This window comes from Haliotis asinina, chromosome 6 (genome assembly GCF_037392515.1).
Source record: "Haliotis asinina isolate JCU_RB_2024 chromosome 6, JCU_Hal_asi_v2, whole genome shotgun sequence".
Taxonomy (NCBI): domain Eukaryota; kingdom Metazoa; phylum Mollusca; class Gastropoda; order Lepetellida; family Haliotidae; genus Haliotis; species Haliotis asinina.
This window is the reverse complement of record NC_090285.1, coordinates 10961825-11033913: the sequence shown is the minus strand read 5'-3', so window position 1 is coordinate 11033913 and position 72089 is coordinate 10961825. Positions and strand designations below refer to the sequence as shown.

Sequence of the window (72089 nt, the reverse complement as noted above, 5' to 3'; positions counted from 1 at the left end):
ATGAAATGTGATGATGATGCGCATATTCAAGCTGAAATGGAAAACAGGTCCTTCGAGTGCAAAGGTCTGACATCGGGTTCCTGGACAGTGATGTCAAATCAGTGAGTGAGTGAGTTAGTTTAGTTTTACTCCGCACTCAGCAATATTCCAGCTATATGGCGGCGGTCTGTAAATAATCGAGTCTGGACCAAACAATCCAGTGATCAACAACATGAGCATCGATCTGCGCAATTGGGAACCGATGACGTGTCAACCAAGTCAGCGAGTCTGACCACCCGATCCCGTTAGTCGCTTGATGTCATCTAACGAATGGTACACGTATCCATGTGAAGAATCGAACCCGGAGTTCGGCGTGAACCATACGCTTTTAACGATAGGGGCTTACATGTGAGATATCACAAGTGTTTTTTTTTTGTTTTTTTTAATCAATGATTGTTTACCATCTGGACATGTAGATATTACGTCAGATGACATGTACATTGCATATGAGTGCCTGTGTCATACTACGTTTACGTCACGAGTGACTAAATGGTGGTATTTCCAGAGCGAGAGCGAGGGATATACCGATATTTAGGCATGGGTGTAATATAATATGATATTCTGTTTATTACCAACTGAGGAAACTAAACCGATATCTACTTTCAAATATAGGCTGGTCACCCGCCAGAACGCAACGTCGCAGAAGAAACGTGACGTCATAGCATTGTTCATGACTTCACGTCACCATGACATGACGATATTTTGCCCAATAACATCGTATGAGAAACATGAACCCCGATATTTTCGCCTTCCTAGGTAATGAAATTGATTTTTGGTTTCTTCCTGGTATGCAAAGGTCGCCATCACAGATTAGTATGTCTTAAACTCCCAAGGCTGTTTTTACATAATGGAACAGACGAGAGTCTCTGGATGGGCTTAAAAAATGACAACTTGTCATTGAGACAGTAGGACCTAGCATGTTGGAAAATCCCAGACACGTCTATATCATGCAATTCTCGGTATGTGGTTCACCAAAACATGACTAAAATATATAAATGAGCATGAATCTTATGGAAGTTATTGCATTATGCATACTTTTTACAGTCTGTCAGGCGACTGAATAACAAAAGTTGAAACCCTTGACAGTACTCTCTGGCAATCCGCAGTGCGTTGAAAGACGGTAAATGACATAACTTCGATGTGTACCATTTGGGGAATAAAACACACAAAGCACTTTACCAATCTGCTTGTTTATCTGCGAACAGCGGCATGTTATATCATCCGGTTAGCCATATACCGTCACGAATAGAAGCAGACCCCCATATAGGTGCTTGAATCTCGCCATGGCAGTTAAATAATCCTGACTGCTACGTTCATACATTTTCACTAGTACACATTTCGAAGAGCCTAGTAAACATTCTGTTGTAAGTGCTTGGTTCAGTTAAATCATCGTACTGTAAATCTGCAGTCTTTCCCTAGAAGAAGTTCACGTGTTTAAGCTATTCTTTCAGGTAAACATTGCTGACATATTCACAACGATTGACTATATGATAATATATAACAATAATCAATTCTTCACATTGTTGTGTGTTTCTTCTCTTTTTAAGTGACTTTAGTTTTACGCCGCACTCAGCAATATTCCAGTCATATGTCTGTCAATAATCGAGTCTGACCAGACAATCCAGTGACAATCATCATGGGCATCAATCTGTTGTAAATGGGATACGATATCAACCAAGTCAACGAGCCTGACCACCCTAGCAGCTTTGTCGCCTCAAGCGACAGTAGCTACAGACTACTTCTATCCAGTATCTTCACGTTTTCAAACTGATTACACATGATGATATCTTAACAAGGTATATGGGAATACACAGCTTCAGAAATAAAAAAATAAACGCAATGAGTCACTAGATACCCATAGTTCCCAGGCCGATATAAGGATAAGACGTTAGGGTAGTCACATGTTGAAGACATAATGGCAGTACCCACTGTTCTGTTACAGGACGCGTAAGCACACGAGAGGCTCGTTAAGTTACTAACTGGTGTGACCAGCATCTAATGTTATCACTGGTGGACACTTTCTCGGCAGAAACGGACTGTCGACATCTTCTGTCCTGTGAAATCCTCGTCCATTCTTCATTCAACGGGTTGGGAGGTTGTGCAAGTGTCTGTAGCGAGTTCATCCTGCAGATCCGAAATACCATGGCGAGTCACCAGTGATACGATCTGTCTGGTATATCTTCATCATGTTTAGAAGATTGAATTCCTTGTCGATTGATAAGCGGAAGAACAGGGCGTTGAAGAATTTGGTCTCTGTGCTGATTCGCTGCCAGATCGCTCTGAAACACCACCGCCGAGTGTAGGACATCACTAACCACTTCATCACACGAATGCCAACTATCTGTCGACCTGTCGATCACAGTTCAGTGCAAAACGCCCATTTCGACGTCAGTATACGCATTGTCCTCCATGTCGGCCCTGGAAAAGACAGAATCCCACCCAAGTGTCTACTGACATCAAACATATCAACACAAGTTGATAACGTAACACATATCCGAGGGTTGCTGAGAATAACTGTACCTTCATCAACGAGTGTTGATATAACTGATATCAGTAGACACGAGGGTGGGATTCTGTTTACCTTCCAAAATCATTCTCCATTATTTTTCAATGAAAAATGTACATCTCTGACCACAGTACTGTCATTTGCAGTGCAGCGATGTCATAGCATTGTGACGTCATCAAGTTCATGACTTCATACCATTGTCAGGGCAATGTTCAAAATCTATTGTCAAAACGATATCTTCTGGGAGATACCGTTGACATCTGATCTCACACAAGCGATATCTTCTGTGGAACACAGTTTTGGATAATAAATCGTAGTTCTTTACTGAACCAGATGCGGCAAATGCGCCCATTTCTGAGATCTCTGTACTTTGCTGTTTCATTGCATACCATGTAAACATGTCAAGAGACGGGAATGTGTTGGTATTTTAAATGCACACCCAGCTTTTGCAGACGAGCCTTGATAGTCCTTCATAACCCAGACACGTCCTGCAGTTTAGGTAGCAGTAGCATTCACTACAAAAATGACTTGGTTTCCAGAAACCTGGAAACCATCCGTAATGTGGGTAATTGCGGAATCCAGTTGGTTTCCATTCCCTGAAACTCACTAACTGAGTTTCCAACTAGATTCCATTTTGGAAATGTGATTTCGGTGTTTCTGTAAATGGAAACCAAAATGAAAGTTCGAGGGTTTCTTGTTGGTTTCCATACCTGGAATTTGCAACTCTCGGATCTCACTAAATGGAAACCAACATAAAAGTAGAAAATGTGGTTTCAAGTTGGTTTCCATTGCGCTGTTTTGAACTAAGTAACATAAAATGTGTAATTGTTTACCATCCTGACATCCAGTTGGTATCCATTCAGTAACACTGGGTGACCTAGTTTCCAAATAGAATCCATAATGGATACTCTAAGCTTCGGTGATGGAAACTGACACGAAGCTATGGTCATATGTTGGTTTCCACTCCTGCCTGAAACTTAGCTTTCAGGCAGGTGTTATAATTCAATCTGAATGTGCCTGGGGAAGGAATAGTAGATTCGTATCAATGCTTAGATGAACAAGACAACAAAAGTAAATTGTTGACGCATCATTCTGTGGATGTCACAACATTAAATGTGGCTTCAAAGTGATGATACAAGAACTATACACTTTTTTCCTTCACATTCTTGTTTATTCGTAATGTAATGAAGCATCATATTCCAAGTACCATGCACACAATAACCGTACTAAACATGCAAATGGTGAAAGGACGATTGACTATAAATGGTCTTTGCCCAGCTATGTGCGCGAGGCACACTTAGTTCCGTTTCTCTAGATTGGGATGGATGGGGCAAGTCCAGGTTTCGGTTGTCTGCTTTGTCAAATTGAGGATCAGACGCTTTCTTTATCTGAAAAAACAGTGATATCTATATACAAGAATAAAAGGTGAGTTGACTCTGCATAGAAACATTGCTCAAACTTTTATTAGATATTAATTATAACTTATTGGATCATTGAGCTGTTTTATTGTATAAAAAGAAATAAAATTAAAGCCACTTAAGCGATAGCAATAGTTCAGATATATATTAATAATTAAAAGGTAAATGATGCAATATATATTAAAAAAACAGGCTATAGATTGCCAACTCCTGGGAATGTGAAAGAGTATAAGCATTTAGGAAGTATAAGTATTATTAGTATAAGTCATTAAAACAATTGTCAGTTCGGTACTTACATGATGATGTTTATGCAGAATATACGTGAATTATACAATAAACTGAGGCATTGCGCAAAGTTCAGCGCTAAAAGCATTTATAGTTGGCATACTTTGACACTGAGTTCAAATACTTGACAACTAATCAGTGTCAGGTCATTAGTGTGTCGGGGTTCGTGTGTCGGCTTCATTGGGGCAGTCCCCACTTAACAGGCTCCTATTATCAGAATTAGCTAGCTGTAAAAACAATAGAACTTACCTGAGTCAGGTGTTGACAGACAAACCAGGAAGTAATGAACCGGTAATCCATGGGCACGCGAACTCGTGACATTTTATAAAAGCAACAGTTTTATGTACTGAAGTGGTCGTTTTCAGTCTTTGTCTTAAAATCACATCCAAATTGGGTCAGAGAAGGATTTCGTGCCTGTCAATCGAAAAAGGATCAGGTATTTCTTATTACCCACAATGCCCCTACGCACAGTTGCCGCCATTTTGTCACTTGATCCCAAGTTTTGAGACGACTATTTTGAAAGCAGTTCTCACCCGGTATGTCCAGTAACGACGACAAGGAAGTCAACACAGTGCAGTATTCTTACGTTTGCCCGTGTTATCTGATTCAAAAGACTGGCAATGAGATTTACAATAGAAGCTATGGAGATTCGGATACGTGAAAAATTGAGAACAGCAGCAGTCGTCGATCGCAGCGGGAGAAAAGGAACATTCCACGATCTGGTCAGGTACAGTGTTATTTTCTTGAAATAAGCAATAGCACATGTTATTCGTAATGTTTAACGTAAATAAGTAAGTTCCACAATACATATGAAATTTTAGACTTGGACCTCGGTAAACAAATGCGTGTCGAATTCTTAGCAAGAGAGATGTATGGCTTCCTTCACTCAGCACTCGCTTATTTCAAGAACTCAGTATTACTGTGATTTGGATCAGCTCACACGCGATTAAAATGGTTCAATGTGTTAATGAATGAAAAATTATCTTTGCAAGAAAAAAATAAATCACAAATATCTCTAGTATGTTATTGCTAATGTGCTTGTTACGACTCAAAATAACTTCAAACGTATTTATAAATACAAATATTTATTTAAGAAATCCTTTTCATATTGCTTTTGATATTTGCACGTTTAAAAACAATGTAGTCGGGGATAGTGTGTCATTTCGCATTTATAGGTTAGGGATTCTCTGACCAGATTTGGTGCATTGTTTGAGTGAAATTTCAAAATTGTTCACAATATTGTTCAACTAATATTGAATATTTTTATATTATTGATTTATGAGATAATTTAGATTTGCCATCTGATGTAAGTAGTGTTATGCTTATCATATCAAGATTTAACGAACTCTGAATGAAGAAAGGTGGATTGTGTTAGTCCCACAGAAAAGGATACGAAGAGTTTTTGATATAAAGAATATATGGGTATACAATGATGTATTGCCAACCCAAAATAGTATATGAATTTGTTGACCTGGATTCTTTTCATCTAGCATATTCTACACTTTGCAAATTGATATTTATTCTTTTTTTATTCGACACTTTATTGTTATCAAGATTGCAATATGACAAGTTCCTGACTTTATTTAATCGATGCATTTCTACGTTTCCAGCATAAAGGCGGGCAGTGTTGGAAAAACTGAATAAGGCAGCCAGGACCAACTCACTTTGACATACAAAAGACAAAAGGTATGTATATTCTGAACCGTCCAGTACATAATGTACATACACCATAACCAAATAATGGAAATCCTAGGAATCAGTAAAAATGCATGGCGCATGTCACTATTCTTGCAACCTCCAACTGGAAACATGTTTCACTTATAGTTATGCATCATGCACATGTCTCCTTTCAGAAGCTTTTTGATGGGTTTGGATGAACAAGATGGATCACTTAAGAAGGTGTGGGGAAAACAGCTACGGCTTGTACGCAAAGAACGGCAAAAAGTTCAGAGTAAGTAAACGTATTCTTGTCATTTTACATCTTGCAGAGATTAAAAATTTTAAAGAAACCTTTAAAATATGAAGTTAATTTGGATTCTTTCTATGTACATTCAAGGAATTTCAAAATGAACACTGTTTAAAAAGTGCAATTTATCCTTTGAAAAATACAGCTTAAAAGGTTTAAAATATCATGCAGCACATTATGCTGCAGCGTATGCTTGTGACCCCATATTCATAGCTTGTCTGCCTGAATGACTCCACATTATTGGTTAAGTAAACATGTCTTTTCACAATAACGGATAAATCGTAGTTCTATACTCATAATGTGCATTGTAAGTAACATTCAGAAAATAAATTATGGCTTTCAAAGGCGAATTTCTACATGTCTTTGCACTCTACCATATATCAATAAGCTGTTCTGCGATTGAAACTCTTGATGTCAAATGCTCAGTTTATACTTTTTGATCTCTTCGCTTATTGGACATGGGGTTCGGTGTATTTCACCTCAAGCAATGTCTGACCGTTTTCTTTTCTCTAGCCATGGATATCATAGACGAATATTTGTTTGTACTGATAGTTTGTTTTCTAAATTTCAGAAGCTGGAAGGCAGGAAGGCTGTGAAACGATTGACTGGCCGGAGGAGAAGAAGCACACAGTTCTTCCTCTCTTGGGGAAAGAGCTAACATTTTTCAAACTAGGAAGCCAAGTGATATGGGCTGGTCTACAGTGTGTTTAAGAAAAATATTCTGTACTCACTGCTAATTATTCCCTTGCTTTTGTTTCATGTACTACCTTGAATATTCCGAATATTATTTGTTTACAAACATATTATTGAATATAAATAAACTTTAAATGAATTTGTGTTATATTCTGTTGTTTGTCATCCTGAAGCCTTTTACCATTATGCAATTGTATAAAATACCTGATTTGCTACATGTGAGACATGAAACAACATCTTTTCCGGAGGACCGGGTAAAGGGCCGACACGAGCAAGTTTCAGTTCATGGAAACTAGGTTTTAAACTAGGTTGGAAACTACAACACGGAAACCGGGTTGAAACCTGCAATAAATTCATACATGGAAACCAGGTTGAAACCTACAATAAACTCATACATGGAAACCAGGTTGAAACCTACAGTAAACTCATACATGGAAACCAGGTTGAAACCTACAATAAACTCATACATGGAAACCAGGTTGAAACCTGCAATAAACTCATACATGGAAACCAGGTTGAAACCTACAATAAACTTATACATGGAAACCAGGTTGAAACCTACAATAAACTCGTACATGGAAACCAACTGGATCCCGCTTGGAGGAGTGGGTAATGAAACGAACTGGAAACCATCCTGAAATGGTGCAGTTTCAGTTGCATGGAAACCACAATGAAACTATAGGAAACTCCCTGGAAACCAACTGGAAATGTTGGTTTCCATGACGTTTCTTTTCGGTTTCAGTGTTCTGGAAACCAGCTTATTTTTGCTGTGATTTAGATGAGGTTGATGAATACACGAATATCTTTTGCAGGGGAGGTGCTTCTTTCCTCTTATTCTTTTCGAATACAAAATATACTTTAATTTCCAAATCTTAGCTGTAACTTGAAAAGACGTTGGTAATGCCATTTTCATGATCATCACCTGCGAGTACAAAGCAGTCAGTTTCTTTGTTTCACCTTTGTTTCACAATGACAACGGAATACAATTGATGCCATTTTTTCATGTGACTGGGTGTATCTAACTTAATCTTTCTCACTTATGTGGCCTCTATGAATTATTATTTCTCGAAAGTTACTTTTCTTAAGTGAATTCAAGCTAATCTGGTTCCGAATTATGGATAAGAATAAATTAATTATAAGGTATTTATGATACAGTTATACCTGCATGGATGTAAACAGACTCCATTGCGCAGATGTAATTATAATAAATGCTAATACAGAAATGGAATTCGTATATTGCGCCCATATGGGGAATCGAACCAAAATCTTCAGAGTGGCGAACAAACGCTTACCTACTTAGTTACCCTGCTGTCCCTCCGCTTTTAGGATTTATGGTCGGGGTAATAATTGTGGCATAGTCAGTACGGAAACGTGTTTAGTCGATCTCCGTCAAACGTATGGACATTCAGTATTAACTCATCAGTGTCATATTCATCTGCATCTCGTGACTTCACAGAAATGCTTTCCAGAGTTATTATGACTTTCGACATAAGAGACAGCTTCGTACATATTGTAGAAACATTTCCAATACACAACAATACGATTATGTTGAAAACCATAATATTTTATTGGTTTCATTGAAGTGGAATTTGGGTTAATTGACAATTGCACCAAGACACATTCAGCAAATGCAATCTTGACACAAATGTTAGGATGGCACGTTTAGGATGCAGAGTCAAACCTTAAATCATGATCCCTCGGCCCATACAAAGACATCTCCATTCAGCCAGGCGCCATACTGCCTTCATTCAAAGCAATAAAACACTAACATGCCTATGCTGAGGAACTTAATTACATCCTATCCGCTCTCAAATAACAGCCTGATCACATTAACTCCTCCGCACCAAACAAATAGTGGAACTGCGATCCACAATAAATATGTGAAAGTGTACATCCTTGACAACAGATGTTTGTAATGTCGAGACGTAACATGTTCTTGTTTCCGTTTACTCGTTTCATCCATAAACGTATGAGTACATAATGACTGAACAATACATTCTGTTCTGACGCGGAAGAGAAGGTTGAATTCTGTATTTAAGTCCATCTGATAAGAATCAACATGCTTTGACTCGTGACATATATATACGTTTATGGATGAAACGAGTAAACGGAAACAAGAACATGTTACGTCTCGACATTACAAACATCTGTTATATATATACCGATTCCACTTACTAGCAGACTAAGTATCCGCCACATTATGGTTGGTAAGGCTTATCGCACTTGATGAAGAGTTTCAGAATGCAATTGCCTAAACCATACACTTATACTATAAAAATATATAATTTTATAATTGCCTTAAAAATATTAAATTGTCTTTTTGACAGACTTGACTGGTTTGAGTCCATGGTTCGTTGTCTACAATGTGACAAAACCCATTCAATCATCATTGTTTTATTGCCCGACAAATCAAAAGAAAGCGTCTACGGTTCTCTATTTAACCGTCATAATGACAATATGAAGACGGGAAAACTAGCACTTACTTTTGGTGAAGAAAGTGCGAACTTCAATACACAAGTACAATCATCAAATAAACAATGAGTGGAATACAGGTCAGATATACATTACGTGAGCGGAGTTTCATCCCGAACTCAGGGCGATTCCTTCAGCGGCGTGGAAAATACTGGACTGTCTATGTCTGTCTATCTATCTATCTATCTATCTATCTATCTATCTATCTATCTATCTATCTATCTATCTATCTATCTATCTATCTATCTATCTATCTATCTATCTATCCTTAGACGGACTGACCACCTGTGACCAAATAGAAATCATCTAAATTATTAAAATTACTCTGATATTAACCTGATCAAAGAAACGTTCTTGTAGATTGCCATACATTTGACCGAAGAAACGCAGATAATTTCTCATCATTAGTCATCAACGTTTCTGCTTCAGTTGGCATTTCTCTTGGCAATAAGATCAAAGTTGAATATGTCATTAAGCTAAGAATCTTGTGATGTCAAGTGGAAAGCTTTTGTGACTTTAGGTCATATTAAAGAAGCCGGTAATTGCATGCGTGGATATTATAACCTTTTCGGCTGTAATAATTAGTTGAAGAGATTTCCTATCTTGAGAGAAAATAAATGAGATTTTGCAGATTTCGTCATGCAGCTTACCTTCACGTAGATATAGACGTCTTTATTAAAATTCGCTCTAGATAATCAACTAATATTATGGAGTTTGTTATATTTTTATCAGAAATAATGTCTAAAGAGACATTATCTTCGGTTATAAGTTCTGACACATTGGCATCTGTGAGTATTGATATCATTTGGTCTTTCAGTGAGTGAGTGAATGAGTTTGGTTTTATGCCGCTTTTAGCAATATTCCAGCAATATCACGGCGGGGGACACCAGAAAATGTGCCTCACACATTGTACCCATGTGGGGAATCGAACCCGGGTCTTCGGCGTGACGAGCGAACGCTTTAACCACTGGGCTACCCCATCGCCCCTTTGGTGTTTCAGGTTTGTCCATTCCGGTAAAAGTGGAATCCCGAATGCATGCAATAACACGTATAGTTATTCCCCGAGTACTGGTGTCACACAGATAAGGAATGGTGATATAAGCAAGTTGTTTCTTCTGTTATTGGGTCTTAGTTTTAACGAGAGAACACATTTCAGCTTATAACACTTGTGAATATATGTTGGTAATGTGAGTTCCAATACTTGTCTGAGTAATGTTTAACACTAAATTTTTCAAGTCAACGAGCCTGAACACCCGATCCCGTTGCTTACCCTTTAAAACAAGTTGTGGGTGCTGAAGATCAGTTCTAACCCAGATCATCATGGGTCTGATGTCTTTAAAATCCCGAGTTATAGCTTTGTCAAAATGTCTGTTAGCTCTGTCTCTTTCATATACGTCTACATGAGACTTCATGAAAGTACAGAGTGCAGATGTTTTTGAAGAGCGAGTGACTTCAGTTGTACGCAGCACTCAGCAATATTCCAGCTATACGGCGGCGGTCTGTAAATAATCGAGTCTGGACCAGACAATCCAGTAATGGACTGAATGCTCGTGGATATGGGCAACTGGGACGAGATAACATGTGTCAAACAAGTCAGTGAGTCTGGCCACTCAATCCAGTTAGTCGCCTCTTACGACAAACCCATACCTTCAAAGTTTGTTTCTGAAGAATGTATTGAACACGTTTAATAGGCGGTTGTCCAGGGCAATCACTCATGTCCAACCGCGCAACGTAGGAAAGATTTGCTCTTCGTACAACACAGGTCACGGGTAAATATAGTATTACTATATCTTATAGCAATTGATGCTAACAATCAGTATTGCTTGAAAAACGGATATTCGAGAAAAAGGTTCTTTTTCAAATGATTTTGAAAGCCGTTTTCCCCTCTATTCAAGGCTGCCTACGGTACAAGAGGAGGAAGTAATTTAGAACAAGCTCATAAATCTCTACATTCGAGACGTTTGTCCTTGGCAAAAAACAAACCTTTTCAGGCAACATATAATTCTGTTTTTGCTTGTTGTAGAGAGAGTAAAGCAATTATTTCACCCCAACGACGTGATTTAAAATGGATCATCTTGCGGCTGCTGAACGTATACATCTGAGTCCTGGATAATTCTACTGCAAGGACACTTGTTAGAATTCCTTTACAAGAAACGGTTTCGTTTCTAGAAAAAAAAGAAGAAAAAACACAACCTGTTCAAATCTGTTTCTGACCATTGGTTAAGGAAATATTACCTCTTCAGTTAAATAAACAGTATTTCCAGCTGTGCTAGTCTAAGAATTTGACAAACCTATACTTTCTGTGTAAGTGCTAAATAGTAAGCAAGAACACATTTGTTCAGTGCATCGTCAATGTGAGCATTTTTCAATAAATAGTGTTATGCCGTCACAACAGGTGTAAGACATTCCCTCAGAACCAGCAAAATATAACACTGACAAGTTTGATATTTTCAGCGATACTTTATATGGAGCAAACAAAGGAAAAACTATACAGGTTCACAATAGAGGTTTCATGTACAATACAACAGAGGTTTGAAGTTTGATATCTGCAATATGAAAACAGTCCACTTTCATAAACATTTGGGTTTAACCTTTACGTCTAATGGAAGATGGCATCGTCATCTTGAAAACATTGTCCAAAAAACATCTAAAATGATTGGTGCATTTCGGAAATGAAAGTTCCTACTAAATAGAACAACACTATCCAAAATATACACTGTATTCATAAGACCACACCTTGAGTACGCATGCGAGGTATGGGATGGATGTTTGATAAAGCAATCCAATAGATTGGAGAAACTTCAGCTTGAAGCAGCTCGCATTGTTACCGTTCTTCCAGGATATGCATCTTCCCATTCGTTGTACTACGAAACCGGGTGGGATGAACTTTCTGAGAGGAGGAGAAAACTAAAATCAACAATATTTTACAAAATTCAAAAAGGTCTGACACCAGGGTTTCTTCAAGATTTACTCCCACCTGTAGAGGCAACCAGACAAGTTATGAGTCAAGAAATTCTTATAACTTTACCCCATCATGCACTAGACTGAGGTACTCAACATCATCTTTTATTCCATCAACAGTTAAACTATGGAATAATATTCCCTTAGCTATTAGAAATTGCAACTCCGTTTCATTGTTTAAGTCATCTATCCAAGTGAAAGGAAAATGTATGTACCTATGTATTATTCATATGGAACAAAAAAGCTAAATGTTTTGCACACCAGATTAATATATAAGATGAGTACACTCAATTATGATTTATTCAGAATAAATGTAAAAAATGATGCAACATATCAATGTGGCCACAGATGCGAGAATGTTTTGCATTACTTTCTTGAATGTCCTTTATATACTATTCAGAGACATAATCTGTTAAAATCTTTAGAAAATATTGTTAACAATAGAACACTGATTGATATTAATCTCATCTTACTTGGCAATGCAGGTCTCTCAATTACTGAAAATTAGAATGTTTTCAAATATGTACATATATATCTCTCTCAAACAAAACGCTTTCTCAGTTAACATCTGCTGTACATATCCTACCCTCTGTCTGTCTCTTGTGTATTTTGTAAGATTAATTTGTAATTATCAGGAGAGGGCTTTTCTAAGTTGGATAACTTGTGCCTAATCCTTTTCTTACTGAATAAAATATGTCTAAATCAAGTTAAAAATCATACAACAGAGTCACTTCTAAAGTAATGGATCACAAATATAATGACAACTCATCGAAGTCTTGATGTGAGAGTGAGAAACAGTTACGCAGAATGAAACACAGCCAGCGGTCACGTAGCGGTTATGTAGGTCAAGCCTTGAAGGAGATTGGCAGATATGTACCCCAGTGAATCTGTGTGTACCCCTGTCGACATCACGGCAACTAATCTTTATATATACGGTCACTGATTCAAGAACGATCGAGCACTTGCGACCATCAAAACACAAAGTCAAGGTGAGATAACTCTAAAGCATTTCCTTAAAGTCTTGCAGCCAAAATACTAAAAGTACTGAACATTTATGATACGAAATGTGACCCAATAAGAATTATCACTTAATTAAAAATACAATGTACACAAAATACAATCTCGTAACAATAGAAACAGTGCCAGCAATACTGGTCTAGTACGGCAGTACAGGTCTAGGAATTTGACAAACAATGCCGTCTAGGCATTTACATTTATGAGTTAATTAATAGCGATTTCCATATCCGTCCGCTAAATGATTCATGTCTCTCCGGTGGTACCTGTCACAGTCACATGCCAATGGACATCAGGTGGTCAGCTGTAAACGAAAAAAAAGCCAGAGGAACATAAAGTTTGAGTTAAATCATACAATTGTTCTCACATCAATCATAAAATATATGGATGACACTACTGCTTAATTTGAAACGTTCTGAACGCTTTAGCTTCAGTGTTTAACCCAGATCAAACACCTTTTGGGCAAGATTTTTACAACCAAGCTCAACGATCAGATTACAGTTCAAAAGATGAATAACGTAGGTGAACGTATTGGTTATCTTAAGGGATTAATGAGTATGGCATTACTATTTAGTACTTCAAATCAAATCCACCTTGTCATTGTCGAGACAAAGGGGTGTTTGAGTCACTAGTAACTACTAGGAACTATTTGTTGCATCACACTAACGGCAAGGTTCCAGCTGACATCTTAATTATACAGTATAAATATTTCAAAGCGAGCTAAATACTCATAGAAACAGATAGATCCCTTGAACCAACTGATAGATAAGCACCGTACAATTTGGCGAAGGGATAGTGGAATCAAGGGAACTGTCGACATCAAAAGCCCTTCGCTATGACTGGATACCAAATATTACGTTAACAAGCCAACCCACAGACGCATTACAATACGGCTACACGGAACAATATGGGAACATACGTTTATAGTCATAATGAGCTACCCATCATTGTACATGTGTATAATCAGCGAACCAGTACTCAGCCAGTATGTGGATACAGCTACTCCAGGTACTTAAGACCCATGAACGACTGGGTGAGAAAAGGTATGGTTCTTTTTCTGTTGGCTATGACAAGAGTGCCACCTCGTCGTCTGAAAAATGAGCATTTGCAATGTTAAATAAAAACATTATTATGAACATATGTTTGTGTTGACGTTAAAATCGACATAAAAAGAGTCTGTCATTAAAAGGTGGCATTTACTTCGCACACAAAGGCTCTGAAGTAACGTTTAAACATTTAAAGGTAGATAGCCTTTCATGGATTATATTACCGTTTTGTTTACGAAGATGATTCGCTCGAACGACTCAGAGTTTAATGTCGCCTATTAATCTATAACAGACATAGTGTGAAAAAAGATATATCTGTTGATATACATTGAAAACATTGCAATCATCCACTGAAGTGTAAATTTATTATACACCAGTCCCGTAGTGACGTACACAACATATATCGCATAATCTGTTTCAAGGGTCTGTATGGTTCGTGTTTAAAATGGTACGTGAATATAAAATAATCCAACAGATTCAGTTGTAATATATATTAGTTCCGTATACATGGCATCTGTAGTTGTATATTGTATATACTTTATATACATAGGAATTTTAAAAATATCGGGATAAGATGTTTTAGAGTGACATATTAAAGGAATTAAAACGATACAGAAAGGTTTCGAAGAAATGGACAATCTTCTGGTTTGTATCAAACTTGAAAAACCTTCCAGGACATTAAGATCAGATTTGATAGAATTCTACATGTCTTTTCTGTGGCCGATATTTATGTTTGCTTACGACCATCAACACAGATGAATTATATTAGCGTTATCGACCGGCTGTCAGTCGTTATTCTACCTTAGCTACCTCAAACGTTACAAGCTCTTTGAGTGATTGATGCATGTAGATGAAACTGGTCTGAAATGATAATACACCGTCATCAAACACAAAGTATAAGCATACTGTAAATGAGTTATTGTCCTGTGGATTGTCAACGGATTTATCAGTGCACGTTGTCACTGTTTTATGGACAGGATTAAGGTGTAATAGCGACAACGACCATATATACCATATATACCATATAGTGTGCGTCATGACAGACTGGCACATATACATTTATGCTGAGAATTTAAAAGTTTGGCTCTTATTCATTACCAAACAATGGTAATCTGTGAAACACAATGACTATTTATCAAACGCCTGTGTACATGCTTAAGGTGCTAACGCATTACATAAAAATGTGTATTTTGTCATTTCAGATTCTAATCATTCATTCAACAGGTTTAAAATAGTTCCCTTTCATCTTCTCATATCGAGTTTTTGTAGTGTTTTGCTAAAAAATAAATGCACCCGAAAAAGCAGCACATATATTTTCTATCAAAACTAACAAACACTCGTTCTCGTGTAAGGCAGATATGCACTTCCTTCACCCTGATCACATTTCCATGAATAAGCAACTGTTGATATGACTGTGCCAAAAAGTAAACACCCACATCTGTTACAATTCCGTATTGCTTTCACATTTCCCGATACTTGAACACGAAGTTTCACTTAGTACAAGAAAGGGCTCCATCGACTGCTTTTTGTTAGCGCATTCCAACTGTTTGAATATTTGTTCAGTAAATTTAGTGTATATGTGTGAAACAAATACTTCATCATTATACCGTTATTATAACAACATCAAGTGTTTCTGTGTTACATCGATAATAGCTTCTTATTTGTTGATTACACAAAGTGATCGATTGGCGCTTGTTTATGGCTATGGATTGATACGTGGGTGCTGTTTCTGTAGATTTGATGACATGAAACGTTCTGGTGCATCTTGAACGATAATTACTGTGGAATAATTAGCAGTTCATGGCATTTATATATAACTACCATATACATGTATATGGGATGACCCATCGAGACTCATGTACATTAACGGAACAAGATTTAAATGTAACGTGGTACAATGCGTGTGCGAAAGGGGTCTGTGGAAACAATTAATAGGACAGCGTATAAATTTTATGCAGACAGTTGACGTATTTATTCGTTTTAAGGTGCCCCTTGGTTTTTGCAGGCTTTCGTTGTATAGTCAGTGTTAGATGCTGATGAATTCCAAGCATATGCTTACTAAATGTTTTGGTAAATGGCAGAATATCAGTTATATCACGGAGCTTTCAGTGTACACACAGAACCCTAGCCTGTAGTGATGTCAACCTTAGATGTGTTCCAGCGAGTGGTTCTGACAAGCATACAGCTCTATTATTGTGGCATGCAGTGGTATGGTTGCGAATCAGTTATTTATTCTTACAGCACATTTAGTGTGTAGTCAGTACTAATTCCCTCTTTTCTTTCTCATTGTGGACGATTTCAGAAAATATCAGGAATGTTTCATGAAATAATTCACATTTCGGTGCATTTATACCACACGGAAACCACTTTCATACGAAGCAATGCTCTTACGTGTTGTTATATGTAATATGCGTTCATCCTAAAATGTGTAAAGGGACATTTCACGGTCCTTAATTTGGTGTGCAGAGTTGATGTATTCCTTCCAAGAGCCAGAAATCTAACATCGTGGATTCCTGACAATGTCTGTGAGTTGGGAAACCTGGTCCGCTTTGAAGAAGGAATAAACTGGCAATATCACTGTACATGTACATGACTTTCAAACAGAAAGGAAACTTGAGTCTCTATCTTTATCTTCGTCTGGGGAGTTCAATAAAAGTCAGCTTAACCTATATTTAGGACGATTTAGTGTGAAGGCAACTCACACAAGAAAAGGGTTACGGATATTAATGATTTCCTCCGGTGATACATTTTCCATTAATGTTCAAGAACATCTGTGTTTTTGTGTTCGTTATCTTCTCAGATGTTCCTTCGAACATTTTAGATCAACATTTTTTGTGCAATAAAATGCCCATGAAAAACAAAAACACATCCAGTGACAACATATGTCATGGGACCCAAAGCTGATACAGAAGATGAGGTACTTTAGTTCACTATATGCCAACAACTGTGGTTTATACAAAACATCTGTCTTGTGCAGCGAGTTAAGTAGCCTTCTGCCTCAAAAAGACTATACTGATAGCAAAGAAACGTTAAGCAACTTGAAACATAGATTGCCGATCCGAAAAATCAATGGGATAATTCGTTTTTAATGGAATGTTCCAAATGTGTTTACCGAGGGATTACACCCAACGATGAATACTTTGGTTTCGTAACGTAGAAGTTAATGATATGCTCAAAGTAAATGAAAGAAGTTGTTAGCTAATCTTAATAAAGAAGGTAACATCAAACAGCCATTTAGATGCACAATTCATTCTATAAATGTCTGTATAAAACTGGCTTTCGTTTGTGTAACAACATTGCAACCTTTTATATCCACCATAGTGCACAAAATTAATAATTATACAAAATGTGTCATACGGTTTTTGTGTCCCAAGCTGAACAAGATGCTCTCTGACAGGAGGAACTGGCAAATACGAAATATAAGGTCTTCAGGAATGATTACCAATAATCAATCTGTACATCTACTGTTCTCTCCCATGCCGATGCCTTGATATTGGTATGCAACTTAGGACAAATTTCGATTTGTACGTGAACTCTCAAATATTTGCTTCTTGATCTGGCTAGTCTGTCTGACTTGTGGAACCGTGGTTGATTCTATGAATAACGCTTTTGTGTCATGGCAACAGAACCTACGAAGTATGAAGAATATGTACAGAGCACAATATCAGCTAGTGGTCTTATGCAAGTGAAATACCGTTGATGAAGTCGTAAGACCAATCTTGAAGTAATTTCATGGGGAATTTCACTGAAAGTGACAGCATGGATCACCGTTTGTTATCCCATACGTTCTTACAGAAATATGATAATCTCTGCATCAACACCACATCCGTACCAACCCTGACATACTGCATTCTGTACCAATTGCATACGTGTAGATCTATGTGACGTTAAACAACAAAAGCAACAGTGAGAGGTTTGCCATTTTCATTTACGTAATTAGCTCCTACGAAACTATTGTGAGGTGAATATGAACTTTTAGTGTACGTGAAGTACTGTCATGCCGATCCATAGTTTTACTGTCTGTGCTAAATACATGATGATATACAGGCATACATTCGTGAAGGACGCCCTGGCAGGTATTGATGAATTAACTTCTGTCGTGAAAAATACCGAGCTATCGTTGTGTCTCCATGGTTTTGATAAATTTGTCTACGTTGCAAAATTAGAGCAGTAGGAACGGAGGACTGTGGAGCGTTGAGTACGTTCAGCTGCATGCTAACTATTCAATGTACGAAAGCGTTACCGTTTAAGTCTTGTTACAATACGTGCCAAAGGATAAATACGGTATTCCTATATCTATACCTAGGTTTTAACCTGAACAACCTATATAAATTCGAAAATGGTTAGAGAAAAGTTTCTTTTCCGAGTTACTGTAAATGATGTATCTTTCTTTCTTCCAGACTACCTATTTACAAGAGGAAGAAGTAATTTAAAATAAGCCCATAAATCTCTACATTCCAGACGTTTGTCCTTGGCAAAACAAGAGAGAAAAACAAATATTTCACCCCAGCGTCGTGATATAAAACGGAGTATCGTGCGTCTGCTGAGCAGACCTCCAGGACAATGTTGTAATGAAGACTAAGTATTACACTTCCCTATAGATATAAGCAAAAAAACTGGTGTCTTTGAGTATTTATGATCATCTTCCTGAAGGAGATATTGCCTATTCAGCTAAACAGAAATACGGTGTAGTCATTATAGGAGTACAGTTGTACTGGTCTTGGAATTTCCTTCCATAGTTCCAGTGCATGTGTTAAATCAAAAACAAAAACAAAATGCGTATAATATGCATCTGCTCAGTGTAGTCTATTGGACACTCCCTACGTCATCATGCGCACATGTGTTATGATCACAAACAGTGGTGACACCAGGTGTTTAGTAAACGATAAGCGTATCCTGATCCTCCGGGAGCACCTCCTCCCTAAGATAATAAAAAAGGATAATAAAGTATACGATATTATCTACATTAGCATATGTCATTACATGTGAGTATTGTTCAGTATCAGCTATAACACTATTCAAAAGCGTTACGTGTTCCTACGGTGTTAAGCCCAATCATACAGCTTTCAAATATTAGTGGAAAGAGTTTGATCGATTCCACATCAACAACTGGGAAATGTACACACCAAAGCTAGTAGAATAAGGACATAGAGATAGGTGTTCTTTTAAAACATGAAATTTGGTATGTTATATTAACTGATATACCTCACCAGAGCAAGCTATATGTTTTGTTCAAAGGTAATACGTTACGCATGGTTAGGAATGGAAACATGTATGGATGAGCTATTGTAATAGTATTTCACGGATATATGCATTTAATGGAAGCCACAACCCTAGCAACGAAGATAAATAGTATCGGGAAAGCACTAACTGACGACGTTAAAACTATATATGCATTTGAATGTAATTGATCGTTTGATCAAATACATCCTATGTCTTTAGTTTTTGTTCTTAGATCTGAATGTTTTGTATGTATGCTGTATACGTTGTGTAATTTTCTACATGCGCATATCTAGTTAGCAAGAAATGTCGTCTAACTAAAATTCCATCCAAAATGTTTTCTGATAGACATTAAATATAGAATGTAGCTGTGATTTGTCAACACATGAAAACATAAATTTCAGGTCTAATTCTTGCATATAAACCACACTTATATACAAGTGAATAATTTATTATATTGAAAGTACGAAACTTGCGCGATTGGAGATGACTGTTGATATGATTTATAATGTTAAATAAATTTACGTTAGCTACAAAAAGTACACAGATTATAGAAATCGACTGTCAGTCGCACTTGACCGCCATGTGTATCCTTGTACAACTACCATGTTTTGACATTCAGATTCACTCAGTATGAGATATTATCTGAACAAAGGAGGTGGATTTAGATATAAGTACCCTAGTGCACATATGTGGGGCATCAAACAAAGCGAGTCAGCAGAATGTATAATTATGATATAAGGTCTTATTTGTTACCAGATTCACAGATGTACATCGTCAATGTTAAATCAACGGAATGGAGATGAGGTTAAATGATAACACAACTCCCTACATATATCAACGTCCATACATTTCAGATTATGAGTATCCATATAACTGAGTATCTATAGCAACCATCAAGAACAGCTGACATTAATACATGTTATTTCATGCATCATGACAGACTGACAAATAATTATTTATGCTGTGAATTTTAAAGTTCTGCTGTAGGGGATCAATCTCGTACAAAATACGATTTGAATAATTATGAACACAACATATTCATTCAACAGTCCCCAAAATAGTTACCTTTCATCTTCTTATCGTGTTCTCGTATCGTTTTGCTAAAAAATAAATGCACCCGAAAATGCAGCACATATGTTTTCTATCAAAACGAGCAAACACTCGTTCTCGTGTAAGGCAGATATGCACTTCCTTCACCCTGATCACATTTCCATGAATAAGCAACTGTTGATATGACTGTGCCAAAAAGTAAACACCCACATCTGTTACAATTCCGTATTCCTTTCACATTTCCCGATACTTGAACACGAAGTTTTACTTAGTACAAGAAAGGGCTCCATCGACTGCTTTTCTTTAGCGCATTCCGACTGTTTGAATATTTGTTCAGTAAATTTAGTGTATATGTGTGAAACAAATACTTCATCATTATACCGTTATTATAACAACATCAAGTGTATCTATGTTGCCCGATAATAGCTTCTTATTTGTTAATCACACAAAGTGATCGATTCTTCATGTTTGGTGTGTGTAATATTTGTCTGTATTAGAATGTGTGGAGGGGACGCGCTTTGTTGTACAGAGTCGGAGTATGGCTTCCAGGACAACCTAACGTCATGAGTTCAGCACGATGAATGTGTTTGTTGGCTTTAAAAAGCCCAGCCGAGAAACCCGTCAACTTGGAGGTATAATACTGCCAGCGTAATATCACTGAACTCATACATGACTTACCCAACTCATGACACTAAGCCTGTGTGAAGTTTTCAATTACGATGCAAGTCACGCAATGAAAGGGTATTTCAAGTCATTCGGTTAAAGATAAAGGATAATCTTGGATGCTTCCAGTGAAATATTACCCATAGTTGTTCAAGAATATCCGTGTTTTGTGTTCATTATATTCTCGGATGGTCATTCGATCATTTTAGAACATCAAAAGGAAATGCTCATAAAACACATCAGTGACAACACATGTCTTGGGTGCAAAAAGCTTCTGAAGTAAAAAAGTATATTTAGCGCACTGTCTATCTACAGCTAAGCTGACACAAAAATCAGTCTTTTGCAGTGAGTTCCTTCAAAGCACTCCACTGATAGAAAGTGGAGAAAAAAGAAACAAAGAAACATTGTGAAATTTGAAACATACATTGTTGTCCAAAAATCAATAAGATAATTTGTTACTTTAAAAAACCGTCCTGTATTTAAATATGGTGTTCTACATATGGATGACACGTTGGCCTTGTAACGTACAATCTAATGACATAATCACAGACAGCTAGTTTTGTAGAAAATTTCGTGCATTTGTGACGATCGCACGTTGTAATGTAAGATTTACTTCAAACATACGTTTTAGGTATATAATCTATTCTATAAAGGTTGATCTCCCTGGATCACGTTTCGTTTACGTAACAATGTCCTTACCAGGTTTTGTTCAAGGTTGTTCGCAAGTAGACAGAACGTGTAATCCGCCTGTTTTGGTTTTTTTTCTGTGTTTCAGCTTGAGTGAGGTCAGTGGGTGCGCTCTGACAGGAGAGCCAGGCAAATACGAAAGATACGAGAGTTTGGAGAGATTACCAATAATCAATCTGTACATCTACTGCTCTCACCGATTCCAATACTTTCTTATTGACGCCTCCGTCATTTGCAAGTTTTGGGCTGACTTGTCTGTCGAATGAGTGGGTGTATGGCATATTGATGTAAGTTTGCCCTCCAAGAAGGCAAACCGTTTCTGCATTATGGCAACAACGCCCACAAAGAATTGAGGTGATATACAAGGAAATATCTTTGATGACCAGTCTTGAAAGAGTGCCTTGAGGTGTTTCAGTGAAACTGAGAGTACGGATCACCATTTGTTATCCCATACTGTTTTCACAGATAGCTGATAATCTACGTATCAGCACCAAATCCATATGTAGGCAATGGTATCTCTAAATAATCACGTCTAGGCAAAGTAAAATAGTTTCAGACAGTGAGGCCTCACGAACTATATTTAATGGAATATTTGAAATTACTGGCAGAGAGAAACATAAATTATACGAATCCATACACGAAATTTAGATGTGACGAAGCACAATATTTACAAGGATAACCCAAAGTTCTGGTTAATTAGTCTCTGTCTGACTTTTCAATCTGATGTGGCTTACAGGTGTCAATATACATATATCCCAATACTAAACGTTAAAAGCATAGAAAATAACGTGATTATCTACCGAAACAGACTGACAACCGTTAAATATGTATGGAAACTAATATGACATGGTCACTGAAAATAAGTGATGACACCAGGTGTTTGCAGGAAGGTAAGCATGTCCTATCCTGCATGTGGCCTAATAATGTAATCATTTATTCATTGCCACCGTGCAACTACGTTCCTCACATAAGACGATGGAATCGTTATCTATCTTGTTCAATAAACAACCTAATCATATGCTAAAAACCCTCCAGCTAACATAAACCAGTTAAAAACTGTCTTGGTAACAAAGAAAAAACCCGTAGGTTTAAAAATTGAAAATACACTGTCCTGTCCTGAACGGTAATGTTGATGAAAGTCTTATCTATTTTGTGTCAAATCAGTCCCAACAAATATCTTATCCACACCCCGTGGTGTCTGGTTTGTGCGATAACATATTTATTATATATGAAAGCTACAAGCTTGGGTGTATGCATAGAAACGCATTAATACACTTCTTCTTTCGAGCAATGGCTTAAAGAAAAATGCATAATTGTTCAAAGTATAGAGCCTTGAAACAGAGCGTGCGAACATGTTGAGGCAGTTTGATCTTCAAGTACAAAGATATTATATCACCTTGTGCAGATTAAACTGGGGAAAATATTTCTTAAGAATCTCATTACCTTGATAATGAGATGTGACTGGAGTAAAAACACCTGAGGGTGTGTTATGTATACTTCAAAAGGGTGTAAGTCTCAGGTACAAATATCACAAGGTAAAGGCACATTTTGAAAACGATAGCGACCCATCTCTGCCTCCATCCTTTGCTTCGACAGAAGCCACTGCCCATATATAGACACATGAAGAAGGCGTTGGTTAAGGCGTTGAAAATACAGTGAATGTTTTAAGTAAGCAAGGAGTTGCCAAACTAGGTCCCTCGGTTTAATGAAACCTGTACAATACTGAATTGATAACAACGGAATATATGAGTTCGTGAGTTGGTTTTAACGTCATTTAAAAACGCCATTAAAATGGTATTCATGTCGTGTGAAAGTACATGGGGTTTGCCTGCCTGCCTGCCTGCCTGCCTGACCGCCCGCCCGCCTGCTTGCCTGCTAGCCTGCTAGCCTGCCTGCCTGCCTGTTTGTTATTGAACCCTTTATTCCTGAGTAAATAATCGAGTCTGGAGCAGGCAATCACGTGATCAACAGTATGAGCATCACTCTACGTAGTTAGGACATGTGTCAACCAAACAAGTGAACTTGATCATTCGATAATTTTAGTTCGCCTATTACAATAAACATGGGTTGCTTTAGACCAGTTCTAATCCTGGTTTTCAAGGGTGAAATGGGAGGATTGATGCATGACTTTGGCTTTGGTTTTGACGTGAAATGTTACTACTTCGATGAAACTGACGAGGAAGAGTGTGGTTATGACAAACCTGGAAACTTTATTAGAACCAACTTGGATTCGGACATTTTGTGGCTCTGCACAGCTAATTGGAGTACCTCTTACGAAAGCTTGATGTGAGCAGAGCATGAACTTGTGGTTTTTCATAATTGTTAGACTACGGTAGGTGATATGTATAGTGTTTTGTAGCCATTATATGCGAGGAAGATACTTCCCAGTTGCATAGATCAATGCTCAGGATGTCAGTGGATCATCTGAGGGAGAATATATTACTTACAGACCGTCGTCACATACCTGGACTTTTGCTAAGCTCGTGTTTAAGAACAGCAACCAACAAAAGGAATATTTAAAGTACATTGCAGAAGAATATTCGTACACGGGCAGTAGTGAAAATTGCTAAATTATGGCTCACCTTCTTAAAGTTCCTTCTCCACGATACTAACACAAATATGTAAATATTAAATACTGAAAAACACTGACACGAAACGCAAAAAATGAGTAATTTTATTAGCAAAAGAGTGATAAAGGTCTATGTTATAACACTCGAAGCATGCTTTAAAGCATTTGACCTTTAGACAACTGGCATAAACTTAGTAAATTGTTGTTATCATCGCTTATTTCCAGTTATCCTTTCATATATTTTATCAAAAATGACGGAGTATTCCCTAGGTTATAGGCTCCTTACCCTGTGGATAATCTTGCGGCTACTTTTTTGTCCATCAGTGTTTTATATACAATGAAAATTACGTTTTGCAGGATATATTCTGCTCAAAATCAGATTGAATGTCAAACATGCCCTAGGAAACCTTACCTCATTGACAGCTATCTGTATTTTATTACCAAGTGCCTTGATCTCCTATACCAATGTGTCCCAATTTTACTTTTAATTACATCATACTTTACCTGAAAGGAAACTATTAACAGTATTTCTCACCAGAGTTCCTTGAATAATGCGCTGACTGTCTGCATTCTATTGCCACTATAACTCTGGAATGCTGACAAGCAACCATGCCCTTTCCCAAATGATTCGTCTAGCTCACGGAAACGATGCAAAATGAAAAACAATGACATAAAAATCGCCTGGTCCCAGCGATTGAGTGTCAGGAATTATTCTTTGGAAGTTATGATTGTCGGTGGATATTTGAAACTGAACAAATACATGCTGCCTTTGACGTTATCAAAGATGTCCTCACCGTCCTTAATTCAGTGTTCAGTAAGATGCGCAAGTTTAGTTGTTTTTGTCTCTTAAATGGATGTGTGAAACATTTCTTTTAGTGAGTCCGATTTTGACCGTAAAATGAGTGTACAGCTGAAATGTACATAAACATTGAAAGACATGAACATAATTCATGTACATAGGATACAGTCAAAGCAAGATCCGATATTGGCATTATCGATGTTCCAATTAACCATATTGGTGTTATCAAGCGCTGGAAGGACGTGTGTCAGGACGTTGCAGTTAGGATAATAGTGCTTAAGAAAACTTGTGCTTAATTTTCTGAGAATGCAAAGCAGGCCCAAGGGTGCACATGTAGTTCACTCTGAAACGTGGACATAATTCATATTGACAACGTCAATCTCCTAGTCACGATTCTGTGTGAACAAACGGAAGGTAGACTGTTTCAAGGGCGTGTAAGCAGTTTGATGAACTATATGTCGATGGGTACGTCCCACTAGGCCCGAATTTAAATAAGACCTGACAACATGCGGTAACGTGGTGTGTTGCACTTTAAGTAATGATCCATCGGCGCGTTCAAGGGCATGTCAATTAAATCCGGCGCCATTTTGGTTCAATCTTTGTCGTTAAAACCCCCAAACGACCTTTCTGAAAGAGTGACTGGATTTTGTCTGTCTTCAGATATCAACCTGGTGACATATACGTCAAGATGGGTAATGACTCAGGTTTCAAATAGGAAGAACAATAAACTTGCTTCGTTCTGAATCAAGAAACACATTACATGCGAATTGTGTTTATGAACTGCCTGAAGAATGTGTTTTATTATAGTCTCTGAGATCAAAGCATTACCTCGTTACACGACTTTCTTGTGTTGGAATCATATATACAGTAAACTGCCTTCAAGAGAACAAACTTACAGCAAACTTTTATTTGGACCAGATGCCTTGCTCTATATTTTAGTTGGAATGCTTAACTACAACGATGAAAACACATATACTGGACAAAATAAGCTAGGGATATTGGTATTTGAGTGATTGATATCCTATCAGTGTGCGAATAAATAATTATGTCACTATTAATGATTTCAAAATTTACATATATCCCTAACTATTTTTGTCCTGTCGACTTAGTTTTTAATAGCTACATAAAATACAAAATTTTATTTACCTGTAATGTTCCTCGCGTCTTGTGGTGATTTATCATCACCAATATGTCACAAAAAGAAGGTAATGAATTATCAACACCCTTCATCAATAAGAGATAGTAGTTCATTAACACGTGTCATCAATAGGAGATAGTTGTTCATTAAGAGATATATCACGAATAGGAGGTATAGCGGTTCATTAACGCGTACATGTATGATCAATGGGAGAAAGTGATTTATTAATACATATTTCAACAATAGGAGGCATTGTAGTTCATTAACACATGTTTCATCACTGTGGACTTGTAACAAAACCTATTTGATCGCTATAGGGTTTTGTGGTACAACGAGAACTACTCAAATGAGAGTTCTTTCGATAACGGAAAAGCACTAAGCAATTGGATGAACAGTTGAACACGTATATGTTTTGAGGCGTTTTGACTGGTTTTAGATTATTTCACTGACATTCTATTTACACAATGGATTGATGTAATTATAGACAATTCCTTTAAAAGGATATGATGCGTTGATGAAAGTAATTGTGTCGGTGAAAGCGCATGTTCTCCCGAAAAAATATACAACTGACAAACTTCAGAAAAACATCAAACAATTTGGCATGCATATATGCAATCCCTATTGTCTACTTCATGGGTAAACATCGCTCTAGACATCAATATTCCCTGTTACTGCGTTCAACACCTACAGTTATTATACACATGAGGCACTAAGAACGTCCCAATTGCACACACAAATTTTCAGAACTGGCGGTTTCACGTATTTCATCCAACGGCAGTTAAGACAAGTAAATATGTATGTTTCACATTAAAATGAGATTTGTTTTACAAATGAAACATGTTTAAAAAAACAACTGATGTTCACAGTTTTACTTGCCTTTAATGTTTTTTTTTATGTGCAGATGATACACAGTTTGAGATGAACAACAAAATATATAGCGAAATGAAAGGTACTTTCAACCTAGCATGTTGAGAGAGACCAAGCGTTACTTTTTCATCATTAAAAACCTTTCAGGACTTAACGGATGACTGGTGACACGTGTTAATGTCACAGTAACGTACTTCGATTATTTCAAGATCATGTACCGTCTGTACACAATAGATAGTGTTTGCCAGTCCTGCCTTTTAGATAAGAATGGGTGAATAAAGTTTCCTGAGCATTAAACACTATTCCAGCAATGTCAGTACCCGGTTCATCAGAATTGGAATTCACGGATTGCGCCCATATGGGGACTTGAATCCGTGTCTGCGAACATGATTTAAATTTTGAACCTGAAAAACGTACTCTGATACACGAACCCTCCCAACACTTGGCTGCTCAAAATCATTTCACATGTTTGAATGATAATTCATTTATATATACGCTTCCCCGATCATATACGAAAGACGAAAATAGAGAGCGTAAATTCGCGCGTTCAAAATTAACTGGTATTTTATTGCTAATCGTTTGGGTCTCACACATCATAGTAATCCAGTTTTACTTTTAATTGCAAAATAATTCGATTCGATCATAAATGTTGGATTGTATTTCTGCACGGAACCAGTAAATTAATGGAATAGTATGAAACAGAAAGACGGAGATTTTATTGCCTCGTTATCTTCAGTAGGTGAAAAACCTTTCATGACCCTTCCTAGTGACTCTGTCCCCCTCGCCCGCAGAAACGGTTGGAATTATAAGACCACGATGTAACGCCATAACGTTACTCATTTTCAGCTAATATCATGGTGAGCTGGCCAATCATTTAGCTTGCCTGATGTGTAACTCGTTAACAAATAGACTGCGAATGTATTTCTTTGGTGTGAAATTATCCAACTACCGCACTGACATATATCCGCTTCTTACATAACTTCCTGATATCCATCTGTCAAGCTGGCATATATCTGTTACATATCTTCCCGATATCCATCTATCAGGCTGACATATATCTGTCTGTTACATAACTTCCCGATATCCATCTGTCACACTCTCAGATGTCCACCCACCTCTCTACTATAGGCACATCTACAACGTTACTAAAGTGTGTCTACCTATTGCACGTCTGTTCATTATTTGCAGATTACACTGCTGTGTTAATCTCTCTGTTACACTAGTTTAAGCTATCAATCGGTTACAGCACAGTATACTATCCAGCTGTACCGGGATTGTTACAGGCGGATAAACCATAGTATGGATAACGGATGTTATGACAGCTTATAAAGATTTTACAGATAAATAGATATACTCAGACTGCTATCTCATCTCCATTTCATAGTAATTCATGAACACATGGCCGAGAACCTTGAAACTTTACAACTTATTTTAAGCAGAGAATTCCTTTTTATGTGGAATGGATTTTATAGCTTTTATATATATATACATAATCTTCGAGGCACAGACGCGAATGTGTTTCTTTCCCACACAGACACAAATCTGTAACACAACCAATATGCAATGTTTCAGTTGATGGGATATGCATCTTGTGCTGTTCATTTTCAAACGTTTGACACATATATTCTGTCTACAGAATATGTGAATGTGAATAAAACCAGACAGTCTTTCTTAAATCAATCTTAGCACCTCGAGTGTCATTTGGGGAGCCGTAGTGCACTTGAAGGATAATAACGTCACCCCATACCGTGTCAAGATAAAACAAGAGATCACCACAAATTGGGATTCGTCACGAATAGTTAAGAAGTTAAAACATTACCTTATTCCCCGGGGCAAATGTCAGGAGAAATGGCATGACAGTCATCCGTTGTTGAGGCAGACAAAGTAGAGGTAGGGACAAGCACTGACCTTGAGACGCAACACAGCCGTAAGCTTCATGTACATTACTTCAATCTCTGGGGCCGATGAGGTAGCCTACCGTTTATAGCGTTTGCTCGTCATTTCCTACATGGGCACAATGTGTGACGTCAGACAGGTGTACACCGCCGTCATATTGCTGGAATATTTCTTACAGCGGCATAAAATCATACTCACTCATTCACTTACTCTGACTAAACTAGATTAAACTAAAAGCAATGAATTTCATGGAGCTTATTGCTATCAGGATATGGTTCAAACAGTATTATGCGCTAAATGTTGTATTTTCTTCGTACATTTTTCAAATGACCACTGTATGGTTGCCGCTTGCAATGTGAAAATTCTCAAAGTGTCTAACGTGTGGTGACATTAACAACGTGATCTCACTCAGGCTGGATCAACAGTCACAAATTACGCTAGCACTGATTATAATTTACGACATGCTGAGCCCTTTATTGCATCAACAGCATCACAGCATTTGTTCAGTTGTACCTTGTTACTGTTAACAACGTTGCCAATATACGTTGACCTTTGTTACACACTGGGGTGTTGAAGTAGCTGAGTGGTTAAAGCGTTCGCTAGTCACGCCGAAGACCTGAGTTCGATTAACCACATGGGTATAAAGGTCAAAGTCCTTTGCTGGTGTCTCCCGTCGTGAATATTGCTAAACCTGACGTAAAACTAAACTCATTCATTCGCTCACTACAGCTGCTAGCCAAACGTCCGTTCAATTCTGTAAAACATTTATTTCAACAATTACAAGGGAATGTCACAATGTAAAATGATGGCATGATGAAAATAAACTGATGTACACGTTGGAATATCAGTAATGGGTACTTCGCCCTTCTTACGCATCACAGTTCAGATTCTTTTCGGCATATTGACATACAAGGTGCGTTTTGTGGACCATACCAGTGTTTCTTCACTGATTGTCATAATCGTTTACTGGATGTTAGCGTATCCTGAGCCTTGTTCTTGTCTCCATGGCATTCCCTTCGTCGACAGTTTTTTATAACATATATTCCATTTCAGTGTTAAATGTTCTCGTCACGACATGGCTGAAATATTGCCGATGTGACGTTAAAAATTAACTCACTCACTCACTCACTCACTCACTCCTGTCAGAGGAGTTTCCGACCCGGTCAATGAGACTGTAATCAGTGGTATGCACGAGTTAATCTTATGCGCTGGGCCATTGTCTTTTTGAAAATTGAATATTATTGTCTTTCAGGAAATCCAAGAAAGGAACCATGTTCTTTGATGTCTGTTGTGATACTTTATTGGATATGTTGCTGTTTAGTGTGCCGATCACCCGTTCTGGGCAATTTGGAGACACTGAGTGGCTGTTTTACAGTTGTTTGCAGATGGTACCTTTCATCAGTCTCGATTTCACTCGTCGACGAAAAGAGCCTTGTTCCAATCTGGCACTTCAAGAAATCGGTGATCCCACAATACTCTCTTCTTTCTATGAGTGTTATTCAGAAGAGGTTTTCGACTCGAATCATAACGCTTCAGTCCAAAATGGCGAAGTCTCCGTGAGACTGTCATCCGGCAGACCCATCCACCCATCGTTATGGGCAATTTTCTATGCAGAATGTTGGGTTTTGCATATCACACTCTTTTCTGTTGATTTTACCTTCTGGTCGTGACGCACATTTCGCCCTGCCTGATCCTGGTAGTCCTCAACTGACCCTGTAGAAATATATTTCTTGCAACAGTTGCATTACATACCAATGTCTAATAGAGTAATGATTTGGTCCTTTCGAAAATGGTCCATTTCTTCTATTTAGCACCTGACATTTTGTAAAATAATGAACCAGCATGGTTTACAAAACACTGTTCATGAAATATGTGAAAGTAAAAGTGACTTTACAGTCAAAGACTTCCCATTACAGTTGAATTGCTAACAATTATAGGGGAAATACAATCCCATACGTTTAACAAGTAAAATAAAGTGTAATCCCAAATCAGTTACAAGGAAGAGATGTATCTAACGTTTACAGAAATAGGAAACAAACTATAGTTCTTAAAGAAGAATTTTATTTTTTGGATGTAGTTCCTATAAAAAGTTTTACTCAGTGGTGTCAGTAGGTATGAGGAGGCCACAGTTAATATCACTGTTTAAAATCACCAATGTTGTTGGCTACACCACCAATTGTGCAAACATTTAAAACCATACATTCGTAATTATTTAGAACTGAAATTGTAATAGTAACCTCATGACGTTTCAAACACCTTCTACACAGATAAACGGACGTTTGGTTAACAGTTGTAAATTCCGACAATGGGACATTTATTTACCATACACAAATTGTTCAAATCTTCATGTGAAGCGATGAAAGCTCAGCCAATCTTGTTCATCTTCCGCAGCAGGTTCCCTGGTGCATCACAGGCAATATAGCAGTGCAAGGTATATGAGTGGATCATTTGAAATAAGTGATGACACAAGACGTTCGCAAAACGGGCCAGCATGTTCTCCCATGCCGCCGCCATAAAACTGGAATATTGCTGAGCGGCGTAACACTAAACTCACCCGTGCCGTTTCAGTGCCCGTATAAAATGTCATCCTCAATACAGCCGTTAACCTTCAACATTTAACATACTCAGATGTGTCACTCGAGTGGCTATTACCGCCAGTATAGACTTCTTCCATCATATAATGGCACCTCTGCTTCGTCAGTAGTTTCCTAGGACGCTCATGCCGTGCTTCACGCCCAATTAATATGTCTGTGGGTGACGTCAAAATGGCCGGCAAGAGCAAAGCGACTTTGAAAGCTCGAAAAGTGCTGTCGGCGGACGTGTTGTGATTAGCCCTTAATCATCATTTGCTGAACTGGGGATCATTTAATGTGGTGATTTAGGTGTGTCTAACGCCCCTGAAGTGAATTCCTTCATGAGCACACTCAAATGTTCACTGTTGAACATACTGGACATGAGGTTACAATTGGCAGTCTATGTTGTCATGCTTCGGAAACTTGATTTATCCGATGGTCTGTGACGGTGACTGGGTGGAATCTGTCTTGCTCTCCGACGGTGTTGCGATCATTGCTCTCAATATCAAGTCTCGGTCTGTAGCTGTATAGCTGGAAAGTTAAGCAACAAAGCGATCCGGCATAGTGCATTGTTTGGTTTGTTCAATGGGATGTGTCATTGCCACGATGTACAACACACAGTTATTGGCCTGGTAATGGGAGACAATCCAAATGACTAGACTACTTTCCTGTTACAAATATGTCTTTCCCTTCGTAGATCAATGGATAAAGGACAATTTTAATGAGAACATTCGACGGTGTGCGAAAGATTGAATGGTGGAACTGCCTTTATTCTGAGAAGTACAGACGAGAGAATATGCTATTGGTTCGGTCAGTAAATGTAATTTGATACTCGGCCTGGAATGGTCTGGAGGGGTACCAGTTTATGAATTGTATCTTTGCATTGTCTTTCCTGTTCTTTCGCGTCGCATTCATCGCAGTTTTCCAGCTGTATTACTACAGTCTGTAAAATAATCAAGTCTGGGAAATGTGCAAATGCCAACCAAGTCAGAGCTACCTGATCATCCGTTCCCGCCAGTAGCCTGCAACGACATGCATGGGTTAGGGAAGAGCCTCACGGCATGTACCTACACTCAGTTCTGATTACAAGTCAAGACAGGTGCTCTTTACCTGTCTCTACGTGAACCAAATGAAGTTCGTTTGGTCGCAATTCACTCTGTGTTTTTGCTCAAACATACCTCAAGATAATGGGTCCGGGTGATGGTGCAGGTACCTATAGTGGTTAAGGTTTACCTGGCTGTAGGTCATGCTGACATGGACTGTCACGACTGGGTGTCCTATGAAGAGCAGAGCGACCTGGAGGTACGGCATATCACCAAATATTGTAGTCTTTTGTCCAGATCGTTAACAATTGCCAAAGTGTTTGTCGGGGCGGTGGGATAGCCAGGTGGTTAAAGTGTTCGCTCGTCAAGCTGAAGACACGGGTTTGATTTTCCACATGGGAACGATGTATGAGGTCCATTTCTGGTGCCCCCCTCCGTGACATTGCTAGCCATTGCTAGGAGTAAAACTAAACCAAACTGAACACTGATATGCTCTCCATATAACAAATACACACACAAAACGTAGACCAAATCGTTTGTCTGAAATGCCACGTGTTTGTTCGATGCCATTTTTCAAATTACCAACATACTACAGTAACTACTTGTTTAATTTGAAACAAGGTAAAATGTACATAGCTTATAGGAGCCCTTTCCAAAATGATTAAAATGCTAAATGATTAAACATGGCTGTGACATATTTATTCAGAACCTGATCAAGGGTATCGTGTTCTGTATTTTCTTTGTTGTTTAGCGTCACACTCAGCAATAATCCAGCTATATGGCGCCATGCACAACCGAGCTTTGTTCTAAAAGAAGCAGGCTCTTGCATCCGGGGTTTCTGTCACAAATGTATTCAGGTGCTACAAGGTATGATGCAATTTGGTTTCCATGTTCTCCTGTCTCCTGCTGGGAGGCACGTTTCATGGCACGCCCGAAATTACATCACCAGCCTTGAGTATTCCTTGTATTATCCCCCGCAACGCGTTTTACGGGAGGTATTAAAATGCACTCCGTCTATGCGCCTGTGCACATTTGTCTTTTCCGGAGCAGAACTTCAAAACCGTTCACTATTTCTGAACAAACTTGGCACATAGATAGATCTTGTAGTGTACTGGACTGGTTTGGTGGTGTACATAGATAGATCTTGTAGTGTACTGGACTGGCTTGGTGGTGTACATAGATAGATCTTGTAGTGTACTGGACTGGTTTGGTGGTGTACATAGATAGATCTTGTAGTGTACTGGACTGATTGGTGGTGTACATAGATAGATCTTGTAGTGTACTAGACTGGTTTGGTGGTATACTGGTATCTTTTAGTAGTTTTGGAATTCGGAATAAAATATTTTCAGTACTCTCCTTCCACTTTGCCAAGACATTCGACATCATCACAAGTAGCAGACATATTCACGAAGAGTATTCTGCCATTGCTGGGGATATCGATGACTTTGTATTGATATTTTACGTTGGTGTCGAAGCACGGATCACTGAAATTAATTAACGTCTGTCCCTTAAACGTTGTCGCAGCGATGTGTGTATGTATTACAACATTAGTAATCGGTAGACCAACATCTGAGGAACATTGACATGATACTATCATTTAATTTCGAAGAAGCATGTCTTTTCTGCAGTTCATTGCGCGTGTTGTCGTAATGTGCATGTTTCCAGAACAATTAAGGTTAACATATCATTGCTATATAAAAGGAGTGGTTATACATACGCTGTAGACTGTCGTACTGCATGGAAAGTGTCGTGGTTTAGGACCCCGTATTTCAATTATTGATGTATGTCAAATTACTTCTCAAATTTAATTGCAATACGACCCCCATACCTCCCCAGAATACAACATGCTTATACGGTTAATATCAAGTCTTATCCTTCTTACTTTGAAACATATTTACGAATTGACAGTCCTTTAACTTTATGGATATGATTTACTTTTATCACTTACGCTATGTGTAGTAATGTCCTGTTCATTTTTTCTAAACTGCAAACAGAAGTAATCTTTACATTTATCTGCCAATATAACAAACAGAAATGTCTCTCTCGGTACATATCACAACGAAATTGCTTTCAGTGCACTTCAGACCTTGTGACCTCACAATAAAACTTTGTTTGCGGAAACGAACGACATAATATCAGGTAATATGGAACAACGTTATAGTCTGTAATGATTCATCAGTGGTAGAGTAGGATTTGCAACCTCAATGTTACGATGAAGAACACAATAAACAATCATTCCGTCAAATACAAACTACCTCTTAGCCTGTCAGTTGTGAAGCTTTTATAATCAACCAGTCAATTACAGGACGACTCTCGAATTCCTCGCTGGGAGCCATGATTACGATAATCAGAACACAGACAATCAGAATTCGAAAAAGCCTCGAACCAGTGTGATCTTTGAAATGACTTTGGACGCCTCCCCAAAGGAAAGATGACACGATTCAACAGACCAGTGTATCGTGATGTTCAATTCTTTTCTATTGTAACGTTGTAGGTATACATATTTCTAGTATTTTGAAGTGACTGAGAGGGTGTAAACTGTCGGTGAATGACTTAGTTATTTGATGTTGAATAAACACAGTGAAATTATACAGTGAAAGCTGTCATAACCGGCATCTGTCCATTCCAACAGGTTGTCAACCCCGCTAGAAAATCTCAGTCACATCCTTGCGTACCTTGTCCACACCAACAAGTTCAGATCATAGGTTTGAATCCCTAATTATATGTCGAGGTTTGTCAGATATCGGCTTGCACGGAAAAGGCAAGTTAATGTTACGGAGGTAATGAATTACGAAGGATATACCATGAGAAGCCGATATTTTTTAAGCCAGTTGTTACTTCATCGTTTCCGACAGTCGTCAGACGTTATGTGTACAGCGGTCTGGACAATGCTGATGGAGAGTGTTATCGCATGCTGATATCGCTTGGCTCCTCATGCTGTGCCACAATGGCCACGAATCCTGCTTTCTGAGTGGTCCTTCATCGGTATCGCTGCATTAGGACATGCACTTGATGTGTGTACTAGTTGATTGTTTTGGTTTTGAACTATTGATATATACTACCCATCAAAGGTTTAGACTCACTAGTGTAAATGTAACTTCTTACTTCAGGCAACTGTTCAAAAGAGACTTTGCAAAATATTCCATGATATTTTAAGGTACTGTTTACACGGGAACTGATGTACGGTAAAACAAATTCGTAACACTGAAAAGTGTATTATCAAAAGTTCAATAAAATTGGCGAATCCTTAACAATACTTACAGCTAAACACAGATGTTCAAATGCACGATATTTGCACATGCTTTTCAACAATTTGATGCATGATCCTTGTGCTCTTCATCTGCATAAGATTTGCAGTTGGTTCCACCAGGTTAGAGGAGAAATGTATCTTCTATATACATAACAGATAGTGTGTGTTATAAGTGAATCTAAATCTGATAGTATAGTTGAAGTGAACAGAAGGGAAAACAGCTCGTTCAGTTAAGAGGTTTCCATTGTAGGTTTGATACCTTTTAGACTGTCAAATCAAAACCAGTGAAAAGTGAAAAAAAGTTTTAATCATGTCCAAATCCCACGCGGCCTCCTGCCGACTCATGTTATGGTGAAGAGTAAAAGCTGTTCATAACTGACGGATATAACGAACTGTTCTTTATTTCCATCGATGTCTGCATACCATGAAAGAAGCTTTAATACTAAGAAAGAGTTGAAGATCGGCTTGGTTGGTTGGTTTGCTGTTTAATGCGGCGTTCAGGACCAGACAATCCAGTGATTACTAGCATAGATTTATGCAGTGCGGATACCATGATATGTATCAAACAAACCAGCGAGCTTGACCATCCGATCGCCTCTTAGTCGCCTCTTACGATAAGCATGGATTGCTTAAGACCAATTCTAAACCGGGTCTTCACGTGTTAAGTGAAGGAGATAGCCATCTCGCATTGTGAACCGTTGAATGCTCTGTCGGCGACAGTGTAGATGTTGATTAGGAGCTGATGAGGTCACTAATTATATTTCGTCTTTGGAACAGTTATGTGGGGGCACATTAGCGACACCATCACATGTGGTTCAGCGTTGCTCAATGCAATCCAACATAAGCCATTAACTATGCATAATTAGAAAGTCGTGAGATTCGATACACGTTATTAGTCACTCATTTCCTGTTTGTTTCGAAAACGTGAACAACAGATTATCCTTTGCCATTCATTTAATCCCCAGGCATCAGTTATACTTTTTTATCGCATATTACGCATGTATGTATGTACACTTGTCATTTATCATAAAGACTTTTTATGAAAAATATTTTTTGTAAACATTTCACATTCAAATGCAATTAACATTTGTTACAATGTGTTGAAATGGAAAAACTCACATCCTTTCAACCTCTCCCCTTAAAGCTAGTTATTCTACAAATTTGACTATATCAGGAGTGTGTGTTTGATACCCACTTCACAAATATTACAAACTTTAGGATGTGGCCTGGAAACAACCTCGTCTGGACAAGACAATCTAGTGGCTGAGAACCTGAGATGCGATGACTGGGCATGTGTTTACGAATCACTATGAAATGGTGATGATAACAGGTGAGGGTACAACCAAGGGAGGTTTTCTCTGAGAATAAGAGAGCGTTTGAGTGTCCTGCCTCATCGATGGCACTCGTCATAAACGTATGCAAGCAGATTACTTTTTACCATCAGTGACAACCTTTCTGTCGGACGCTATGCGGAATTGGAACCATACTGGAACCGATTTTTGTCAGACGAACAACTAATCACTGGTGTACAGAATACGCTCAAATTTCTGCGAATACCTGATCATTTGATAGCAATTCATAAACACATGCAACGATGAAGTCGAAGTTTTGCCATTTCTTCTGCTTTGGGCATAGACTTCTTGGGGATGTTTTGTTACTTGTACTTATAGTAAATTTCACAGTATGAGGAATGTAATACTATCCAGTTTTATTTATACTAAAATTTATTTTTATTTTTTTTTAAATAAACATGTTTTAAATAGTTTTTTAGATTTTCTAGAGGTCTGAAATTCAAATGCTATCGAAAACTCTTTCTCGCTCTTTCCTCACACAGTGAATCAATTTTCAACGGGAAATTCCTCAACAGAAAACAATTCCTAAATACGGTATATGACCCTGTGTGACGGAAATTAAATACCCACGTGTGTAGTGAAATGACAACGAAGACGGGATTTGTGTACTGACTAATGCTTTAATGCTGTTTGCAACGAACACGATAACAACAATCCACTTCAAGTGTTTACACAACACAAACAGCGCGGACATTTCCTTCATACCATCGTTCAAGGCATTCCAGTTCGTTCTTGTAGTTTTTCCAGCATTCAAACCTACAAGAACGAAAATAAATTATGTATATCCTCAAAGTACCTGATAATAGTATGTAACCTGTTTTGAAATTACAGTGGAACATTACGCACACGCACACGCACACGCACACGCACACGCACACGCGCACGCACGCACGCAAACCTTAACGGCGTAATGGACAGACAGGTGTCACCTCGAATTTTAACTAGAAATACGTATGGTGCAGAGTATTAAAGTGTGAAAATGATCATGAGCCACCCCACAAAAAACATCCAAAGCCCTTTTATCACTCCTTCATGATACGAGTGCACCCAGCTTTCTATGAACGAGAGCGCCAGCCTCCAATAGGGCCTCGTGACGCCGAGATCTGCTCGTGTACATTAACATGACTCGATATCCTAACGGGCTGTCCAGGATGCCCAAAAGGGAAGTGGTGGGCACCGTCAAAAATTGAACCACAGAGAAACTCCTTTAACATCCAGTAGGTCAAGGATGCAACAAAGGCAGATAACCGTTACTCCAATCCAACCACTACTTCACTTGACATCCACTGCCGATTATTCTCTGCCTTATACACTTAACTGACTGACATTTTGCGTGAATGTTTTGAGTTTTCGCCGCTTTAGCATTATTTCTGCAATATCACGGCGGCGGACCAAAAATGGGTTTCACACATTGCACCCATGTTTGGAATCAAACCCGACTTTTGGCGTGACGCGCGGACACTTTAACCACTAAACTACCCCTCCGGCCCGACAAACGCTCAGACAAATGTTAAAGACCTGCACAACTGATTACAGCTTGACATGTTACGTTATACCTGCAAGTGGCTCTACTGTTCATAGGACAGACGGCCCCTTCGTGACAGTCCATGTCAGCTTGACCTACAGCCAGGAAACCTGTAGGAAAATTGATACGTGTGTCGATTATACGGACAAAGTTAGGATTTCAATTCTTCAATATTATATCCCAGATATCTCAATACTCAAAACATGGTTATGACCGCCAAACCCCAAGTTGACTTTCCCGATGACGAGATACTCCTACCGACCATTTACATCGTGCAGCGAGCTTTTACATCGCCAGTTAAACACATTTCTTCTCACTCATGTCACACGCCCGTTGTGCACACGTCTCAGGCAAGGACATTTTCAGCGTTAGCAGTGGTTATAGGATTTGCAGTGACATCATGCAAAATGAAACGGAAATACACTAAATACACTTTTTTTCTAAAACAATAAAACAACTTCATACTTACAGACAAGAAGAAGACACAAAACCACAGCCTTCATGGTGTGTCATATGCTGAAACTGACAAAATGAAAGACAGTTCGGTGTCTGCGGTGCTTATATACACCACCGGATGTTCATCTGTAAACTTCAGCCGAAGAGTCAAGGATGTTATCGGATATGTGTCTTTCAAGGTCTTCTCAAAACGGTGTATAGCGTTTTCTTGATAAACATTTACAATTTTATTGCACTATTCATTACAGGTCAGATCTTGCAATATCTATCATTTTTCAAAGCTATGTACATCCTGTTTTGATGAACTTAACATAATTCTATTGCCTGTGCATGTGTGTAATCTTAGTGTTTGGATGAAATTTCAACTTTTGATACCATCCCCTGCGAATGTCAAGTTGGACATGGTGTAAGTTTCACTTTCATTATCGTATACTCTCCTTGGGTGATAAATATATGATACATTTTAGCAGCATATGACATTCTAATTGCAGTAATCGCAGGAGTCTATTTTATAGCATAATATACGTTATAAAATGTATAATAAGGATCGGTGGAGTATCAAATAATTAGATAATACGAAACATATATCACGAAATAAATACGATAAACTATGTCAATAAATGCTTATAACTCTAAACCGAAATAGGTCCATCTGTTACACTACTTGAGTGTACAGCGCAGTTGTTTGGTGTGTTTATTGTGTGCATGTTGTTTAATGCCGCAAATATTCTAGCTATATGGCCTGTCTGTAAATTATCGAAATGTCGGGGCCAGCACCAGCTCTGTTGACATTGTTACGTTATGAATACTTTTCAGATTCCCATAATGAATTTGTTTGCCTGAAATGTATTGTAAAACACAAATCACACATGAAAACATCATTTGAAAAAATTGAAAATAATTCTTATTTTTGTTTTACCAAGGAAATGCTCAAACTGTACATTGAATTACATAAGCCTTTATCTTTGTCCAGGAAGAATGTAAAATATGTGTATCGCCAACACACATAATGAAGGAGCCTTGTCAGTGCAATGTACTTGTTGACACGAGTTGTTTACACGTACAATGAGCTTGTCTTGAGGAGCGGACAGGTATTTCAAATATCTCATCCTTCAGCGGCAAGAATTTTGCAGAGTGTGAAAGTGACCTAGCAAATGTCTTTTGCCTTGTGTGTGCTTCTAAATTACTGATATCTACCGTTCACAATGTACCTCCCGGTCCCTAAGGCTCTCCTGGGTTTGTTTGTGATCATTTAAGCCTTGGAGTTTTACCCACTTGAATATGTGCATTTTAGTTCTATCAAAACGTACCACATTATTGTCACCGGACATTCAAAAGCATCTACATTTAAGATTACATTTACATTCTATATTAAAACATAAACAACTCATATTGTTAAGGAAAGTATTAGATATTTGCGAACGGTGGACGAGCTGACGAAAGCGGCAGGCAAATGATCCAGCGAGGTTGAGGTATGGGGATCTAGCCCCCCTGTGACCGTGTGTGAAAACCTGTGAGTCAACTTTGTGTGCCGTTGTGGACTCTTTCACTCTTGTCACAACCCCTAGTGTACAATACACAACCACGTGCACTTAAAAGAACCAACGAATCCGTTGGTATATGACCAGGAGTAAACTTGGACAAAGTATTGTGACTGTGTGTCCCTGTCCACCCAGCTGTGAATTGGGTACCTCGTTACGATGAGAGAGCACATGGAATACCATACTGCTATGTGTATTACCATTTCGAAAGCTGAATTCCATATTATACGGAGTGAGGAAAGAGGAATGTACATCATCACTCCTGGATCTATCCTGGGGCCGGTTAGTGGAAATTGTGGTGGCTGAGTGGGTTTGATCGCTGACTTTGTATGTTAGCGATTACCCGCTTGAGTCAACGAGTGATTCAACCAAAATTACCCGAATCTGTACTTTACAGAGAAAGTGTAATCCTAAACATAATGTATGTTTCATAGTTAATGGTAAGAATTCAACCAATGTAATTGCCATTAACCTGTGTTGCTGAGAATGTGTTTACAATGGGTACTGTTGCCTGTGTATCATGCAGAGCGCTGAAGTAGCATGGGACAGCAAGATTACCAGCGAGACTCAGCCCTGGCTCCTGGTGGCTTGCGGCTCATGGTATATAAATATATATTGTAAATAATGTTATCATGTCTGAAATTGTACATTAATAATTTTGTTTTGAAATATGACGCCTTTGAGATTGCGCGGGGGTATAAACTTGATCCAGTTGCTGAGAGTCCGTGTGAATACGTTTGACTCGCAGTATTTTTTCAAATACCACCTTGACGCATATTTATAGCTAGCAGGCATTAAGCTGAGACTATTCTCGTATGAACTAACAGTATGTGTGAGTGGCAATATTCTAGAGGCATCGCAAAAAAGAACGTGCTACGTAGGTATTACCCATTTTTGGAATCGAGCCGTGATCGTTGTACACATGTATGTTGACAAACACTAATTAATGGCAGTCAAACATTAGGAATAAACACTGAATTGCTTTGTGGGAGGAATTTTATTCAACATTGCAATCAACTTGCAATGCGTCATTTACGCTTCTTCGGTGTATTTAATTAATTGCGCAGAAGACCCTTTGTCCACCCAAATACCACCTCTCCTGACATTCAGTGGCGCCATTCGTATCCCAGCAGTCCAAGCTGTTAGAGGAAATATTACACCAGTAATATCTGATTTAATATCATGAGCATGATTCACATAATTCATTACAGAAGGTATACTGTGTTCATGACATAAAACAGCTTGAATTAGTCCCTCCGTTTCAAGGTCTTCATCACAGAGACCTTCCTCTTGCGTGATAACGTAAAAATCGTAACAAAACCATAATCATAATGAGAAGCAAATGCATCAGTGTAAAAAAATATGTCTGTGCAATTCCGTATTTTGACTATGTCATACGTTCCTGATGTATTTCAGATGAGGAAATGACTAGACTCAGCATATGTTTATCACGGTTGCCACTGGTGGGAGAGAATACGTTTTCGCGAACACCTGGTATCGTTACTATTTCATAGCAATTCTTAAACACGTTCCGTCTTTGTATCGCATTGTGATAATCACTGGATCGTGTGGTTCAGAGCCGTTTACAAACAACATCATACAGCTGAAATGCTGCTGAAACAAATATCTCCTCATGATATAGTCACATTTGCACATTCGACTCTGCTTTTGGCAGAGATTTCTTATGAGTGAGTATGGAGAGGTTTTTGTCGCTTCTATTTCGCCGGTTTAAACAAAAAGCGTAGACCAGGTTTGGCATGACTTCTAACCTGGTATCGTTCCTGGTGTGTTTCTCCAAGAAGACCACGTTAAGTTCTGCATTGAGGTAAAAAGTTGTCAGAACGCATACAATTTCGATTTTCTTCTACACTTCCGCTCGGTAAGGTATAGCAATATTTATACCAGTGACTGTATACCCTCTCCGCGAGACGAGAAACGTAGACGACAAACGTTTATGTCGGATCATTCCTGTGTGAGCCTTCGCTCTAACCTTAGGCCCAACAAGTCAAAGGATAAACATAACTTTCGTCAGTTATTAAGTTGCACAATTACTAATAGTCATTGTTGTAGGTATTTCACATTGTTATATCCTTTCATTCTATTATTCGCCTCCCATCTTTCGTTTTGAGAAAGGCCTAGACACGTAGTAAGAGAATTGTGTTATGTCACCTGTACTAACATTCTAGTAATATAAAGAAAAATATCAGCGCATTGAATTTGTACTAGTTGCGTGGATATGTGGGCTATGTACATATCCTATGATATTCATTAAAAGTGATCTTATTACATTATCCGTGTTGGGAATGAATCCCGACCGCCGTTGACATGCATGTTGTCAAACACTGAATCACGACAAGTGAGTGAGTGAGTTATTTTACGTCACACTGGCAACATTTCAGCCATATCGTGACGAGAACATGTTTCATACTGACATATGTATATATTATAAAACTCTGGCGTCAAAGGACAAAAAAAAACACAACTAGAATATCACAGTTAAAATTAAAACTAGTATGGAAAGTTAAGACTAGTAGCCGTATTTGGACAAAATGATAAAAAATACGGACATACATCACCAGCAACTGAAGATATATCACCGTACTAGGGACCATGGAGACTTATTGTACTTTTGCTACCTGCATGGACCCCAGCTAGATTTGCATCATTCCTTCAACTGTTAGCAAGTTGTCATACATTAAGAAGAACTGTATTCTACAGTTCTATGTGCTCTGTAATAATTCAGTCTATCTATTTGCCATGAAACAGTCCAAAAGGGCAGGAATAGTACGAAGATTTCTTTAAAGTACATCAAAAGTAAGTTTAAATTTTCTTTTCTGTCTCTGTTTCTCTATCGGAAGTATTTCCATGGAACAATTCAACGATGCATTTAAACTGGCAATAGCTTTTCCTGACAATCGGCCTAACCATTCGAACAACATGGATATATTGTATTCAACTGACACCCAACTGATTTAGAAGACGCAGGGGCGTGGGCATGGAAAGGGAGAGGCCATAATAACAATCTAGTAGATGACTGAAGGCGAGGTGATTGTAAAGTGTTACCTGCAAACGGCGGTGGTATGATGCTGGCAGACTGAGTTTGGGTCACAAGCGGATCTGGATGTGATCACTGGTTCTAGAACTGTGGTCAAGGCAGTGCCCAAGACACCTGCAAATAGGAACCCACAGAGAAAGCATATTAATGTGTCAATATATACCATGAATAAACTATCACTTAAGCCAGTTCACATAATTTTGACAGTTTTTTTTTCGAGCTAATCTCTTTGTCACTGAATGTTAAATATTTGATCAATACTTTGATGAGACAGTTTTGATACTTACCAGCAACGACGAGACAAAGAAAAAGCCCTTTCATATTGCTGCCAGAACACTGTCGAAAGCAGACACATAAGCTGAATACAATGCTGTATATATACCTTACTTCCGAAGGGGTTGTAATATAAACTATAAAGATTATTCTCCAATCCAAATTCATTATCGTGAATAAAATTATGTTTACACCAAGATAAAGGATCTTTTAAAGTACAAGTGTGTCGTGCCAACCCGTGCCTATCTCAGCTACCGATGACTGTCAAATAAACCGCGCTGTATTCTTTGAGATACTGTTTACGTTTGGGGAATAACTTAAATTGCATTCACTTGAGATTCTTTCATTACGAAGCTTCATGATTTGGGGTCAATATAAATGGCATTTACCCGCAATAAAGACTTCTTGAGTTCCGGTGGAACAATTAATGTCCGTCATAACTTTACAGCTTCAAGTCTTGTGTAAATGTTTGAAGGTTTTGTGCTAGAAGACCCAGGTGAATAGGGTAGTGAAATCCAGATCAAACACTTGAAAGACCCTCAGGATTTTTCAGTGAATAACAACAATTATCCCACCACCCCTATCCCAACAACAATATAATTTCAGCTGTTGACGTTTGAGGATAATTCTACCATGAACCTGAAGGAAACAATATGAGCTTCAAATTGATTGAAACGCAGAATGAAACAGTTCAGTTCCAGAACTTTGATCCATTTGAGAATTTTTGTCTGTCACGTTGTTGATTTGAAACAACATCATACAATTTCCCAATTTTGACTTGAAGCTTAAGTACCATAACATATAATTATGCTGTAGTAAGTGTTCACTTTTGAGCAGAGAGCAGAGAGTTTCTATAAATCCTGAAACAGTTTTAGCAATTATATGTGGCCTTCACAACTACGAAAGTAGACTGCTAATTGTCATTCCTCCCACAAACGAGGAACTTCACATACGAAATCAAAAGCAGCTAAATTCACATGTGTACATACGTAGAATGTTTTTACAAAGTTGAATAACGCTTGTCAAGAGGTTGTTTAGAGACGTCAGGACTTACATGATGTAATTTACTTGAACTTTCATATATCACTTGTATTTGGTGGGTTCTACCGACACTGGCCTTTAGGTCAACACTGAATTTCGCGTCCTTTTCATTTTATTTAATTAATCAATAAAATGTCATTTCAAAACGTGGAAATAAAAAATAGATTTCACCATTTCCATTTTGTTCAAAACGAATATTCTCAGTATGATAATTATCTTTATAATTTTCATTTCAATATACAATTGTACAGACAATGTTACTGAATTTAAAGTAAATGTCTTTTTTTGAATTTTTTATATTGCTGTGAATGTACACACATCGACTTTATGAAAATGCTGTGAAGGGAACAGATTTGTATGAGACACTTCGTTCTGTCTACGTCAGACGTTGTAAGCGTTGTAAGAGCTCGTCTGATACAGCACGACAAATACTATTTTCTCGCAGGAAAAAACAGCACGGTATTACACAATAAAACGAATATTGACTTGACAGGTTTTCTGTACACCAGAACGCACATAATGATTAAAGTGACAATTTTGTGTTTGGGTTTGCTATTTTTGTTCAGCGGTGTCATTACTGCAGAAGAAATAAATTTGATGCGTTTCGTTTTGTAATGAAGTTTCGCCATGATGGTTTCGCATAAAAAAACTATAGAAACGGAATAGGCTGCCTTCCAAATTACGCGCTGGTTTAAAGATTATCGTTATATGAAAAAAAAATATTTTCACATTGTCTCTGATTATATTCTGGGGAAGACGTCTTTCGCTTGGTTAACTTCATGGCAAGAAAAAAATATTGAACTTAGATAAACGTTGCATCATCTCAAACATCTCTTCTTATTTTTTGTGAAACGTTTTCAACTCACGACAGCCAATTCGTGTGATCAGCAGAGCTTATATCTTTATGGCAAAATTATGAAAACCTAATTCTAAGTTAGCTGATCCGTGATGAGGAGGGAGCGTCGTTTTGGTCTCATTAATTTCTCTTAATGACATTAGTGTTCTGCTGATGCTTTCCGATCGTTATAGTCCAAGACCTATAATTATGTAATGATATGCTATGAAGGACCAAAGATTGCATGCTAGTTGGTTAAGTTCATTTATTCATTTAAAGTCGTGATGGGCAGGAAAAGGTTTAGCTACACTACACTGAAAATATTCTCCTTTGCTATTCATCATTTTCTGCAGTCAAGATTCACACTGACGGTACTTCTAATACAGTTGCACTTTGCTTTATTCCCAAAAGAACCCCCAGTGGTGATTTGAGAAATTAATATTCACATATGATGTAAATTGCCATATGATACGATGATGTTTTAGAGGCATTTTAGAAGCTGTTGAGGTAATGAGCTAAAGGTGAAGGAACAAGTTTTATGGATGACCAACTTCTCTATTTTCACAATGGCGACGTTTCGGTATAAGAATCCATACTGAAACGTCGGCATTGTGAAAATTAAGAAGTTGATCATCCATAAAACTTGTTCCTTCACCTTGATACGATTACACACACACACGCACGCACGCACGCACGCACGCGTAATCTCGAGGCGGTATTGGATGGTCCTGTTTGGTTGATGAACATGATGTCAGACCGTCATCTGACAACATTTGTCTAATATCTGGGGCGGCATTTAACAAGTTTGCTTTGAGTCATAATTGTTGAAGCAACTGACCAAGCAGAAAGCGTTTCACACATAAATGTTCATCATTAGATAGTGCGACATCATTGAGGCATTTATTGCTTCACAGAATGTGATCATAATGGATATGTAGAGAGTACAATTCACTGCCTTTCATACTCAAGACTAAATGATTATCATGAAAAAGAATTCGATTAAGTGCTCCGCATATTGCAAATCAGCCTTTATTATCAATAATGAGATCATTTACAAAATTCGACCTGTAGCACTTTGGGGAGCATGCGATGTTTGTTTCATAAAATTTCTCAATCGTTCGTAAAATCCTAAATACAAAGTGAAACAACGGCAGTGTAGTATCAAACCTGTGACGTTCTATTTTAAAACTGATTTTGACCTGCAGTTGCCTGTCGATACTGTATGCATAATTTGTGCACTCAACTATGATACGATGTATTTAGGCTCTTTCTTTCGACGCGTATGCTTTATACATAACATACATACACATATGGCAATATATGTACATTCACAGATCTTATTATGAAATGATAATGATAAGTTTAATCGAACGGCCCTTAACTACATCACAGTGAACGTAGAGCGGCAGCCCAAGACAACAGGCTCGATGTCAGTCAGAAGCAGATCATAGCGCGAATGAGCGGAACTTACGTAACGGATCTCTTAAAACCATTCATGACAATAGGTGTTCACAAACAGGGCTTACCTCTCATTATCGTAGGTTTACATTCAGGTTAACAAAATGAATGAATCATCACATCGTCAAAATGTCACAATATTTATTGGTTCATGCTGGTTCATGTTTTCTTAATTTACCATATGAGTGACGAACAAGATACCCGATTCACCATATTATATACATGTGGACTTGTGTTGTTTGTTTCAAGTATATTTTTTTCAGAGTACAAATATCCTGCCCTTGACCATGTCATGAGTGAGAGGAGCTTTATAAAATAGTATTATCAGTATGATTGGACTTCCTCAAACATCTGTCAACACTATGAAAGACAAGAGGTCGTTTCATTGTCGTTACGCCGCTAGCAACAATTTACAGTATTTATAACGCAATGGTATTTACCACTGAGTGAAGTAGGCTCACGCTGTACAAGTTGGCATAAAAGCAACAGAACCCTTTTTACATTCATAGAAATCGCTGCCAGGGAGAAACGATTTTGCGATTCGATCATGGGCATCTATTTATGAACCACTATGAAAAAGTGAAAGCACAGGTAGTGGCGAAAAGGTGTCATATTTCCGGGATTATGTCAACATGTTATTTATATAAGATGTCTTTTAATAACCGTGTCTTCATATTAATGACGTGAATTGGGTTAAAACGTTGGCTAGTCACACCGAAGACCCGGTCTCAAGTCCAGACATGGGTATAACGTGTGAAGCACATTTCTGGTGTCCCCCGCTATGATAGCGCTGGAATATTGCTAAAAGCGGCGTAAAACTAAACTCACTCCCTGACATTAATCACTATGCAGCCTTCCGTTTGTACAAAAATGAACACAATATTCTGAGCCCATCAGCTTATCATTCAATCACAATCAGTAATGCATCGATGTATGAAAGGTAATGACATTTCTAAATGACTGCAGCATATGTCCGTCATACATGACATATGACATTTAAACAAATCCGTATGTCCTCAGATAAACACCCAACAGTCTGAACGAGGTCAACATAATATCTGAGCAGCATTAACCTAATTCCGGTGACACTTCCAACGAACGTAAGTCGCTTTTCAACTTTGTCCTTGCAGTCTCGAAGCAGAACGCACTAAGAGTTACAAGCTACAAAGTTCAACTTTGTTTGTGTCTTATGCCATTTACACAATTTATTAACATTTAATTTTAGAAACTTGATAGTCCAAATGACTAATGAGCCAAAAGTTAATTAGACTCAGTCTCCAATACCATCGACTAAAGTCTGTCTGACGGAAAGCTCAGTTGAACACAACAGTGAAGAACAGCGCAAAATGACGCTGAACAATAGGAAAAAAGGAGCACAACATGCGATAAATACCATTAAACATACGAACCAGACACTGTGTCTCCTGTGGTGGTTATGCTTAGATTTAGGATTTTATAGAAAAAAACATGATCCAAATAAAATGTTAAAACTGGATACAAAAATACTTTTGGTTGGTTTGCTGTTTTGTTGTTCAACGCCGCACCTAACAACATTCCAGTCACATGGCGGCGGTCTGTGAATAATCAGGTCACGAGCAATCCTGTGATCAACAGCATGAACATCGAGATACCATAGGGATACCATGAAATTTGTCAACCAAGTCAGCGAGTTTGACCACCCGACCTTAGTCGCCTCTTACGACAGGCATAAGTTGCCTGAGATCAATTCTAACCCGGATCTTCACGTGCTAAGTGATTCAGTAAAGAAGATAGCCATCCCGCACTGTGCATTCTTTGTATAAACAGGTGAACAACAGCACGCACACCAATCTACGCAGTTCGGTTACCATCGCCTTTAGCATGGGTTGTTGACTTGTCCTGGCTCTTCACAGGTAAGAAATAACTTTGAAACACGACATGAAGACTTTATTGTATATATAAAAATATTTATAAGAAATATAAGAAAATCTGTGAAAATGCTTATAAAACAGGTTGACTCTTTGGCATGGACTTTTCGACTCATTCCATATGGATCCCGTTAACTTACACTGATCAAGTACAGACGTTAATCTGTGAGGCTCATTAGACTGCTGGAGTAATTGCTAGCGATGGCTGGACGTTACCGTGTACATCATCCAGCCTCGTGTTTGTCGTTAGTGCTGGGAGAAGACTTTGAGGTGTTCAGGCTGTTGACATGACGCTATCAGTAGGCTCGTGTTGTCGCTATGATGTATTAGTATTTTATGTGGCGTGGTTGGTATTCTAGCCGCCGACGTCATCTCCTTGAGTAACGTTCGGAGTCAACGATTGTCGCTGCTGTGAGGTCGTTATTGACTCTGCATAAAGATAGCTCTGCCGGCTATGAATAGTTGCAGGTTGTCCTGCTAATGCATTAATTTGATTCCGTTTTGTGGCTAGTTCTCTTTATATAACACAGCAGTGTTTCTAAAATAGAAACTCATTCTGCCTGTGAAGAGATGTTTGTGAGACCTTTGCGTCTCTGTCATATGCGATGTGTGTGTGAGCGCGCGCCTGCGTGCGTGCGTTCGTGTGTGTGAGTTCCTGCGTGCGCGTGTGATATTTATTTAGTATTATGCAAATGTTTTGCCTTTTACGGTATATCCATATGAAAATAGCAGTGTTCCAATGCTATGCAATTCGTGACCAACAGTTCACGACGACAAGTATTGGTTTGAAGAACCGAAATTCTTTCAAATAGGGCTGACCACATTTGTACCCACGATCGCGCAGGCTTTGAATACTTGTGCAAGAGAATATGATACAGGTCATAATTTTCTAATAATGAAATTAAAGACTCCAGACAATGACGATCTTAGGACTTTGCCGAACGGTGAAAAAAGACGGACAATTGTGGAAGAGTGAAACGGTGGAGACACTAGACCGTGACTAGATTTGTTTGACGACACAGGCACACATTTTCGCTGTAATCAGCTTTAACGATGGCGTTGTCCAGACGAATCAGTAGTTGTTAACGGGAGAAATGGTCCACGCCGTCGGGTATACCAGTAGAAACGTCACAAGACGTTGATTTCGTGGTGTCCTCTTTACGACGTAGTCTTCGTCTTCCGGAAATGTAACTGAATCATGAAAATACACACAAAATTAACCAGGTTCCAAAATGCTGACAGATCAACCCCATGGCTGGCTGGTTTATTGGTCTGTTGTTTAATGCTGCACTCAGCAGTATTCCATCTATATGGCAACGGTCTGAAAGTAATCGAATCTGGACCAGCCGGTCCAGTGGCCAACAGCATGAGCATCGATCCACGCAAATGATATACGACGGCGAGTGTCAATCAAGTCAGCGAGCCTGACAACTAGATTACGTTAGTCGCTTCTTACAACAATGGGGTTGCCGGAGACCAATTCTAACCCGGGTCTCAGTTTCATCACGGGTCTCAGTTTCTTGACCTGGCGCACACTGGATGTATAACATCCCACAAACAACATTAAACTCATGATATGTTCAAAGTTATATTATCATATGACTAGTTGGAAAGAAGGAAATAGCTGCATCTTGGGCCCAATAGTGATAGCTTCTAGCAGAGGAATATTCATAGAACCTTATTCCAGTTGCGTGAGTAGTTTTTAGCAATATTTCAGCATTATCACAATAATGCCATTAGAAATAAGCTTTACACGTTGTTCCCATGTGGAGAATCGTACCTTGTTCGTGACAAGCGGACACCTTTACTACTAGACTACCGCGCCCCCTTAAGTCAGTTGAGCAAACCTAAATACAGTTTTGCTGTGGCAAGTCATTTAAGAAGGAGTGTGTGACGTCAAGTATAAGTGCTTAACTATGGTAAGTGACACACGTCACGTGATCTACCGTCAATGGTCACTTACCTAGTCTTTACCAAGACTTGACTAATTTCTTGCCATTGTCACTATCGCTGGAATCCTGTTGTATCCTAAGACAACACCCACCAAGTCCATCAATCTCTTCATTTTAACAAAAGGAACTCTTCTGCGTTCCTTTGAATAACACATACATGTATATATTACTCAGACAATAGATATTTTGGGGGCATGGTGGGCGAGCTGGCAAAAGCGTCAGAGTAGTGGTCCAGCGAACTTGAAGTGACGGGATCGAGCCCACCTGTTTTTTTTATAAATTTTTATCTTGCCTGTTGTATGTCTCAGTCTCAATATTCCAACTATGTCATCTCTAAATAATCGAGTCTGGACCAGACGATGTTGAGATGGGCATAGAGAGTATTGGTCTTGGCAGTTAGGGATATTGTTATGAGTGAAGATATATGTGTAAAATGTTGATGCATGTTTGACACACAGTCCAGGGCGAACCACATTATACAGTACGACAGCTGATACACATTTCCTTTACACTATCGTGATATTCATCATTGAACTGGTCGATATCTATGTTCCATTTCCGACAGAATCCTCAGCTGCTTTACGATCAACGAGAGCACATTTACCAAACAAGAGGGAACATTCTGCTACTACATACCATCAAGGCACAGTTGATTGCCTCATTCAAGTCATTGTATAGGTTTGTCCGAAGGCGGCAGTAGACTACAATATCCAGCAACTCTCTCTGCTTCCGTGAAGATGAGTGTCCATGAATACGGTAACAATTTAGCCCTCCAGGGTATAAGGTCTTTTATTAAACCGTTACTTACAAGAAGAAACTATTGGTAACTGAAACTCATTCCCCTGTCTATTTGGAACAAAGCTGGGAACAATCAACTGTTCATCTAAAGAAACACACAGGACAAAACCTTCTCCACGTTCACTTAATCTAAACGCAGATTCGACTGGGCAATTGTGACTACATCATGAGCATATTTGTTTCAGCAGTTTTACTGTTGTATGATGCGTATGCTATTTATATAAGCAAATCAGTTCTTGAGCAGGCAATCCAGTGAGAGTCACCATGCGATACAATGACACTGGAATCTGCTGTACAAAAGGGACATGCATAAGTTACATAAGGGACATACAACAATCACTGTCAAACATTGATGACACCAAGTGTTCGTGAGACATTGAGCATATCCTGTACCACTGATGGCACCAGTCACAATAATTCCATGTTTCGCTTTCGACAATTTTGTTTCATGAGACACATATTTGCTCTCGGTGAAGACATGGATCCACAAACACAATTAGTCCTATCACACATCATGTACCATTATACGTGCCAATATGAACAGTAGTTCTATTTCAACCAAGAAGCAGAACATACATGTCGTTACGTTTGTGTTCAACCTCTCTTCGACACGGTACCCATAGAAAACTCGATTTGCTCTGAAACATTCAGACTTTTTTTCTACTTTCAGCCGACTGAGGACACGGAAAATCTTTTACCCAAGTGAAAAGAACACAGTCGCACTTGTTACGATAGTCAATTGATCCGATTTATTTGCCGTGTTCCCTCCCGCATATTTAAACTGCAAACAAATATGTGCACTGGCGTTGAATACTGATGACTATTGACTGTGGGTTCGATTTGGCGGCTGAACCCGTCCGTGTCTGTGTTAGAGATTAAAGAGGAAGTCACCACAAAGGAGGTTACTGACCGGTGGAGTCAAGAAATTACAGTAGTTTTAGCGACATGTTTGTGGCATTCTCAAAAGATAATATCCCCATACTTTCCAAAGACAGAACCACCCATTAATTAACCATATCAACGAGATCATAATGTTTGCAAAATGCAATTAGTCATGGAATATGGCTTTTACACGGCGTCGAGATCACACAGAAGTCCTAGAAACTGTCAAATATGGTCACCCATCCAAGGGTCAACGTTGCTTAACTTCACCTGATTTGTGACCTGTGCTTTATGCCGAAGACTTTATGCCAACACCACCACATGTATTTGGTCTGTTTCACACACATACTTCATTAAAAGAATTATGAAAAGGTAACAGTGACAGGTTGATACTGCCATTTCATATTTAGGGATGAAATGTGGTTACAAGATTTGCATACAAGGTCTGGTGTCTTTCATTTGTACAGTGCTATCTTCTACCAATACCGGTGTCAACACCAAATACCACTGTAAGAATGTTCTCCTCTCTTTTGTTCTTTGAATTTTGTTTCTGCACGTAATATAATCGAGGCAATGCATGCGTCGGCATTAATGTTATATCTAACGTGTTTACCAATTGATGATCGATGTTAACATTCATTTATCCATTTGGGTAACGTCACAATGCAATATGTCATAATCAAAATTAAGCTGGCTTTGATATAGATAGTTACCCATTGGAAATACAATGACCTATACACGTGCCGATCAGAGCTGTTCCTTCACTAGCATTCTGTATGTTAATTTGGGAGGGATTTATTTACCAATGTTTGTACACGGTTTTCAGCAACATTCAGTGATTTCACTGCAGTGGACACCCGACATTTTGCCTTACGCTTTTTTCACCTGTCTGTTTGATCGAAGTCGCGAGTTCAGGATTCGCTAGCCATTGTTTCTGTTTCACAGATATTTCTCTCAGGCTACAGCTGGCCTTCTCAATGTATTCAATCACTGCAATGAGTTCGGAGCTCACACCGCAAGTTTTCATCATTACAATGTAAGCATCATCTTTTGATGAGCAAATGATATGGGGGCTCAAAACTGCCATCGCAGCTGTATATTACGGTGTAGGTTTCATTATCAGTATCAAGCAAGTGCCATACAAAGCGTGTGAGCATGTGTACACATCTATTAAATGCTTAATACATTCGACTGGTGACATGGGATGAGAGATTGTCTCGTCGTGCCTCGGCCGGACCATGCAGCTGAAATGGTGTGATTTGTCCCGGAAGTCTGCTCGAGAGAACTATGCTTGATCTCTATTAATTGTTGGTTCTTTGATGTTAATGGCGCCTTCTGAGTCTTTTAATCCTGAGGACATACTGGTCAACTTGTAAGCCAAACCCCATGATTTTGATCACGCCTGTGTTGACACAGGCTGTGTTTCATCAATATGAAGCAGTCATAATTTGCTTCGATTATCCATTGAAGCATATTTAAACGAGTGCAAAATGGCACAATACTCTACAAAACATCGTACACCGGAGATTGCCGTCGTTCTTTGAACTAAATATGTCATTATATTCCATGTATCTTTGCTGTGATGTAACTATTTTTGAGATGACAAAAAAACAACAAACAACACACTTGCCTGTTATACACTCTATAAGAATGAGTGGAGTTAATTGGGTGTCCAAAATATTAGTCAATGGTCTTGATGAAACATAAACATGAAACCATCTTTAACCTATAGTAGGTAATATGAGGAATGAGCTAACACCGAGCTGAACCGGGAACATCAATTCTAATGTCTAGCCACTTTAGGTATGCCTTACCAATATGTCCAGATATAACAAGTACATCCCATTATGGAAGACCAGACTGAAGAAAGTAGATATCCCGATAGTGCAGTCTAACCATGCTTATTATCTAAATTCACTTGGACCCACCTCAACCATTCCACATCGATTTTAATTTCTGTTACTTGTGTAGATGAACGAATAATCAGAATATTCATTATGCATTTACGGACGTGTTGGTGCCGATTGAATGTGGCGCCTTCGGGGGATTGTCACGGGAACTACAGAACTATATGACTTCACTGCATTGTACCAAAATGTCATGAAAGGAGAAGACTCTCACAGACAGTCCCTAAGTTAGTTCTGAATATCCACTTGTTTCCATTTTGTCATGTGAACTTTTCCAAAATTGTACTCAAATATTGTCAGATAATCAGTTATACATTATCTGTAGGGCAAGGATGCTTTAGGCGTCGCAAAACACTTTGTAGATTTGCGTCCTTTTTGCACTTTTGGAACTAATGAGTAGTGGATTGAAACCCATTTCACCCCGAAAGTCTTTGTGTGTTTGTAATCACCAAAGTTGTAAAAGTCTCAGCCGGGTAGCCCTGAACACATCCAGTTAACTCGTCGTCATGTAGCCTGTCATTAAAACTCACCCACTCACTCACAATATAAACAACAAATTATTCATTCTTTTTCAAATTGGAATTCAAAATATATTGTGGAAATATATTTGAACATCACTTACTGCTCAAATGAAAGGTACTTAATTTGCAAGGGACACAAAGATTCTGCATTCAGGTAAAGCCATTTTCCTTTTACGTCAGCCGTAGATTCAAATAACACATAGGATGTCACATCAGGTGTTGTGTTACTAATAAATTGCGGAGGAGACACATGTAACAATGTTACATTGCTATACTTGGTTGCTCAGTGTGATTGTGTTTCATAATTTGATGCATTTTTGGACGGAAAATGACATGACGATGAATTTTAACTTAATTATCAAACCTCACAGTGGCAGGAGAATTAAAACTAAGATAGAAAATGTCTACACTTTGATAGACAATTAACTAAACCAACTGACGCCATACTTTTCAACACGACTGTCTTAAGAAATATAAAAGCGCTCACACTTTTCAAGTTCACTTTCATATTCATATTACAGCCATATCGTGTTGTCAAAACGTTAGACAAAATAACACTTCTATTGTATAAATACTAGCCTACATTTTCACATCTTTGTGAAGGTCTGTGCAATTCCCAGCAACCTTTGACAAAGACGTTGAAGTCACTGATATCGACATTCGCTTTCCTAGTGTCATCAGGCTACGAGCTTTCAGATTCCCGCCATTTGGAGACTCAATATACAAAGACATAGATATGACACTTCTAACCACAAAATGTAATAAGTGGTACTGTAACTGCCAATCACCAAAAACGTAGGGTGAAGATCGAATGTTCGTCAGTATTTGCTTAATGCAACCTTAATGCATTTTTTATAATTGTTGTGAATAGTTAGCCACTTATCATTATCCACCTTGACTTACAAATTCTATCCTCATTGTGGTTCAGTAATGTGACCTAGAAAATCTATCACATGGATATGACAAAGAGATCCACAATTCTTTTCCTGTTGAAAAGAGGTGGAACGTAAGAAGTCTCGACCGTAATACGAAATTATTTCCATTAAGAACAAAATACAAAACAGCAGTGCATTGTGTATGAAAGGATCATAGAAAATGTGATGATACCAAGTCTTTACAAAAACAATAAACATGCGTCGCCCTACCGATAACAATCACCGTTTATACAAATCGATTTAAAAAGAAAGTGGTGATTGACTGGCGCCTCACTGCAGCGCTCCTGTCACGCGACGGCGGTCTGTAAATACACCCAGTAATCAAGTAATAGACCAGAAAATCCAGTGACAAGATAGAGCATTTACTGGTTTTGTTGAAACTTGAGAACGAATTATTAACGCAAACATGTGACACATGTCGCAAATAGGTTACGCCTTTCTTTTCGCTCTTAACTGCATGTTTGCATACTGAATTTGTTAATGCAGCCATGTTATTAAAAGAGATTAAAGCATGAGCTATAACCTTCGGCCCCGGCAGAAGGCCACTCAGCTGGTACAACCCCGTACACACCCCTGGTGACATATGTAAAGAATGCAACAGAATATGAGGCTTCGTTTTGGTTAAACTCTTTTGCACCCTTACGTCATCAAGGTCAGTTTTGGAGACAAGTGTATGAAGGTATTATGGCGTCATGATGTCCGTCAGTGGACAGGTGGACGTGTATGTTTGACTGAGACAAATCAGATAGCAAATGTGCCATGCCAGAAATGAGATTTTGTTATGAAAGTTTCTGTTTTTCATATTCAAGACAAATAGCCTCTTTACTGCTTAATACCTGCCCAGGAAATAATGTCTGCCCAGGAAAACAAAGATAATTCTCAATTTAATTGTTCGTTTTGGACTTTTCCCAGTGGTAAGCAATTTGTAAAGTAAGACAAGCTATAGTAAAATAACTGCTCTCGTAAAGGTCTATACTAACGTTCAACAGTCCAACGTCTCTGATCGATTTGTGAGACCATGCTCTAGTTCCAATCCACATTTCTCAGAGTGTTACCAGCATAAGATGAAAGGTCAACAGTTCTTACAAATTCTGCAAATTCTGCTAAACCATGACTCCTAATTTTTTACACACTGAGGGACACTTTCACATAAATGAAAGTAACGTTTTTTTCTCGAAATAGCCACGATAGTCTCAGATAAAAAAAAGCATTAAAAAACACTCGCTCTAGAAGATGGTAAGCGTGACCTTGTCTGTAGTCTGAAGTCCAGCATACAATTAGTCCACCATACACTCACGATCTATACCCCGACGTTCGCTTACATTTCCGACACCTGTCAACTAAACTAAACTGGCAAGAAATCAACAACACGCTGTTAAGGATGGACCGGTGAAAGCACCAACCCAGCGGGATGTTGACAAGGCCTTGAATGAGTTCACAGCGATTACTGGCATCTTGTAGGTGCGCCTAGCCTACACCGGAAATCTCTCTGATAGGCCGAGGACAGGAAGACTAAAAGCTGTAACCTCTCCATTACATTCAGAAACATTGTAGTAGCTTCATAAGAGTTACCACCACTACGATGTACCGATGTGGTATGCCCGATCATATCCTGATCACACGGATGATGGAAGCGCAGATACATACACTTCGACACAGTTGACAAAAGATCCTGATTACTGTCAGATTAACGTCCACATTAATGTAATATGGAGATTCATGATTTTTACTGCATTTTTACATTGTGTTGTTACGTAACAGTTCACTGTATTATCTGCTCCCTAACGAGTTTTAAATAAAACATGATGTACTAGTTGTTATATTGTCCTTCGGCGACAGGATTTTATAACCTTTACATATATTACATATATTGCTGTATAAGGTTCTTTCGTCATGATATCGCTGAAATACTTCCGATGTGATGATAAAGTTTGAATCGCTCACTAATCAGTTCGTGACATATCACGCAGTTCGTTCTTGATGACACGTGGGCGGTAGGAATGGCCATTTTCATATTCTTGTCATCATGCGTTTTATTGCACCATATGAATACACTAGGTATTCTCAATGTTTTCGATATGACTGTGATAAACAAATGGTATAAGATATCTGGACTATTGATGCAGGAAGTGTTTCAAACTGAAGTAGGATCCGTGATTCAAACTGTCATAATAGCAGTCTTTAATAAATTTGTTGGACATCGTGTTGGACACGTGGATGTCTTCATAAATAAGTGTGAGTGGAACCTGTGAGATTTGCAGCTGCTACCGGTAAGGCAAAATATTTTTTGTGAACACATGGTGCCTACTCCGATTTTCTTTTAAAACCTAGTGACTTTGGTTTCGTTGTGTTTACAAGACTGGTCGATGTCTTAAAACCATCCATATAATCTGTAGGTGATTCTGCATCTACAGTAGGTGTTTGAGTCAAACAGTGTGATGGAATGTATCCTCCAGTTATATGGCATATGTGCGACACCCCACAATACCTGAAGACACCTTTGCCCATCATAAGGCTGTGTTCCTGAACAGCAGAACCGGTCGACCGTTGCATTCCATTCCTGATACCACACGCAGCTGCTTAACCATCAACGAGATTACGTCTACCAAACAAATGGGAACATCCTGATGTTACATGCCATTAAGGCGCAGCTGATTGCATCATTGGAGTGTGTTGTATCGGTTTGTCCGAAGGCTACAACAATATCTAGTAACACTCCAATTCAGTGAGGATGAGGAGCGCCCTTGAGTAGCTTAGTAAGGTAGCCCTCCAGGGATTCATGTTCAATATTGAACCGTTACAAACAAGACAGAAGTATTCGACATTGAAACTCAGACACAATAAATCCGGCATATACCTCAAAAAGGAATTGCGTTGTTAATCTGGAATACAGGAGACAGCAATCTGGAGAAGATTACCATGCACAGTTATACAGTTAAACAGGAAAATGCTCGAAAGGATTTGTGCAAATTATATATTTCTGAAATTTCCGAGGGTGGATGTAAAATATAAATAGTGCCGTTTGATCTCTGTTATCATGTATCGGTCAATATATACACTGCGAAGCTTTTCATGGGTCAGCATCACTAGTATGAATGGCAGCAGTCCTGTGCAAGATGGAAATTTTATACTGGAGCGTGTTGTACAAGTAGAAAAGAGAGTCAGACATAAGTAAATCACTGTCGAATAATAACGATGCCATGTGTTCTGCCCCACCGATGACACCATTCATCCATGTTTCGCTTTCGACAATCTCATGGTGAAGACATGGATCCACAAACACAATTAGTCCTATCACACATCATGTACCATTATATGTGCCAATATGAACAGTAGTTCTATTTCAACCAAGAAGCAGAACATACATGTCGTTACGTTTGTGTTCAACCTCTCTCCGACACGGTACCCATAGAAAACTCGATTTGCTCTGAAACATTCAGACTTTTTTTTCTACTTTCAGCCGACTGAGGACACGGAACATCTTTTACCCAAGTGAAAAGACCACAATCGCACTTATTACGATAGACAATTGATCCGATATATTTGCCGTGTTGCACAACAACCACCTACACCCCCCCCCCTCTTTTACCCAAGTGAAAAGAACACAGTCGCACTTGTTACGATAGTCAATTGATCCGATTTATTTGCCGTGTTCCCTCCCGCATATTTTAACTACAAACAAATATGTGCACTGGCGTTGAATACTGATGACTATTGACTGTGGGTTCGATTTGGCGGCTGAACCCGTCCGTGTCTGCGTTAGAGATTAAGGAGGAAGTCACCACAAAGGAGGTTACTGACCGGTGGAGTCAAGGATTGTGCCGTTCTAAATTACAGTTACTGTTATGTAGTTTAATCTGTATGTTTGCAATGTACTCATAATACATTTAACAGGCTTTGAACCAGCAATCATTAAAGATGTCACGAAAACTAATAATACGTGTTCTCAAAATGCAGTTAATCGTATATCTGGTCTGTTCCGACAACACATAATGCAATTTTAGAATTCGAAAAAGTCACAATGACAGAGTGAAAATAGTATATGATATTTTGGGATGAAATATGTTAACAAGCATCCGATCGTTCACATTGTGCAAAGCTCTCGTCACCAATACCGGTGTCATGGCTGATTTTCACTGACATGTTCTACTGTTTTTCACCAATACTTGTCACCCGAATTCTGTTTCGGCAGGTAATCGAGATTAAATATACACCGATATTAATGTTTTGCATCGAACTTATTTCCTTAGATAATGACAATGTAATAAGTCCATTTACACAAAACCAAACAATATTTCAGTGATGCCACAGTGCAGTCATTGCATCCAACTTTGATGTAAGAGGAATACACACTATAACTTTGCCACTAGGAAGATTTATCCTTTTCTCGGGATATCATTCTTTCTTTTAATTTGGATTGATTTATTCAGCAATGCCTTTCCTACATTCTGTTGCATTATTCCGACGAAGTAAATTTGTCTTCCACACTGCACCTACGTTGTTGCTCGACGCCCGTGATTTGAGATTTGGGCTACCCTGCCGTACCACCTGTAGCATATATTAGTTTCACGCCATAATTAGCCTTCAAGAAGGGACACACTCTTAACAATGTGTTCGGTGGCTACATCGAAAATGTCTTCATTGCATCGTCAAGGTTGTCTTTGTGTGGCGGTTATATGCCGCATGCATGGTCAGTCGTTTTCTGCTGTTACAAGTTATGTCATTATCAGTAACATTCCTGACACAGGCATCATTACGGTAACAATATTTATAATATAGGCAGTAAGTAGTGATGTTGGTCACAGAATACAACACATCAGGAGTATTCACGTGAAGTGATTAAGGTGACAAGCTGTCTGTCCATGCGTGAAGCAGGACTGGTACCGTTAATGCATATGACAAAGACAACTGATTAATAATCTAATTAGTTCCTGGATGTCTGGTCGGGAGAATTAGGATGGATTTTGTAAATGGTAGTTGACGTTCTTTCATATTAATGGCGTCTTTGAGTTTTCTGATTGCAGACTCTGGCACTGACAGCGAACACTCATCACTTCGATCATGACAACTGACTTACGAAACCCTATGATCCCAAACTGATAGGGGCTCATTAAGATAAAACGTCAACGGATTACTAGTCTTGATTATCCACTGAAACAGATTTGATTGGATGCAAAATCAGATTACACATGCTTATGATGTATCTGTTTGAACGGCATTTTAGAAGTTGGTGAGTAATACGAAAGTATTACACTTTATGGATGAGAACTTCTTTAATATGTACCATTGAAAAAAGTACGGGATATTGCACTTTGCGAGCATACCACTTGCCAACGCCAACGCGTATGAAAAAATGTAAAAGATATCCACACAGATGAATCATTTTCAAAGGAATGGAATAATTTGTAACACGTTCCCTCAGTTTCTTTATATCATCTCTTTCCTTCTTGACGTCAATAGGTGCATTTTATCAATCTTGTAATTCACATATCCCCTACATTTCTAAATATATAATGCTAAGTTTAGATCTAGATTCCTATACCATTGTCAAGCAACAGTGGTTTAGGAATCCATGCCAAAAGGTCGCTTAATATATAATACAGAAGTTGACGTCCATACAGTTCTTTCTTACTCGTGATACCCTGCGTTGGGCAGATACTTCTTATAATTGCATGTGTGCAATTGTACCTTTTATTGCATGTTTCCTTGTCTGTGTGTAGTATATCTGTTTGGGGTATAATGTTTAAAAAGTAAGCAGAAAGAAGCATTTCTAGCTACAAAGAGGCATTCCCTAATATTACGTATTCATTACGGTTCTTTGTAGAACGCACACATGCCATATCATGTTATATATTGTTACCTCCTAACTAAGCCTTATCTATCACGTTGTAATTGATCGTTTTCACCGTACAATAACTGATTTTTTGCTGAAACTTTAAGCACCAGTGCATTCGTTTCTTGTAGCCTTTAATCTAATTCTTACTCGAATTAAATGTTATGTCAAATTAATCCATGTCCCAAAATATTTTAGTAATCATGATTAAACATGATAATGTCAAATTACATGAATGTCCCAAAATATCTCAGGAGTCTTGATTAAACATAATACTGTCTAACAGCAATCTTAAGTACAACTATAAATTTGCAGTCACCGAGCTGAAGCCTGAACATCAATTCTAATGTCTAGCCACATTCGGTATACGTTACTAATATTTCCAGTTATAACAAGTAAAGTCAATTATCGAAACATCTTACCAACCTTCATGAAGTCTGACTGAACTGAAGAAAGTAGATATCACGAAAGTGCTGGCTAACCATTCTCATTATCTAAATTCACTTGAACCCTCCACAACCATTTCTCATCGATTTCAATTCCTGTTTCTTGAAAGAATAATCAGATATTTTCATCATGCTTGTACAGACGTGTTGGTGCCGATTGAATGTGACGCCTTCAGGGGATTGTCACAGTGACTACCGAACTAATATATGTCGTCACTGCAGTATATTAAAAAGTCATGAAATGAACAGCCTCTCCTACAGATTTTCTAAATTAGCATTGAATGTCAACCTGTTGACATTTTGCATTTCACACATTTTTTACCATCAAGCATAAGTGTACACTGTCTTTTGCCAAACGGTTTACCTAATTTACAAGGCATGCCATCTTTTCCAAAACTGCTTGCATTTCATGTTTAATCAGATATACAGTTTATCTTGATATTTCCTGTAAAAGCAAGGGAGATCCAGCCAGTTTTGGCACCACAAAAGCGATATGTTGAGTTGCGTCCCTCTGGAAACTCAGAAAACTATGTCTGTTGGTTTCACCAGATTAAGGTTCTAAGGGCTTTCTTCCAACATTAAGCGCCCACGTCATATCAGAACTGGTAACATCGGTAATAAAACAAACTCATTCTCTCACAATGCCAACAACAAATTATGGTGTTTTCGTAGAAATCAAAATGTTTCGTAGATATATCCTTGAACAGAATCAATTGAAACTGTACTTCATTTAAATGGTACACAAAGATTCTGCCTCCAGGAAAAAAGCTGGTTTTCTTATATATACCAGCGATGGATAAATGAATGCGAAAAATGTATGCTTGGTAAAACATTTTCCTGACCGTTAAAAAGTGCTCGAGTTTAAGGATTCACTATTGTTACTCTCAACTGAGAGCTCAAGGAACCGCCTTGTTGAGATAGAATAGTTTATTTAGTTCTCACCTTCCGCAAAACAAATGCACACAAAGAATATTATATACGAAAGGAGGTATTTTAATCTGTAGACGACTGAACAGAAAATAGAGACATGAAATAATGTCTTGATTGTTTAATGCCCGTAAGATAATGGTTAGAGTGGGCCTGTCCTCAGCATCCCATGCTTGTCGTAAAAAGCGACCAACGGGATTTGATGATCATGCTCGCTGACTTGGGTGACACATGTCATCGTATCGCAATTCCGTTGATCGATGATCGATGATCGATGATCGATGTTGTTCAGGCCCGAGTATATACATACCGTCATATAGATGAATTATTATTGATTGTGGCAGGTACAGAGAGCATAAAATTCCGGTAGAAAGATTTAATTGCGTTTTCGCAAGGTGGCAAATCAGACATGTCGTTACAAAATCAAATTTCACGTTTCTTTCTTCCTAACAAAGTAGCTCTGAGTTGTGCCACTTGTGTGTCGTCTAACAAATAACCTGAAAAGGAAAATTAAGTTTCGATTTAACAGTCGCGTTTCATATTTTCTCAAAGCTGATGAGCTTGCCAATGATCAGAAGCACTAGGGAAGTCTGTGCTAACTTTTAGGCGTCATGACAGTCTAAGACTTTCGATCAATTCGAGAGACGATGCAGTTTCCATTTCACATTTGCCCCATGTTCTAGCAGCCTAAGACTGAGGGTCATCAGTTCCATCAAGGTAGTAAATCCTACTAAACCATGGCTTTGGCTTTCGTTTCACATTGAGCGACACATTCCAAATAAATGAAATACTGGCTTTAAACAAAACCCAATTACCATCTGTATCAATATCTCCAAAAATCCCAAATAGTCTCAGATGAAAATAGGCATTAAACAACACTGGATCCAGGGAGATTATAAAATTGATCATATCTCTTTGCCATAATTAAGAACAGAACAATTTTAGATTTTTCATTTTACAAAACAACGTCCGAGAATTAAATTACAAGAAATTCACCAACAGATGGCAATGGTGACCTAGTCTGAGGAAAACACATTTCATGATGGATTGGACAGTAAATTGCTCATCTGGCGATCAAACAGATCTGCCTTTTCCTCTTTTATCGATTGTGACTGTACGCACAACATAAAACAAATTGAATTACGTTCGTCTGTAAAAAGACATGAAAAATCTAATCTAACTTTCTGCTGTGCTTGAACGGAAATGAATTGTCCCTGATCTATGTGGAAACAAAAGCTGCATATACGAGAAGAACAGTATAAACGTGCAATATTACTGAACAGATTTCCTTTTGGAGAGTGAATGCTGCTTTGATGAGTGACTGAGTCGGTTTTAACGTCAGCGGTATACCAGTTATATCAATGTGCGTTAGCTTATTGTGGATGGAACGCCCGCGTGAGTGAGTTTTGTTTTACGCCATTTTAGCAATATTCCAGAAATATCAGGTCGGGGGAGACCAGACATGGGCTGCACATATTGCACCCATCTTGGGAATCGAACCCGGATCTTCGGAGTGACGAACGTTAACCACTACGCTACCACACTGCCCCTGGAACGCCAAAAGGAGTGCGGTAACTCATACTCACTTAACCACTAGTAGCATTTCATACTCTTTGGTTGAGAATCCATTGGTGTTCACAACCCTAGGCAATGACGATGATCTAATAAAAAATCACGTTTAAGTTTTTTTCACGTGTGGCGCAAATCAGTCAGTGGCTCCTGATGATTTTTCAGGCTTAAATGTTAATATATGGCGCTTACTGCTATCTTAGCGCTAAGGCAGCCTTGAACTAAAGGGACGAAAAACCCCACTCACTCACCCACTCACTTACTCAGACGGAAAAACTGTTCCCTACATATAATGACTGTACACTAGTTGTGTTGATCACAGTTTCATTACACTTGTACCACGTGCGTATTGTGTTCTCCTGTGGTACTTATATACGGTATCAACAAGTATGACGTCGAATGACAGCGCGGCCTCACATGGTAAGTGTTGTGGTATACACGGCATTAGAGTCTTACTAGAAACTGACACCCTAACTAATGTTTTGACCTTTCATATACTTGTTGAGTTAGTGTGTTATTTCAGACGTCGATCACTGGTTTAAACATAACATCAACTTTCAGCTTATTATCGATGACTACCATCCTTATTCCTGTTCTGTTCAATGAATGCATTGTACTTCATATGCCAAACAGATGAATGCCTTTTCCGATGTCATCATAAAACCAACTGCGAAATGTTACGTCATTTTTCATAAATGGGGTGGGTTCTTGTAACATTTTAACAATTTTTCTTGTTCAGTACCAACAAGAAGTTTGGGATATGTGTCTAAGGTTTAGACACAAAAAATGTTAATGTTGACAATTATATAAAGTAACAGGACAAAATCTGAAAAAAGAACAATAGGACTGAAAGGTATTACAGCAACATCTAACCCGACCGATGAATTGCAGTTGTGCTTTGTACGTTCAAATCCTTATATATTTCGTGAAATTGATAATCATTTACTAAGCACTACCTGACACCATTTGCATTGCTGCTATAGCCTTTCAACCAGGAAGTAGGTATCAGAAGAAATGGCCCTTGTCTTGGTAGATTGAATACTGACATAAGCTTGCTGTGTAGGTAACACAACATCGACCCAGGGGACTGTCCGTTTACCAGTTGTTGTAGAAGCCAAAAACGTAACCAAAGATTCCTTATTTGGTATCATGCATGACGTTTTGTTCCACAAATGGGTTTATTATTTGTCGTTCCTCCAGAAATTGTTAATCCTAGAATATCTCTTTAGTTTATATTTCATGGTCACGATCGTTTCTCTAAGAAAGCATTCATGACAAGCCACAGGAAAGAGGTTTCAGGAATATATTCTTGAAACCCAGGGAACCAGGAACAGTATGGCAAAACACTCTGTATTAGGTCTGTCAAGATTCAAGCAGGTGTTGATAGTATGTACGTATATAGATACAGAAGTCAAACACTTAACTACTAAGAATCCCTGTTACGTCTATAAGTGGCTCATCAAGGAAGACACTCAATTATCATGACATCAAGTGGTCAGACGGTTCTGACAGCGAATCCATATACGTATATGCTAAAGATGACCAGAGGCTTTTTGGATATCTACTAGCCAGTGATGAAGGGTAAGGTTATAGGTATCAGTCGCTATTGCACTTAAGGATGATTGTGACTTATTACGGTGAAGTCCTAGACGAAGACGAGTCCGATTCATCAATTTATGGAACAGGGATTACATACGTACGTAGTTCTAGCCACGACCCCTGTCAACCAACATTTCCCCCTCAATTTTGAGCCTAAATGATGAATCTCATCAATGGATTCCCCCCTCTGTTCCAACAGAACACAAAAAGTCACACAGCTACATCCTAAAGCACGTTTAGTTATTTTGGTTTCATTCAAAGTGTTCTTATTTGCTTTAAACATGTATATACACTTTATAGTGTATACCTATTCTGCAAGTAATACTATAGCCTTCTTTTCAAAATTTACTCTTTGTTATAACTTAAAATGTATAAGAATTTGCAGCAGCAGTATCTGCTGGTCGATACCCAATGCAGCGGCAGACCATCCATTAGGACACAAGTACAACCCACTGCAATATCAAAACTTCCATTGCATCCAGCTGACGTATTGGTTTTAGGGTGGAAACTGGGCTAGAAAAGAAAATATCATTTCCATATTGTTATTAGAAAAAAGTCTTGTATGAACGTGTCAAAGCACAATCCTTCATTTCACCAAGTGATCCTGTAAATCCCAAAGCACTGTATTCACGTAAATGACATGATTCTGTAAAGTTCAGATGCTCTGTACCTCCATTCAACGTCGTGTGAAATATAACACACTTAGACTAACCATACACCTCTTCTTTCAATATTTGCCCAGCCGTGTGTTATACCTCGTTCAGGAGATAAATGCATGTCCTATGGTTTATGATCAACCTCGCTTCGACGGAGTCTCAACAGAAAACTCAATTTCCAAGCTGAACGAAGAGGATTTTTTCTTCTTTGAGCCGATACGTGACAAGGAAAATCTTTTACCCTTCTGAAGAGCTTGTATCGACACTTGCTGCGGTAGTGATCAGGTCAAATTCACTTCATGTTAGCTTTTCTCATAAATTAGGCGCAAACAAACGAGGACGCTGGCACTGAATACTAATCATTTTGACGGTTTGATCTGATGGTTGAAGCTTGTCTCGGAAATCAGATCTATATCCGTGTTGGAGATTAGACAGATTAGTATGATTGCTACTGATCACTGACCAAGAATAGAACCAGTCGTAACAAGCATCGTAATCGTTTAATCTCTCTGTATGACAGACTAACGATTTATTGAAAATTATATCCAGTCTGTCTGATTGCGTATGTGTATCAGATATATAGCTCTTGATCCACATAGGAGAGAATGAGTATGTATGAGTGTGCGTGAGAGAGAGAGAAAGCGAGAAAGAGAGACAGAGGGTGAGAGAGTGTATATGTCTTTGTTACCAGGCTACTTTACTTCTTCTAACCACATTGGGCACTCCACTTTGAAACTTCTCCTTTTATGACTAGACCGGCGTTTTGTACTTGATGTTTTTATCTGTCATCAACTGTTTGGTATTTATTATGGTAATAGCATTTAAGTAATGACTAGAGTCCTTGTTTATGATTCCTAATATGGGATGATTAATATCATAATGACTGTAAATAATATACATTTGGAATGACGGAAAGAACCGACAGCCCATGTTGAATATGTTTCTGTATTCTAGTGAGGGCCCATTTTGGGAATATGTGGAATAGATGCGAATTTTTCATGATCCTTATCGACCCATGAAGGTGCCGGGGTAGAATAGGCCTTCGGCAACCCATGCTTACCATAAAAGGCGACTATGCTTGTAACGGGATCGGGTGGTCAGGCTCGCTGACTTGGTTGTCATCGGTTCCCAATCGCGCAGATCGATGCTCATGCTGTTGATCACTGGAATATTGGATATAGCTGGATTGTGGCGTAAACCTAAAATTACTCACTCACTCACTCACTCATGAACCTTATCTATTTTCTGTTCTGTAGATTTGTAAGCAAAGTGTTCCTAGTGGATTGGAATCACTTCATCCATCGGTGACTGTCTATTTTCATTCTGATGTTGATGTGAATTTTATTCATGGAAAGTAATCAAATAAGGGCTCAAATACTTTAACGGCTTTCTATTCCTTATATTCATATACCTTCTTATGCATTGTCAATATGGTTTAACTTTCTGGATGCCACGTTAGTTTCTTGTTTCAGGTTTTTTTTAATGTAGATAAAAAGTAAAAGTTGTATGAGAATTAAGGTTGTGGCATTTAATGCAGCATAAAATGACACATGGATACAAAGTATTAAATTATTCTATCTGAAGGTGCAAAGGTAATTGATATCACAGACTGTTTTCAAAAAACGTCGTGTGAAGTCTTTTAGTTCCGTGCAAAAACTACAACAAATTTGGCCATTTTTTCTGCACACATGTTGTTTTCTTCATTGCAAACTTAATGCGGAGGGCATGCTGCTTTTTATGTGATTGTCAAAGTGAGTGAGTGAGTTTAGTTTTACGCCGCTTTTAGCATTATTCCAGCACTATCACGGCGGGGGGGCACCAGAAAATGGGCTTCACACATTGCACCCATGTGGGGAATCGAACCGGGGTCTTCGGCGTGACAAGCGAACGCTTTAACCTTTAGGCTACCCCGCCGCCCCTGTTTGTCAAAGGATACCCGGAATGGGCTTTGATGTTTAGTATGTATGATACCTTTCCTTAAATGTCAAAAATACCGGGTTTCGCTCCGCCCAGACCTTTTTATTTCACTGTCAAAATTTACATTCTATCGGGAGAACAAATTCATATCAGACGCCCAACTGTTCCAAGAGTGATTCGCAACTGGGTTGTTACTTACTGGTAAAGATGATCTGTAATGTTAGCATTACAAGAAAAGTTTGAAAGATGGGTGAGGCGTCAACATAAAACGCACTTTTAATATGCTATCCAGAAAGGCCATTACGGAGTTCGTGTTTGCAAGACATGTCAAAGGATTCTTGGGCATGAAATCATTTTGTAATATCGTTTATGAGACTTCGAAATACGTTAGAGAAGTTAGTGAAAACGACAGTGTGCACCATGTTCCAATTTACAGACGTCAACATGAACAGAGCAAAGACTATCCCTCTCACTATCCCTCACTTGTTTCAACGTTGCGATCATTAATGCTCTAGTTATATGATAACCATGATTACACGATGCCATTTAGAAAGTGGTCAAATGCAACATATGTCATATTTGGGATTTCACTTTCTTAGTAAAGTACAAATTCTAGTACTTTTTTTCCGTTGAGTCCCATCCGGGATTCGAACCCGCACCCTCAGAGTCAGGCACCTAATCGCCAGCACACAAAGTCAGCCGCCTAGCCCGCTCAGCCACCGCGACTTCCACATGGAAGTGCCACCCATCTCCAGTTTCAACTTTAGACAGTCAGTCACAGCACACTAAGCTCCAGTATACAACCCGATAAATAACTTTGGAAATAATTGATATGCTGTAGAATGCGTCCAGTATAGTCAGGACTGTGTCCATTTTGTGACAGCTGAATGATTAAAAGTTGCGGTTAATGGCAGGGAGTGAAAAACGTGAACTAATCTGCAGGCATTAGCACCTTGCCATGTAATGAGCTTTTGTCCTAAGAACACGATCCTATAGAGTTACGTTATCTTAAAGCACGACCGGTGATTCCGGTACATCACGACATGTTGACCTCTGTCTTGAGCAACCTGTGTCATCTGCGTGATGTCACTTGTATTCCTGACTTATTTTTTATATTACATTCGGGGAGTTTCATGGCCTTTTGCTTTCAAAATACGAAAAACGACTTGGACGACCAATTACATACTCGTTTTCAAAATCATTTCATGATTTTCATGGGCATGGTGGAACTCAGTCATTCAGACATCGACCATCAAAAGCATCCATCCAATTCGAACTACACTCATTGCACTAAGCAAAGGGACATGTCTTCCAGGCTAAGTAATTTCCAGTCACATATTAGACTGTTCGTATTTGTAAACTTTAGTCTGCCTGTTTCAGCGGTCGGTAATACCTTGCACTCTGATTCGTCCACACATACTTACCTATTTTCATTTTCGTAAGTTGCATTTGAAAACGAGTTATGTCCCTTAGCTATAACTGGACCATCCAAATTCGAAAGAGAGTTTGCTCCTATCATATGTCTTAATTTGTCAGGACTATATCTGGGTTCACGTTGTGTCGGAAATTCCTGTCACTTTGAAGTGATACGCTGTGACTTAACTTGAATAGTGTTCGAAGCCGGGTGTCTCTTGGAACAACAGCAGATGAATCCATAGGTATTCTTGCCATGTATTCTGGGACTTACATTCCATATACTCGCAGTGATAACGATGAAACACTGAAAATAAGTTACTAATGTTTGTTTGTTGTTTGCATTCGAATGAGGACACCGAAAGAAAAATGTCATTTTTTTCTGACATCATCAGAGACATTATCAGACAGTTTTGTCCCGGGCACTTGGCAGACATTGTTACCAATGTAATATAGGCTGGACAAAAAAAGTTAGGGATATACGCACATTTTGAAATTATGAATAATGGTGTATATTGTCTTTGACATACTGATAAAATATCGATCATAAAATGCCAATATCCCTAACTTATTTTGTCCAGTGTATATATGTTATGTTTGGGATTATACTTTCTCAGAGAAGTACAGATTTCAATACTTTTACTTGGTACAGTCCCATCTGGGATTCTAAGTTTAAAATTTTGATAAGGTACCAGAATATATACGTCGTTGAGAAAGTGCAATTCCATCTTACCTCACACATATTTCAATGTACCCGCTGCCAGTGGGAACTCAGCCGGTACTTCGCGGTAGTACTTCTTTGTCTCGAATAACATTGAATCACGCATGGAGCAGTGAAATTACTAGTGTCTTGCGAATGCAAATCATTGGAAGGGAGACAGGTCTAAATCTAATTTTGTTTGTTTGTGTGTGTGTGTTTGTGTGTGTGTGTGTTGTCTGCCAAATCTAGCTGCGGCTACATAAAGATTTGCCTTGCATTCTAATAATTAAATTTTGGAAAAAAACCCATTCAAATACAAAGTCCCCGTGGATACACCCATTAAGAAGGGGAACTGCACTGCGGCGACTTTGCTAAGTTAATACCTGCGTGGAAATCAGCAAGACTCTAAATTCGAATTGCTTGATTCACACAT

At 38.5% G+C, this 72089-nt stretch overlaps 1 long non-coding RNA gene across 1 annotated transcript; it reads right to left on the bottom strand.

Annotated features, from left to right (window-relative positions):
* Positions 1 to 38110: 38110 nt before the first annotated feature.
* LOC137287542 (uncharacterized) lies at positions 38111 to 39628 on the bottom strand. Its single transcript, XR_010957037.1, has 3 exons — positions 39505 to 39628; positions 39067 to 39145; positions 38111 to 38266 (listed from the first exon to the last, which is right to left on the bottom strand). It is a non-coding gene; the product is annotated as an uncharacterized lncRNA (long non-coding RNA).
* Between the last annotated feature and the right edge of the window lie 32461 nt (positions 39629 to 72089).